The following is a 72,089-nucleotide window of genomic DNA, read 5'->3' as shown; positions in this document are numbered from 1 at the left end:
AGATGGCCTGGAGTCATGGTTGCTGCTGAGTGTTCATGGAGTTACCTAAAATGTCAAGTGCAGGGATAAGAGATGAGTATATACACTTGTTTGAAAAATATTCAAGGAAGTCGGCTCAGAAAAATGACTGTTCACATAATGACTTAGGACCACTGTCAGCTGTCCAATCCAGTGATGTTGTAAAAGGGGGGAGATAATAAAAGGTAAAAGTTCTAATTACATTTTTAGTTTTATTTATTACATAAGAGTTAAGGCTTTTCTGAAAGTGCTTTAGAGAAGTTTTATTAGAATTAATTTAAAATTGCTTTTTTAATAAAATACTAGCGTAAGCAATTGATAAATTCAGGTGTCTCATTTACTACGGAATTTCAAAAAGAAAAGTTAATTTGATTAGGGTGGGTTTAAAAGATTGTGTATGTGTGTTCATATATATACACACACAATTAAAAACTAATGGATTGCTTAAACACTTGTACACTTTTTTAAAACACGAAGCTCTGTTTAATCCTAAAACATAACTCAATATACAATTCTGGAAAGAATTGGTTTTACTCTTAATAATCTATTGTGAAATAATAGTGAAATTGATAATATAGTCAATGGCTGATATCATCTATGAACTTCCTTCCTGGATTTAAGGTGAATAAGACTAAGGTCTATACTAATAGATATCATATCCATGAAAATACGTTCACTTTAAAAATAATAATGATTCTGTGTGACAATATATACTAAAATTTTATATGAACGCAAATGGAAATTCAAATGTAAGAAGAATTTATTTGTCCATAATTGAACTAAGATATTTTTAGAAAAACAATTGAATTTTAAAGATACATCGTATTTATTGAAGGGAAAGTGCATTGTGTCTGAAGAAGGGGAAGATTGCAGCTAAGTGGAGAATGCTTTACCACGGCGTCTGTAACATCAATTATATTCTCCAGGAGTAGAGCTGTTTTCATGCAAGCATGTGATGTGATCACATAGTTGTTGATTTTATTGCATTAATCCTTTTGGCAGTGTGTATTACTGTCTAGATTAAAATCATTCTAGATTTAGGGTGATCGGTTTAGAAAATGAATGACATAATCTATTTAAGAGTTTGTCAAGCCCAGTATTACAAGCTTTTAATGGAATTTGCATCGGAATGGCTGCACTTTTTACAACAGAAAGTGGTTTTGGAGCTAGTTCATAAATGTGCTCTCTGGATGGGAAGAGAGTGAGGGTCTTTTTAAGATATAGAGTTGAGTCATATTGGGGTAGACTTTTGATGGGCTTGTGAAATTCTATGAACAAAACTAACTTATATGAGTACAAATCCTCAATAATGATTATAGAGTGTGGAATTTCCTATTTCTTACTTGGATTTTTTTGGGTGTTTTTCTGCCAATGAGCACAGTGTGGTTATATGGTTCCCAGGGTAAACAAACTTATTGCTTATGCACGGTTTTAACTTATATAAATCTGTTATGTCTAATTAGATGATTTCTTATCTAGATTTTATACAAAAATATAAAATAGAACTTATAATAAAGGTAAAATAGTAATCGCAAAATTTACCTGTCTCTGGGCCAATAATATATTTTCTAAATTTATAGGACACTTTCTGGAAATAATTCAGGTATTCATAGGAATAGTGGATATGTTACAGCTATCCAGTTTTTATTTTTTTTTAACACAAACTGTGCCTAATTGTACTGTGGTTAACTTTCACAGTTTATTTTTTAAATTCCTGTTCATATCACTAAAATTCCAATGAAATAAAAATAACATCTGTATTATTAATCTAGGATAATTTGTGAAAATCAAATGGGAATGGTGCATAGAAACAATCAGGGATTATATCGCTGAGAAATCTAGTAATGACAAACATGTGAATGAAAATGATATGATGGTAAACTTCTTGATATTGTTGTCAGTAGTGATAATGAAGATGGTAAGTGTCACAGCTACTGTTCCATGATGACTTAAGCAAACACACATTCTAAGTATCCAGTATACATTATCTCATACAATCCCGTTAATAACTCTTGTTTTTTTCCAGCTTTGTTGAGATACAATTGACAAATATAAACTGTATATATTTAAGCTGTACAACTTGATGTTTTGATATATTTGCACATTGTGGAATAATCACCACAATCAAGCTAACTAATAGCTCCACCAAGTTACATAGTTACCTTTCTTTCTTTTGCTAATGAGATCACTTAAGGTTTCCTCTGCCAACAAATTTCAAATATACAATACAGTATTGTTAACTATATTCACATTGATGTTTATTAGATCTCTAGAATTTATTCATCTTGCATAATAGAAACTTTGTGGCCTTTGATCCAGCTGTCTCCATTTGTTCCTTCCTTCAGCTACAGACAACTGCCATTCTACTCTCTCCTTCTATGAGTTTGACTATCTTAGATTACATACACAAGTGTAATCAAGCAGTGTTTGTCTTTCTGTGTCTGGCTTATTTTATTTAGCATAATGTTTTCTAGGTTCATCTATGTTATTGCAAATGACATAATTTCCTTTTTTAAGACTATAATATCTCTGAAATGAGATAACCACTCATTTCAGAATTACTTCAAAATCTTTGAAGGATAGACAGAATATGTCTTGTTTTTTTTGTGTGAGGAAGATTAGCCCTGAGCTAACATCTGATGCCAATCCTCCTCTTTTTTTTTTGCTGAAGAAGATTGGCCCTGGGCTAACATCCATGCCCATCTTCCTCTACTTTATATGGGACGCCACCACAGCATGGCTTGATAAGCAGTGCGTCGGTGGGCGCCTGGGTCCCAACCTGCGAACCCCTGGCCTCTGAACTGGAGAATGTGCACTTAACCACTGCACCCCTGGACTGGCCCCCAACAGGATATTCCTTTAAATAAAATTTTAATATGCAAATATCTATGTCTGTCCATCTAGTGTTTAAAGCACTAGCAGGGGAACAAGGGAAAGTCACTTAAAATCTCTGAATCTTTTATCATCATCTATAAAATGTCAGGGTTATGTCAACCTCAAGAACTCGTGGTCACATAAATCTTGACACATGTCAGCTTCCACCGAGTGCAGATGTTCAACAATAGTTTATATCTCTATCTTTTCTTCTGTGTGTGGACCTTGTCCAGGTTCAAAGCTTGTTTCTCCAACTCACTGAGAAACCATCTGATTGCTCTTGTCTCCTGTGTGTAGTGTCATTAATGCTGATGCCCAAACCACAAAGTCTTAGTGGAATTTAAAAAATCAAGACAGGGTAAAACCCTTTAAAAATGGTCTGTAAATGAATTACTTATTGTTATTTCATTAAGTAAAAGCAAAATAAAAGGGAAAATAATCTAATTTATTTTTACATAAGAAAAAACGATCTCTTTGCTTTAGACCTTGAAACAGATATTCAATAGCTGAGGTTGCTTCCCTTTCATATACAATACTTTACATGATATCATGTGACAGGTTATTAGGACTAAGAACAGAGGATATTGACAGTCATGTAGCATGGCATCAAAGAACAGATCTGATTTGCCATTCATTATTTCTGTCCTATGTTGCTTTATCCTCAAGATTAAACTGGGATGATAATAACTACCTCGTGGAATCTTTGTCATGGTCGGTGGTATATAAAATACAAATGATAGGAGTACTCACAATGTTACTTTTATTGGTAATTGCAAATATTGCATTTTAAATCTTGCCAATAATTGAAACTGCTAAATTATATCCTATGATATCACTCTAATATGCTGGTCTCATGTTGAATCCAAAGGCCAGTTTATTAAAAGAAAATGCTTTTCCCTTGTTTCCTCAGCAAGTTGTCAACAGTCAGACAATAATTGAAATCACTTGTGCCACAATTGCTCCCAGGACCCCGCTGTAGGTTTCTTGCAAGTTATTTGGAGATTCATAATGCAAATTATTAACTGTGAAATAATTTTGTATTACTTTAATGTTTTATTTAAATAGTGCATGGAAATGACATCAACAGCCCACAGGTAAAATGGTGGTCTCATAATCCACTCCTCTTGAGCCCAAGGCAAATATTTCAAATTATATTACAATTTTTCCCTATGTTTCCCTGATATTTTAAACAATATGCTTGTCTTCTAATGCTTGATTCCTAAATCCTGGTTACTAGACCATGATTTGTGACTCAGGCCACTATAGAAGAGGAGCTGCCCCCTCCTACATCACCACCTTCACCCTCTTCCCCTCTTCCCGTGCTTTGAACATAGTTACATACAACTTTATGACTGGGGACATGGCTTGATGGCATTGTTTCATTTTCTAGAATTTATTGATTGAATACAAAAAATATACCATTATTGCAAAGCCTGATACGATATTATTGGCCATTACTGCATATTCATTTTATTACTATTATTTCTCTCAAGAAACTTTTAGACTCTTATCTTTATAGCTGATGTTGAGAATTGTCAATAAGATGTTTTCATGAAAATAGAGTTTTCAAAAAATATCTTTTAATATACTATTTCTCATTTATTTTCCTGTATTTTTTGCATGCCGTTTGTTCATATAGAACAGTTCTGAGAAAATGTTTTTGTTTGATAATATTCACTCTGTAATTGTTATGTCATATGCATTTTTAGGAATGTCCATAAGTATATGTTGGGTCATCTTATCTGAATTCTCTAATTCTCTTATCGTTTCTGCTTGTTAAACATTTAATTTTGGTCGTCGTCGTTTTCTTTCTGATCTATTTTCTCCAATTTATCTTTTGAAGCTTTCATTGAATCTTTTATATTAATTATTATCTTTTCAATTTCCAGAAGTCCTTTATTTTTATATGGCACTTACTTTTACATAACACATGATATTTATACTGAGGCTTTAACAACTTCTCATATTTCTCTGAATATAAAATTTTTTATAAGTTTTATTACAACTTTCCCAATCATTTTTAACTCAATGCGTGTGTATCTCCTTCTTTCATTTGAGAATTCCTCAAAAGTCTGATGACATTTGGCCTTAGAGGAATATCATAAGACTGAAATATGGCAATCTTTTTTGGTGACATAGCAAGCTGAGCTTGCTCACTGATGGCATTCCCTTTGAAGGAGAATTCCCCCACTCATTCCCATTAAGAAGACTCTCAGGGGGTGGGCCGGGTGGTGTTGTGGTTAGGTTTGCATGCTCAGCATCCTCGGCCCGGGGTTCCCAGGTTCGGATCCTGGGTGGGGACCTAGCCACCACTTATCAAGCTATGCTGTGGCAGACATCCCACATATAAGGTATAGGAAGATGGGCACAGATGTTATCCCAGGGCCAATCTTCCTCAGCAAAAAGAGGATTGGCAACAGATGTTAGCTTAGGGCTAACCTTCCTTACCAAAAAAAAAAAAGAAGACTCTCAGGATGCCATTTCTTCTTCTCCATTTAAGTGACTGACTCTTTCACAATTCCTTCTTCCAAAAGGTCCTGAACACTTTATCCCTGATTCCCCACTCTGATCTCTTCCCCACTCTCTCTAGATTATATTTATTTCTTTATTACCATGTTAGTTGAGTTTTATGACAGAGATTTGATAAATATACTCTTATACATCCACAATTATCTAGAAATGGAAAGAGTTTCAAATAAATGAAAATAAAAATAAACGAGAAAGAATGAGTAAGAAAAAGTGTCATAAAGAAATGGATAATGTTATGTAAGCATTGAGAAGCAGATGGACAGAATACACATCTTCTTTTGGGAGAGCCTGAGGACAGTTATGGAAAATACAATGAAAAAGCAGTATAGATTCTCAGGAAAAGGGTTGACATGAACTAGAGCATTGGGAAGTTGAACAAGTAGGCAGAGGAGAATGACTTTACATAAATGGTATTTGGCAATAAGATTCAGCATAGATTTCTGAAAAGAAGAAACAAATAATCATACGTGACATCTAAGATGCTTGATTTGACAAACTTTTTGAGGAGAACTCAAAAAGGGAACATAAATCTGTAACATGAGCTGATCGGCTACTGCAGTTTCAGAGGTATTAGGGCTTAAAATAAATTTAAAAAATCATCCCCTAAAGATCACGAAAATGTATTCAAATATGAGTCTATAATTTATGCATTTACATAGATTTTCTATGCAGACATTTAAAGTATAAGGTCTGACTTTGGTGATACCTGAAATTCTGTAGGGAGATAAAATATCTATATCCTAATAAAGTCCTAGAGAAGTATATTATTCTTACAAATTCACAGATTTCTATAAAATATTTTGGCCATAGACGTTTGCCTCATCAAAATTTTATCTATGTGGCAAAAACTGGGATTTTTTTTCAAAATAGGTAATTTTGTTCTTCATTTAAGAGCTGCAATGTATCATGAATAAATCACAGTGTGACTAAAATAATGAATTAAAACCAGCTTATTGCTCTATACTAACTTAATGTTGTGTCTGTCTTTAGGATAAACTAAATGAGCGCCCCATGGAAAATTACAACCAAACATCTACTGATTTCATCTTATTGGGGTTGTTTCCATCATCAAGAATTGGCCTGTTCCGATTCATTCTAATTGTCCTCATTTTCCTAATGGCTATGTTTGGCAACTTGTCTATGATTCTTCTCATCCTCCTGGACACCCATCTCCACACACCCATGTATTTCCTACTCAGTCAGCTCTCCCTCATGGATCTGAACTGCATCTCCACCATTGTCCCCAAAATGGCTTCCAATTTTCTGTTTGGAAACAAGTCTATCTCTTTCATTGGGTGTGGGGTTCAGAGCTTCTTCTTCTTGACTTTAGCAGGTGCAGAAGGCCTACTATTGGCATCTATGGCCTATGATCGTTACATAGCTATCTGCTTTCCTCTCCACTATCCCATCCATATGAGCAAAAGAGTGTGTGTGCTGATGATAACAGGATCTTGGATACTGGGTTCTATCAACTCTTGTGCCCACACTATATATACCCTCCATATTCCATATTGCCGATCCAGGGCCATCAACCATTTCTTCTGTGATGTCCCAGCCATGTTGACTCTGGCCTGCGTGGACACCTGGGTCTATGAGTACACAGTGTTTGTGAGCACCACGCTCTTCCTAGTGTTGCCTTTCCTTGGTATTGCATATTCCTACGGCCGGGTTCTCCTTGCTGTTTACCGCATACACTCAACAGAAGGGCGGAAGAAGGCCTATTCAACCTGCAGCACCCACCTCACTGTGGTGACTTTCTACATTGCACCTTTTGCTTACACTTACCTACGCCCAAGATCCCTCCGATCTCCAACAGAGGACAAGGTTCTGGCTGTTTTCTACACCATCCTGACCCCAATGCTCAACCCCATTATCTATAGCCTGAGAAATAAGGAGGTGTTGGGTGCCCTGAGAAGAATGATTCGGAGAATGTTCTCTGTGAAAATGTTGACAAACTATCTACCATAGTCGCCAAGTCTCAGTTACATATCAGTTCAGCTGTGTCCCATCATGAAGGAAAATAATATTTCGTGCTTAGAGTTAAAGAACTAAAATTAATGTAGTAGATTAAAAAATTGAGGCTTCACATAATAATTGTATATTCTAAGGCAATATTCTTGTTTTTCTTTGTGATCCTTTTTCTCCCATCAGTATAAAGGGAATGTGTTTTCCCTTAACTCGGGGACAAAAAGGTTTTATTAACATGTATAAATGAAAAGGAAAACTGCCTAAACTGATTATACCATTCCGCATACCAGTTCTACAATACTTTTTTATCTCTCAATATTAGTAAGTTAGGACGAAAGAACAATAAATGGTTAGGATGGACTTAATATAATTGGAAGCAAAATAATATTTTATTTATTTGTCCAATAACTTATTCTTTTTCCAACTTTATTGAGGTATAATTAACAAATAAAATTGCATATTTTTAAGGTTCACAATGTGATGATTTGATATAATTATACATGTGAAGTCATCATCACAATCAAGCAAATTAACATATCCATCATCTTACACAGTTATGCTTTTTTGTTTGTTTTTTTTGCTGGTAAGAACAGGTAAGACCAAATTTCTTAGCAAATTTCAAGTATATAATACAGTAGTGTTAACTGTAGTCACCCTATTCTACATTAGAGCTCCAGAACGTTTTCATCCTGTATATCTAAAACTTTGAATCTTTTTACTAAAATTTTCCCATTTTCCCCATCCCCCAGTCCCTGGTAAACACCATTCTATGTTCTGCTTCTAAGAGTTTGACTTTTCTATAGTCCACACCTAAGTGAGATTATGCAGTATTTGTCTTTCTGTGTCTGGCTTATAACACTCAGCATAATATTTTCCAAAGTTATCCATGTTGTCACAGTGACAAGGTTTCCTTCTTTTCTAAGGCTGGATAATACACCATTGTATATATATTTACCACAATTTCTTTATATATTCATCCATCGATGGACTCTTAGTTTGTTTTCATGTCGGTGTTTGGCTCTTGTGTATAATGCTGCAATGAACATGGGAGTGCAGATCCCTCTTTGAGACAGTGATTTTATTTTCTTTGGATATATACCAAGAAGTGAGATTGCTGGATATTAGGGTAGTTTTATTTTTTATTTTTTGAGGAACCTCCATGCTGTTTTCTATAATGACTGTGACAATGTATGTTCCATCAACAGTGGGAGAGATTTGAAGAGATGATATGAATTTGGATATTTTATACTCATGTCAATTAAGCGTTTAGTGTTTACTAGAATACTAACTTATTAACAGCTTGACTTACAGATTGGCAATGGGTTATAAGTTGCTACTGTCCAAATTTAAGTTAAATTGATTTTTTTTCATCACAGGGAACTGAATTATTATGTCATACTAATGTGGAAAAATGTAACAGTTGCTTGCTGATGAAAGATTTGCCTCACTCACTTAACTATATGGCTCTAAAATTTGGAGAAATTTGAAAAATATTATTAAGGACAAAAATTTGACATAAAAGACAATTACTGCTTAAGATCAGTGACCAAATACCTATTAAGCACTTCTTCCGTTGTAGGGGACACACAAAGAAATCTTCACTGAGACATAATAAAAAATTCAAAAATTTTTAAAATATTTTTAAAAAATTTAAACTGGACCAATATTACCCTATCCCAAGGTGCAATTAATTCATTTACTGGAGGTAATAAGAAATATAAAAACATTTAAGGTATTGTCTGCAATAAAATTGCATAGTTAAATATTTTCTAAATATTATTGCACCAAGGTAATATCATCATTTTCATTATTTAGTTTATTAAGTGAAAATTGTTTTATAGTTTAATGGGTTTTTCCAACAGAATAGAAACAATTTGAAAATATATAATACCTAAAAAAGTTAAAGATAGGGCCTGGCCGGGTGGTGTAGCGGTTAAGTGCATGCTCCACTTCGGCAGCCCGGGCTTCACAGGTTCAGATCGTGGGTGCACACTGATACGCTGCTTGTCGAGCCATGCTGTGGCGGCGCCCCATATAAAATAGAGGAAGATGGGCACGGATGTTAGCCCAGGGCCAGTCTTCCTCAGCAAAAAGAGGAGGATTGGCATTGGATGTTAGTTCAGGGCTAGTCTTCCTGACAAAAAAAAAAAATTAGACATAACTCCCATATATGTGATATTAAGGTTTTCAATTTTTTTTTTGTCTTAGGACTCCTTTATATCCTTAAAAATTATTGAGGACCCCAAGGAGCTTTGTTTATGTGAATTATATCTATAGATATTTACTGCATCAGAAGTAAAAACTGAGAATTAAAAAAAAAAAAGAATTTCTGCTTATGTGTTTTTATTAAACTAACCACATTCCACTTAATTTTTTAAATTTGTTGGCCAATATAATCAAAACAAATAAATTAATAGATGTAGACACATCATTACTGTGAACTTGCTAAATAACAATCATATATAAACATATGTATGTTTAAATAACAAATAACAAAATAACAAATCATATATAAAATATATGATTTATAAAACTTTTGAGAAATAGTAATATTAGAAGACTCTGAAAAAATATATATATATTTCCCCCCCTAAATTGACACTTAACACATCTGTGAAAACATCTAAAGAAATTATCAGAACTACTCCCCAACCTTGGCTCATGGCCATTCTGGTCTATTAGTGACTTAACCTACATTGTGCAGGCCTCAGTGGACAATCCCAAGTGAATACAAAAAAAAAAAAAAAAAACCACGCATTAGACTAATTATTTAGACAGAGAAGTCCTAGAATCATTGTTGCTGCTAAATTCGCATAGAGGTGTCTAATATGTCAAATGTAGAGATGAAAGATTAACATGTAAGTTTGTTTGGAAAATACTCAAAGACTTATGCTCAGAAAATTACTTTGTTCACACAGTGATGGTTGGACCTCTGTCAGCTAATCAAGCCGGTGAGTTTGTGAAAATGTGGAGATAATAAAAGGTCCTAATCCTAATTATATTTTGACTTTTATTTGTCATATAAGAGAAGGGAGTCTTCAGCAAGTGCTTAAGAGAACTTTATTCAAAATTAAGTTCTTCTGTTTATAATAAGCAATAGATACATTCAGGCGTCTCACTAACCATGCAATTCCAAAAAGAAAATTTCATTTGACTGAAGTGAACTAAAACAAGATAAATAATTTATATTAAAATATATATCCTTAAAAATAAAAAATGGGTGGGCTAATCATGTTTTTTTAAAACACGGAGCTTTTTTTAAACCTAAAACATGATATACATTTCTGAGAATAGATAGATATGATTGTGAAATCAGAGTGAAACATAGTAAAATTGATAATAAAGGCAACTACGGATATTTTCTATGAACTACTATTCTGGATTTATGGTGAATAATACATGAATCTACCCTCAACAATACCACATTCTGGAATATAATTGAAAATTATGATACTCTATGATAAAATATATAATAAAAGTTTATATGAATTAAAATGGTACTTCATATATGAGAATTTATTTGACCATAATTGGACTAAGACAATTATAGGAAAAAAAGGAAGTTGAAGGATAACTAATATTCAGTAGAGAAGGGAGGAGTACATTGTATCCACAGCCTGTGATGTATCCTATGGAAATAGAGAAGATTGCAGCCAAGTTGAGAATGCTTTCAAACAGAATAGGTAACCTGAATTATATTTTTCAGGAGTAGAGATATGTTCATGCAAGCACATGACGTGATCACATAGGTGTTTGTTTATTCCATTGTATTAGCCTTTTTGGCAGTGTTGGTTACTGTTTGGATTGAAATCATTCAGGATTTAAGGTGACCAGTTTAGGAGATGAGTAATGTAATGTATGTAAACTTTGGTTAAATTAAAAAATAGAAGATTTGAAATGGAGTTTGAGGTCGAGTGAATGGCTGCACTTTTTAGAATACTGTTCAGCAAAAATTGTAGAGTATGAAATCAACAACAGAAAGTGGTTTTGGAGCTGATCCATAAACGTGCTCTTTGGATGAGAAGTGAGATGAGGGTCATTTGAAGAGGTAGGGCCTAATCATATTGGAGTATGTTTTGGATATGTTCAAGTAATACTTGAAGAATGAACCTAATACTTAAGTGGCCAAATCCTCAATAAGGATTATGGAGGATAGCCTTTCTTATTTCCTGTTTATATTTCTTTCTAAGAATTAAGAGTGGTACATGAAATCCATGGTAATCTTAACGTTGCTTCCTACTTTTTTACCCTATATGAATCCACTTTTTCTAATCCAAACCCTGGAAATCACTTGTCTAGATTTTACATGAAAATATAAAATAGAATATATAGTGAAGATAAAAAAAGAATGGAGACTATTACTTCCACGTGTGTGTGTGTGTATGTGTGTGCGTGTAATTTGAAGGACAACTAACTTTTGAAAATAATCCAAGTAAACAAATATTTAGTTATGGTTTAAACTAGACTAGTAGTACCCTTTCTCAAAAGAAACATATCTTAATGAAAATACTGGAGAATATAGGAAACCTAAGAAAATTTAAGGCATTATCTGCAATAAAAAAATGCTTTATTGAATTTTATCTAAGTAATAGCCCATCAAAGTAATACTATCACTTTATTACCTATTTTAGAATTTTGAAAAGTTTTATAATTTAATAGTAATTGCCAACTTAATGGAAACAATTTGAAAATAAATAATATCTAAAACAAACTAAAGATTACACCCAAAGTGTGAGATATTTTAAGAATTTCTTGTGTTTATATTAAAACTGTCATATTTCATTTTAATGTATTAATTTTTTTAGCCAATTTACTTCAAACTGCCAAATAAATTAATAGATTTACACACTATTCTTACGTACTTACTGAATAACAATATATAAAATAATGACTCTATAAAACTTGAAAGACATAATAATATTGGAAGAGACTGAATAAATATATTTGCTTATTTCCCCACTGAATTAACCCTTAACACATCTGTGAAAACGTCTAAAGAAATTATCAGGACTCCTTTCCCAACCTTGGCCTAACGCCATCCTGGGCTATTAGTGACTTAACCTACATTACTCAAGTCTCAGTGGACATTCCCAAGGGCCGCAAACAAAACAAGTGTTATACTTAACACATAAAGATGGCTTGGAGTCATGGTTGCTCCTGAGTCTTCACGGAGTTATTTAAAATGCCAAGTGCAAAGATTAAAGATGAACATATACATTTCTCTGAAAAATATTAAAAAAAATCTGCGTAGAAAAATGACTGTTCATATGATGGCTGTAGGGCCACCGTTAGCTATCCAATCCAGTGATGTTGTAAAAATGGAGAGATAATAAAAGGTAAAAGTTCTAATTATATTTTTAGTTTCATCTATTACATAAGAGTTAAGACTCTTCTGCAAGTGCTTAAGAGAATTTTTATTAGAATTAATTTAGAACTGCTTTTTATAAAATACTAGCAAGAGCAATTGATACATTCGGGCATCTCACTTACCAGGGAATTAAAAAATAATAATTCCATCAAAGTGGGTTTAAATGATCATATATATGTGTTCATATATATATACACATATATATATAATTAAAAATAAATCTATTGCTTAAACACTTCAACACTTTTTTAAGACATGAAGCTGTCTTCAATCCTAAAACATAACTCGTTATACAATTCTGGAAAGTATTGGTGTTACTCTTGATAATCTATTGTGAAATAGTAGTGAAACATAGTGACTTTGATAATAATTGATAATGTAGTCAATGGCTGATATTATCTACGAACTTCTTTTCTGGATTTATGGTGAATAAGACTAAGGTATATACTAAAAGTTAACGTATTCATGAAAATATCTTCACTTTAAACATAGTGATACTTCTGTGTGACAAAATATATATCAGAATTTTATATGAATGCAAATGGAACTTCAAATGTAAGAATAATTTATTTGTCCATAATTGACCAAAGATATTTTTGAAAAACAATTGAATTTGAAAGATAAATAGTATTTATTGAGGAAGGAAAAATGCATTGTGTCCAGAGTCTGTGATGAATCCTCTGGAGGTGGGAAGATTGTAGCTAAGTGGAGAATGCTTTACTATGGTAGATGTAACATGAATTATATTTTCCAGGAGTAGAGCTATTTTTATGCAAGCATGTGATGTGATCATATAGCTGTTGATTCTATTGCTTTAATCCTTTTGGCAGTGTGCATTACTGTCTGGATTGAAATAATTCCAGATTCAAGGTGACCGGTTTAGAAAATGAGTGACATAATCTACGTAAAAGTTGGTCAAGTCCAGCATTAAGAGATTTTAAGTGGATTTTGCGTGTGAATGGCTGCACTTTTTACAACAGAAAGTGGTTTAGTTCATGTATGTGCTCTCTGGACGGGAAGGGAATGAGGATCTTTGTAAGATAGAGTTGAGTCATACTGGGGTAGGCTTTTGATGGGCTCATGTGAAATCTGATGAACAAAGCTAGCATATAAGAGTACAAAGCCTCAGTAAGCATTGTAGAGGGCAGACTTCACTACTTCTTACTTGGATTTTTTTGGGTTTTTTCTGCCAATGAGTATAGGGTTACATGGTTGCCAGGGTAAACTTATTAAACTTATTATTGCTTATGAACCGTTTTAACTTATATGAATCTATTTATAATTAAATTATTTCTTGTCTAGATTTTATACAAAAATATAAAATAGAATTTATAATAAAGATAAAATAATAATAGCTACATTTACCTGTCACTGAGGCAATAATATATTTTCTAAATTTAAAGGACACCTTCTGGAAGGTAGTCACGTATTCATAGGAATAGTGGATGTGTCACAGTTATCCAGATTTTTTAAAACACAGATTGTGACTAATTGTGCTGTTTCCTATGTTTAACTTTTGCATTTTATTTTTAAATTCATGTACATATCACTAAACTTCCAACGAAATAATAATAATATCTATATTAGTAATCTAGAGTGATTTGTGAAAATCAAATTGGAATGGTACATAGAAACATTTTGGGAACTATATCACTGAGAAATCTAGGGATGACAAGAGTGTGAAGGAAAATGATATAATGGTAACTTTCTTGAGGTTTTTGGCAATGGTGATCATGAAGACAGTAAACATCACAGCTACTGTTCAGTGATGACTTAAGCAAAAGCACATTCTAAGTATCTAGTATATATTATCTCATACAATCTTATAACTCTTGCTTTTTTCTAGCTTTATAAAAATTGTATATATTTAAGGTGTACAGCTTGATGTTTTGATATATTTACACTGTGAAATAGTCACCACAATCAAGTTAATTAACATATCCATCAACTTACATAGTTATCTTTTTTTTTTTTTTGCTCATAGATCACTTAAGATTTACTCTCCTAACAAATTTCAAGTATACAATACAGTGTTGTTAACTATATTCACAATGCTGTACATTGGGACTCCAGAATTTATTCATCTTGCATAATGGAATCTTTGTAGCCTTTGATCCAAATCTCTTCATGTCTTCGTCCCTTCAGCCATTGACAACCACCATCCAACTATCTGCTTCTATGAGTTTGACTATTTTAGGTTACACATACAAGTGTAATCAAGCAGTGTTTGTCTTTCTGTGTCTGGCTTTTTTTATTTAGCATAAAGTCTTCCAGGATCATCCATATTGTTGCAAATGGCATAATTTCCTTTTTTTAAGTCTGTATAATATTCCAGGGCAATAGGTATATTCCATTCATTCATTGATGACAGTTAGGTTGTTTTCATATTTTAGTTATTGTGAATAATGCTGCAATGATCATAGGAGTGCAGATATCTCTTCAAGATACTGATTTCATTTTCTTTGGCTATATTCCAAAAGTAGGGTCGCTGATCATATGGTAGTTCTATTTTTAATTTTTTGAGGAACTTACTGTATTCTACAACAACTGTACCAATTTACACTCCCACCAACAGTGCACAAGGGTTCCCTTTTCTCCACATCCTTGCCAACATTTGCTATCTCTTGGAGTTCATCTGGAGGTTCTGAAAATGATGTGTGCATTCTCTACATCATTCACTAGAGTTAGATTGTTGCAGGTAACACAGAATATGAGAGAATACAGTAAGAGAATAAGGTAACCACAGCAGAAAAGAGAAAACAGAAGTTCTTGAAATGAGCAAAATTTAAACACTAAATCAATTTATTTGGGCATAAAAGAACTTTTCACACACATTTTCAACCCACTTTCATCTATAGTGAATTTCCAATTTTATAGCATTCATTTTTTTTCTCATTTCATTTATTTAGTTTTGAGCAGTGGAAAAGACAACTACTAATATCAGAATCATTCAAAATTTTTGATTGAAGGATAAGACATGTTACTTCCTTAAATAAAATTTTAGTATGCGAATATATATATCTATCCATCTAGCATCTAAAGTAGTAGCAGGGGAATCAGGGAAATTCACTTAAAGTCTCTGAATCTTTTATCATCATCTATAAAATGTCAGTGGTTATTTTGATCTCAAGAGCTAGTTAATTTCATTTAATCCTGACACAAATATTGACACATGCCAGGTTCCACCCAGTGAGGTGATCAATAAAAGTTTATATCATTATCCTCTTTTCCATGTACAGACCTTATCCAGGTTCAAAGCTCGTTTCTCCCTCTCACTAAGAAACCATCTGATTGCTCTTTTCTCCCGTGTATATTGTCATTAATGCTGATGCCAAAAAACAAAGTTTTAGTGGAATTTAAAAAATTTAGACAGGTGAAAATTCTTTATAAATGGTCTGCAAATGAATTATCTATTGTTATTTCATTGGATAAAAGGGAAAATATTCTAATTTATGTTTACATGAGAAAAAATGATCTCTTTATTTTAGACCTTGAAACAGATATTTAATGGAGGTTGTTTCCCTTTCAGAGGCAATACTTCTTTAAATAATATCACATGACAAGTTATTAGAACCTAAGAACAGGAGAACATAGATAATCAAAATGGTGCTGCATTGGCAGTCATGTGACATAGCATCAAAGAACAGATCTGACTTGCTATTTATTATTTCTGTTCTGTGTTGCTTTAACCTCAATATTAAACTGGGATAATATTAACTACCTCATGGATTCTTTGTCATAGTTGTCCCTGTATAAAATACAAATGATAAGAGTACTCACAATGTTAATTTAATTGATAATCACAAATATTACATTTTCAATCTTGTCAATAATTGAAACTACTGATATAAATTATACCCTATGATCTCAGTCTAATATGCTCGTGTCATATTGAACCCAAACGCCAATTTATGAAAAAAAAGTGTTGTCCTTATTTTTCCTTTGCAAGTTGTCAGCAGCCAGACAATAAATGAAACAATGAAACTCAGTTGTTCCACATAGGTCCAGTACCCTGCTGTAGGTTTCCTACAATTTATTTGGAGATTAATTACTAATATGCAGTAATTAGAGTACATGCAAATTATTAACTGTGAAATACTTATTTTTTTTTTTTTGAGGAAGTTTGGCCCTGAGCTAACATCTGTTGCCAGTCTTCTTCTTTTTTTCTTTTTTCTCCCCAAAGCCCCCAGTACATAGTTGTATATCCTAGTTGTAGGTCCTTTTAGTTCTTCTATGTGGGACACCACCTCAGCATGGCTTGATGAGCAGTGAGTAGGTCCGCACCCAGGATAACAACCAGCGAACCCCTGGCTGCGACAGCAGAACATGCGAACTTAACCACTGCACCACTGGGCCAGCCCCAAAATACTGTTTATATTACTTTAATATTTTATCCAGATAATGCGTGGAAAGAGCATCAACAACCCACAGGGCAAAATGATGGTCCCCTAATCCACTACTCCTAACCCCCAAGATAAATACTTCAAATTATTTTACAAAAATTCCCTATATTTCCTTGATATTTTAAACAGTATGTTTATCTTCTAACGCTTGATTTCTAAATCTCAATTACTAGACCATGATTTGTAACTCAGGCCACTGTGAGTGAGAAGCTGCCCCCTCCCTACATCACCACCTTCACACTTTTCCCCTCTTTCCATTCTCTCAACATAGTTATATCCCACTTTATGGCTTGATGGCATTGTTCCATTTTCTAGAATTTATTGATTGAATATAAAAAAATACATCATTACTGTGTATCCTGATACTATGTTATTGGCCATTACTGCATATGTTTCTTCTCATTATATTACTATTATTTCTCTCAAGAAAATTTTAAGATCTTATTTTTATAGCTGATTTGAGAATTGTCAATAAATTGTTTTCAAGAAAATATTAAAGTTTGCAAAAGAAATCTTTTAATAAGTTACTTCTCATTTATTTTTCTGTGTTCTTTGCAAGATATTTGACTATTGTAGTTCTTATAGAACAGTTCTGAGAAAATGTTTTTGTTCGATAATATTTACTCTATAATTATTATGTCATATGCATTTTTAGGAATGCCATAAGTATATGTTGGGTCAACTTATATTAATTATCTAACTCTATCTTTTCTAAGTGCCAAACTTTTTTTTTGATTACTGTTGTTTTTTTCTTTCTGGTCCATTTTTTCCAATTTATCTTTTGAGGCTTTCATTGAATTTATTTTATTAATTATTATCTTTTCAATTTCCAGAAGTCCTTTATGGTAATCTGGCAGTTTCTTTTATATTACACATAGTATTTATTCTGAGGTTTTAACAACTTGTCATGTTTCTCTGGATATAAATTTTTTAATTTTTTGTGTATTGCAGTAACATTGGTTTATAACATTGTAAGGATATAAATTTTTAATAAAATTCTCTTGTATTTTTTCCAATCATTTTTAACTGTGTGGATGTATGTGTGTGTGTGTGTATGTTCCTCTTTCATTTGAGACTTCCTCAAAAGTCTGATGGCCTTTGGTCTTACAGCAATACTGTAAGACTGAAATACTGCAAGCTCTTTTCGGGTATAGCATGCTGAGCTTGCTCACTCATGGTATTCCCTCTGGAGGAGAATTCCCCCCCTCATTCCCACTAAGGGGCTTCTCAGGATGCCATTCCCCCTTCTCCATTTAAGTGATTCACTGTTTCTCAATATTCCTTCCTCCAAAATGTCCTGAACTCTTTTCTCCCTGATTCCCCCCTCTGCTCTCTTCCTCACTTTAAGTTTTAGTATTAATTTTTTTTTCTTATCATGTTAGTTGAGTTTTATGACAGAGAGGTGATAAATATATGTGCTTATAGCCCCACAATTATCTAGAAATGGAAAGAGTTTTAAAGAAATGAAAACAAAGAAAAAATAAGTATGAGTAGTAAAAGGTGCCATAAGGCAATGGATAATGTTATGTAAGCATTGAGAAGTAGATGGACAGAATACACATCTTCTTTTGGGAGAGCTTGAGCAGAGCCATAAAAACTATGAGGAAATTGCAGTATAGATTATCTGGAAAAGGTTTTACTTTAACTAAAGCATTGGAAAGTTAGATGAGGAGGCAGAGGAGAATGACATTTCATAAAGGGTATTTGGCAATGAGGTTTCATTGCAGATTTCTGAAAAGAAGGAGTAATAATTACACCTGACTTCTAAAAAGCTTGATATAGCAAGATTTTTGAGGAGAACTCAAAAAGAGACCATAGATCTGTAACATGAGCTGATCGGCTACTGCAGTTTCGGAGGTATTAGGGCTTAAATATAAAAGAAAAAAAATCATCCCCTAAAGGTTACGAAAATGTATTCAAATATGAGTCTATAATTTATGCATTTACGTAGATATTCTATGCAGACATTTAAAGTATAAGCTCTGACTTTGATGATACCTGAAATTCTGTAGGGAGATAAAATATCTATATCCTAATAAAGTCACTACAGAAATATATTATTCTTACAAATTCACAGATTTCTGTAAAATATTTTGGCCATAGACGTTTGCCTCATCAAAATTTTATCTATGAGGCAAAAACTGGGATTTTTTCTTCAAAATAGGTAATTTTGTTCTTCATTTAACTGCTGTAATGTTTCAAGAATAAATCACACTGTGACTAAAATAATGAATTAAAACCAGCTTGTTGCTCTATTCTGACTTAATGTTGTGTCTGTCTTTAGGAAAAACTAAATGAGTGCCCCATGGAAAACTACAATCAAACATCTACTGATTTCATTTTACTGGGGTTATTCCTACCATCAAGAATTGGACTTTTCCTCTTCATCTTAATTGTCCTCATTTTCCTAACAGCTATGTTTGGTAACCTGTCCATGATCCTTCTTATCCTCCTGGACACCCATCTCCACACACCCATGTATTTCCTACTCAGTCAGCTCTCCCTCATGGATCTGAACTGCATCTCCACCATTGTCCCCAAAATGGCTTCCAATTTTCTGTTTGGAAACAAGTCTATCTCTTTCATTGGGTGTGGGGTTCAGAGCTTCTTCTTCTTGACTTTAGCAGGTGCAGAAGGCCTACTATTGGCATCTATGGCCTATGATCGTTACATAGCTATCTGCTTTCCTCTCCACTATCCCATCCATATGAGCAAAAGAGTGTGTGTGCTGATGATAATAGGATCTTGGATAATGGGCTCTATCAACTCCTGTGCCCACACAGTATATGCCCTCCAAATCCCTTATTGCCGATCCAGGGCCATCAATCATTTCTTCTGTGATGTCCCAGCCATGTTGACTCTGGCCTGCGTGGACACCTGGGTCTATGAGTACACAGTGTTTGTGAGCACCACCCTCTTCCTAGTGTTGCCTTTCCTTGGTATTGCATATTCCTACGGCCAGGTTCTCCTTGCTGTCTATCGCATGCACTCTGCAGAAGGGCGGAAGAAGGCCTATTCAACCTGCAGCACCCACCTCACTGTGGTGATTTTCTACATTGCAACTTTTGTTTCCACTTATCTACGCCCAAGATCCCTCCGATCTCCAACAGAGGACAAGGTTCTGGCTGTGTTCTACACTATCCTGACCCCGATGCTCAACCCCATTATTTACAGCCTAAGAAACAAGGAGGTGATAGGAGCCCTGAGAAGAGCGATTCAGAGAATCCACTCTGTGGAAATGTAGACAAACTATCTACGTTAGTCACCAAAGCTCAGTTTCACATCAATTCAGCTGTGTTCCATTACAAAGAAAAATAATGTTCCACGCCTAGAGGGAAGGATCTGAAATTAATATGGAAGATTTTAAAAATTTGTCTCACAAAATAATTGTATATTCTAAGGCAACATTTTTGATTTTCTTCGTGATCCTTTTTTTTCATTAGTATAAAGGGAATGTATTTTCAACTCACTCATGGGGAAAAAGTTTTTACTAACATGTATAAGTGAAAATGAAAAATAACTAAACTGATGATATCGTTCAGCATACCAGTTCTACAATACTTTTTGATCTCCCAATATCGGTAAATTAGAATGAAAGAACAATAAATGGTTAGGATGGACCTAATCTAATTGGTACAAGATAATATTTTATTTATTTGTATAATAATTTACATATTTTTCCAGCTTTATTGAGGTATAATTAACAAATAATATTTTTAAGTTGTACAGTGTGATGATTTGATATGCATATATATTGTGAACTCATCACCATAATCAAGCTAATTAATATATCCCTCATCTTATGTTGGATGGAAGTATGTAAGTTCTTAAAAAAATTAAACATAGAACTACCATTGGATCCAGCAATCTCAGTTCTGGGTATATAGCCAAAGAAAATAAAATCCCTATCTCAAAAAGGGATCTGCACTCCCATGTTCCTTGCAGCATTATTCACAATAGCCAAATAACCAAGACAGGAAAACAGCCTAAGTGTGCATCAATGGATGAATTTATAAAGAAATGTGGGAAATATACATACAATGGAATATTATTCAGCCTTGTAAAAGAAGGAAATCTTGCCACTACGACAATATAGATAATCCTGGAGGACACTATGCTAAGTGATATAAGCCAGTCAAAAAGACAAATACTGCATGTTCTCACTTCTATGAGGAATATAAAAACATCAAACTCAGAAGCAGAGAGTAGAGTGGTTTTTACCAGGGGCTGGGTCATGGAGAAGTGGGGACATTTTAGTCTAAGGGTATGAAGTTTCAGATATACAAGATGAAAAAGTTTTGGAATTCTAAATTAGAATAGGGTGACTATAGTTAAGAATAATGTATTGTATACCTGAAATTTGCTAAGAAAGTATGTCTTAACTGTTTTCACCAATAAACAAGTAACAATGAGAATGAGTCCTGTGATGATACCACTGTTACCCCATTTGGATGCCATGTATAGCCTCAGAACTATGTGATGGGCTCCTCTAGAAACTTCATGAATTATTTCTGTTTCATCCACATTACCTTAGAGATTGTGCACTTGCCCTGGTTCTCTGAGTGACTCACTTCTAGGGTAAAGCCTGCAAATAGAGAATCTAATGCATAGTGTAGACATATGTCTTAGCCGTAGCTGTAAGTCAGGCAGGGAAGTGAAGATTTGGGTTCTATCATAGATATTGAAATGTTTGTTCTGTAAGACATATCAAAAGATAGTTCAGATAAAAAATAATGATAAATAGATTCTAGACTTTATGCTTAACCAGGAGTCCTGTGGCCCTTCATTTATCTATTTACATGGGCTATTATGAGTGAGGTATAGGAATATGTAAAAAGTTTTGCTTTAGGCACCATGTATGGGAAAACAGACATGAGAAATGGAAAAAGTAAAAGATACTTTGGCTTTCATTCCCTAATTAGGCAACAAAGACTTCCTATGACCCTATTTGGATAGGCAGAATGAAAGGAAGCAGAGATGCAGAGTGCCTATCACAAAGTTTATAAAATTAGTGTATAAGCATTGGTGTTCTAGGGCCTGGTCATCTAATGTGACCCTGAGCTGTGTAGAAAGGTCATTTCTACAATTACCCATCATTTAATTTAATTTAGCAAAACTCTAAAGTTTTAAGTTAACAAAAAGATTTGCGGAAACTATTTAAGTAGACATACCTTAATATATAATTATTGCTTAAAAATTTACTTAAAACCTTTATCTCACTTATATCTGTCTAATTTACTTGTTCCCAACAATTATGTTTAGACTACTCACAAAAACTTCATGAAATGTTGGACAAGATCAGCCTTCATCCTAAATTATTATTATTGTTATTTTGCTGGCAAATTTTGTAACAGAGATATTATGCAATTTTTTGACTTACAAACACAGGTAGAATAAAAGTTGTATGTCTGCCTTATATTTAATGTTGATAACTTTAAAGATATGTCTATTTTAGCTAAACCAACAAACTGAAACTAGCTTTGATACTGAGTATTTTCCCAGATCAAGTGAACTTGAAAAGTATTTGTGTTAGTTTCTGTATTTCTGAGAGTTTTAGGAATACTTAATTTATATAATCACCTTTTTGTTTTTAAGTAAATTAAATAGAGCTCCTTTACAAATTAATTTTAAATAATATCATCCTGAGGTAGAAAAATACCACACATCTACAATACATACATATAGACACACATAAACATACAGACAGATGTAAACAGAGAACTTATTGCTTCCACTCTAAAATTTTAGCCATGAATCAGGTACAATAACACAAAAATCTTGAGTTATAAAAGAAGTTGGATTCAAATTGTGTTTCTGGTGGATGGAATGAGTTAAGGTTACCTACTCATATGGGTAAAGCTTTTGTGCTAATATTTCTGGGGAAGACACTTAAGATGTGTATTAATCTTGACAAGTAATATGATGGAAGCTGTCAACCAGATTCGAGGCAAAGGAGCTTCTATTGCAGTTTGTATTGTTTAAAAGGACTCTTTTCCCTTTTTTTTTTTTTCAGAATTAAGAATTGGGAATGGTAAAGATAGGTAGACATTGAATTGTTTCTAGGGCTACATTTCTGGTTTTTCAAAGATTTTTAATGTAAAGATAGTCAATTTTAATCCCTCAAAGAATTGGGCTGCAGTCTAAATGATATCAAGGGGCTACTCTGCCCATCTAACTACACTATCTCCAATTTGCTTTTTTATATCAGGGAGAATATTTCCAACTAAGATGGAAATCAAAATACTTGTATGTTCTGGATTTAGAGCTGTTTAGATTTGGAATGTTTTGGTAAATCCTTTCATAAAGGCTTCAAAAAGTTTTCTTTCCATCTTTCTTTCCATTTAGCTTAGGGGAGGAGGCCTAAAAAACAATTTTTATCAGGCTCTGAATATCACCAGCAATTTCCAATGTAGAACAGGGGACTGGGAAAAGGACTGAACCGGTGGACCCAAATAAATGGGGGAACTGCAGACTGTTCTTGTTCAGCCCTAAAACACAATTTTATTCACCAAAGACCTCACACTGGACTTAGTACTGCTTAAGTCAGACCCAGTCCAATCCCAGACACAGTTCAGTTTCCAAGTCAGATTCAGTTGAACCCTGGACCCAGTTTGGTTCTTAAGTTGGATCCAATCTGTCTCTGGCTAGTAACTATCAGCAGTTACCAATGTGGAATTTGGGGAGGGATTCCAAACAAATGGGGAACTGTGGACTGAACCAAGGGCTAAAGGTTCAAGTTCTGGATGGAACAGTCTGCCAGCTTGAGCTGACATGCTAAGCTCTGGACTGGAAAACCAACTATATCAGGAGCTTAATGCACACAAAGCAGTTCTCAGAACCAAGAGGAACTTACTCATAGCCCTCAAAAATGGTGAGACAGACAGAGACCTCAAAGGGTTTGCAGGTACCACACCTGGGTTTCTTATTGTCCTCGAAGACATCAGAAGTTTACTTCAGATTCCACTGATTGCCACCAAATCTGTTAAAAAACAATCAACTGAGTAAATTTTAAAGATCTTATTAGATTTATTAAATGATTTGTAAGTGGGCAGCATCCACTTTATCAGATAGAAAGGAGCTCTGAGGAGCTGTACAAAATGAAAGACTTCTATAGGCAGAAGGAGGTGGCGCAAGAAAGTTATTCTAGGAAAGAGATGATTGTTTTAGGCAAGGTCATCTTCTTTAGGGGAATGGTAGGTGTCTATCAGGTGAATTACCTCACGAGTGCTCACCAGGTAATTCCAGAATGATTGGTTTAAGATCCCACTCCTAGGAGAGGTTGAAACTGTAATTAAGTTAGGTATTAAGTCTAGTTTGATGACTTGGCCTTAGCACATGTCACTCTATTTTGAGCCTGTTGTCTCCTTTTTAACTGTAGCCACCCTTATTCTTGTGTTAAGTAATGTTTCTTAGATTAGATTTTATTCTACACTTATTACATCTCATAGTTCTACTGATATAGGTTAGGGACAATCAACTTCTATGGACCAATTTTAGTCATTGATAACATGGCTCAGTCACTATCCTTAACAGGTCCCACCACATTAAACAAACACAGTCAGAGAAATACATTACAAGAAAACAAAACTATACACATAAATATCTTTCATAGAATCACATGCAAAAATCATTAAGAAATATTAGATAATTGAATCCAACACTGTATGAAAATAAATGAACTGTGAGAAAATGAGATTTATTCTAGGCATGCAAGGCAAGTGGAACATTTAAAAATTGATAATGTATTCTGAGTTCAAGGTAGTAGCATAGGAAGACTGAACTCACTTCCTCCCACAGCCACACTGAATCTACACCGACATATAGAGTAATTAATTTTGAAGAACTGAGGGCTGATTAAACAGCTTCTGCACAATAAACAATAGGGGGACCACAGAGAGCTGGATAGAAGAGAGAGAGAGACATGGTATCAATGGAACCCCACCACCATTGAGGTAACCTGCAGCAGTGAGAAATATCACTGAGTGGCCTGTGCACAGGCTTGCCTATCGTGGGGCACAGCAAAAAACAACAGTTGAAAGGGCACTTAGACTATAAAGGGCCAGCCCTGGTGGTCTAGTGGTTAAGATTTGGAGCTCTAACTGCCATGGTCTGGGTTCATTTCCTGGTCAGGAAACCACACCACTCATCTATTGGTTGTCATACTGTGGTGGCTGCATATTGCTGTGATGCTGAAAGCTATGCCACCAGTATTTCAAGTAGGATCAGGGTCATTCATGGGGAACAGGTTTCACCAGAGCTTCCAGACTAAGAAAGATTAGGACAAATGAACTGGCTGCCCACTTCCAACAAAATTTGCCGTGAAAACTTTGTGAATAGCAGTGGAGCATTGTCTGATGTCGCACCAGAAGATGATAAGATAGTGCAAAAATACCAGGAAGGATTCTCCTTTGCTGTATACAGAGTCGCTAGGAATCAGAATCAACTCAACAATACTAACAACAAAGATTATATAGGAAGAGAATCAATTTAGTAACCCTAGAGCGTCTGCCAAATGGACAGGGAATGGCTGGAAATCTCTCCAGGGTCTAAGGTGCTGATGTGTGCCATTTTTTGTGTTCCTCCTCCACCTTCATAACACAGGCAGGAGTGTGATCCAAAAATTCTAACTAGGCTGCTAAGTTCACCTCAGTATGCCACAGGCCCCTGGCCCACACCCCAACCATCCCCTCAAGGCAGCCCCAGTGCATTGTTCCCCAGGCCCCCTGCCCATGCCCACCCCACCTCCAACCATCCCTCTAAGGTGGCAATGGCACAGCATACCCCAGGATCTCCACTAGCCTGTGCCCATTCCAGTTTCAGTCATCCCACCAAGGTGGCCCCAGCACAGCACACCCTGGGACCAGTTCCCAGCACCAGCCATCCCATCTGGGCAACGCCAGCATGCTACACTCTGGGTCACTCTGGCTCCAGCCATTCCACCAGGGTGGCTCCAGTGCAGCATTCCCTGGGACCTCTCAGCCCACACATGCTCCAGATCCAGCCATCCAGCCAAGGAGGCCCCAGTGGGGCATGCCCTGGGACAACTCAGCCCCTGCCTGTACCAGCTCCAACTTACCTGCCAGGGTTGCCCTAGAGTGACTTACACCATGACCCCCTGTCACATGCCTGCTCCAGCTCTAGCTGTACCATCACAGTGGTACAGACAAACTGAACAAGGCACATCTCCATACTCCCCCAGCCCATGCCTGCTACAACTCCAGTCAGCCTGTCAAAGCTGCCTGGCACACACAGTCTACACAGGGAAGGCTTTTACACAAGATCACTCCTTCAAGACTGTGAGAGGTAGCTGTTTTGTCTAATTCATAGACACAAACACAGAAAGTCATACAAAATGAACAGACAGAGTAATATGTTTCAAACAACAGAACAAGGTAAAATCCCAGAAAATTGCTAATGAAATGAGGACAGGTAATTTACCTAATAAGATTTCAAAGTAATGGTCATAAAGATGCTCACTGAACTGAGAAGAAGAACAGAGGAACACAGTGAGAACTTCAACAAAGAGAAAATATGAGAAAGAAACAATCAGAGTTGAAGAATATAACAACTAAAACAAAAATGCATTAGAAGGAATCAAGAGCAGATTAGATGATGCAGAATAATGTATCAACAATCAGGAAGAAAATATAATGGAAATCACCTAATCAGAACAGCAAAAAGAAAAACCTAAGAATAGATTGTTTAAGGGACTTCTGGGACAACATCAAGTGTACTAATATGTGCATTATAGGTGTCCTGGAAGGAGAAGAGTGATAAAGGTGTAGAAAATTTATTTGAAGAAATAATGGCTAAAAATTCCCTAACTTGGGGAAGAAAGCAGACATCTATGTCCAGGAAGCACAGAAAGTCCTAATCAAGATGAATCCAAAGAGAGCAATGTCAAGATATATTATAATTAAACTGTCAAAAGATAAAGACAAAGAGAGAATCTTTAAGGCAGCAACAGAAAAACAAGAAGTCACATACAAGGAAATTCCCATAAAAATATCAGCTAATTTTTTGGGAGAAACTTTGCAGGCAAGAAAGGAGTGGCATAATATATTTAAAGAGTCAAAAGCGGAAAAAAAAACTTACAAGCAAGAATACTTTACTTGCAAGGTCATCATTCAGAAATGAAGGAAAGATAGTTTCCCAGACAAACAAAAACTAAAGAAGTTTATCACCACTACAACAGTCTTACAATCAATGTTAAAGGGTCTTCTTCAAGTGGACAAAAGCAGAAATATATGAAAAAAATATCACTTGTAAAGGCAAAGATTTAGTAAAGGCAATGGTTCAGCTAATTAAAAAGCTAGTATAAAGGTTAAAAGATGAAAGTAGTAAAATCAACTATAACTGCAATAAGTAGAGATACACGAAATAAAAAGTTGTAAAATATGATATCAAAAAGATAAAGTGTGTGGGGGTAAAAATGTAGTGATTTATAACACATTCAGATTAAGCAACTATCACCTTAAAATAGACTACTACATATATAGGTAGATACATATGAACCTCAAGGTAACCACAAAGCACAAAGCTACAATAGATACACAAAAAACCAAGAGAAGGTCCAAGCATAACGCTAAAGAAAATCATCCAACCACAAGGGAAGAGAGCAAAAGAAGAAGAAACCAAAAAAGAAACAAACAAACAAACTAGAAAGGCAAGCAGAAAACAAGTAACAACATGACAATTGGTACATATCTACCAATAATTACTTTAAATGAAAATGGACTAAATGCTTTAATCAATAGACAGTGGGTGGCTGAATGGATAAAAAAATAAGATCCATCTCTGTGCTGCCTACAAGAGACTCATTTCAGATTTTTAGACACACAGACTGAAAGTGAAAGGGAGAAAAAAGCTATTCCATACAAATGGAAATGAAAAGAATGCTGAAGTACCAATACTCATATCAGATAAAATAGACCTTAAAACAGACTGTGGGGCGGCCCCATGGCTTAGTGGTTAAGTGCGCACACTCCACTACTGGTGGCCAGGGTTCGGATCCCGGGCATGCACTGACACACCGCTTCTCCGGCCATGCTGAGGCCACGTCCCACATACAGCAACTAGAAGGATGTGCAACTATGACATGCAACTATCTACTGGGGCTTTGGGGAAGAAAAAAAGGAGGAGGATTGGCAATAGATGTTAGCTCAGAGCCAGTCTTCCTCAGCAAAAAGAGGAAGATTAGCATGGATGTTAGCTCAGGGCTGATCTTCCTCACAAAATAAACAAAAAAAGACTGTAACAAAAGACAAGGAGATTACATAATGATACATATGTCAATTCAAGAGGGGATATAACATTTGTAAATATTTATACACTCATCATAAGAGCACCTAAATATATAAAGCAAATATTAACAGACATAAAGAGAGAAATCAACAGTAATGCAATATAGTAGGGGACTTGAACATCCCCTTACACCAATGGATAGATCATCCAGACAGAAATAAAAAAGAAAACATTGGCCTTAAACTACACATTAGACCAGAAGTATTTAATAGATATATACAGAATATTCCATCAAAACTGAAGAATAGAAATTCTTTTAATTAATTTTCTAATAGTTTATAACATTGTGAAATTTTTGGTTGTACATTTTTGTTTGTCCATCACCATATACATGTCTCCCTTCACCCCTTGTGCCCACCCCCTACCCCCATTGCCCCTGGTCACCACAATACAGTTTTCTCTGTCCATGTGTTGGTTTATATTCCACATATTGGTGAGATCATACAGTGTTTGTCTTTCTTTTTCTGTCTTATTTCACTTAACATAATACCCTCCAGGTCCATCCATGTTGTCGCAAATGGGACGATTTGTCTTTTTTTATGGCTGAGTAGTATTCCATTGTATATATATACCACAATTTCTTGATCCAATCATCAGTTCAAGGGACACTTAGGTTGCTTCCACTTCTTGGCTATAGTGAATAATGCTGCAATGAACATAGGGGTGCATAAGCCTCTTTGGATTGTTGATTTCAGGTTCGTTGGATACATTCCCAGTAGTGGGATAGATGGATCATAGGGTATTTCTATTTTTAATTCTTTGAGGAATCTCCACACCATTTTCCATAGAGGCTGTACCAGTTTGCGTTCCCACCAGCTGTGTATGAGGGTTCCTGTTTCTCCACATCCTCTCCAACATTTGTTGCTTTTTGTCTTGGTGATTATAGCCATTCTAACAGGCGTGAGGTGATATCTTAGTGTTGTTTTGATTTGCATTTCCCTGATGATTAGTGATGTTGAACATCTTTTCATGTGCCTATTGGCCATCTATATATCTTCTTTGGAGAAGTGTCTGTTCATTTCCTCTGCCCATTTTTTGACCGGATTGTTTTTTTGTTGTTCAGTTGTGTGTGTTCTTTATATATTATGAAGATTAACCCCTTCTCTGATATGTTTTGCAAATATTTTCTCCCAGCTGGTGGTTTGTCTGATCTTCTTGATTATGGTTTCATTTGTCTTGTAGAAGCTCGTTAATCTGATAAAGTCCCACTTGCTTATTTTTTCTTTAGTTTCCCTAGTCTGGGTAGGCTTGGCATCCAAAAAGATTCCTTTATGACCAGTGTCAAATAGTGTGTTGCCTATATTTTCTTCCATGAGTTTTACAGTTTCAGGTCTCACCTTCAGGTCTTTGATCCATATTGAGTTAATTTTTGTGAATGGCGATAGCACATGGTCCACTTTCATTCTTTTGCATGTGGTTGTCGTTTTCCCAACACCATTTATTGAAGAGACTTTCCTTTCTCCATTGTATGTTCTTAGCTCCTTTCTCGAAAATTAGCTGTCCGTATATGTGTGGTTTTATTTCTGGGCTTTCAATTCTGGTCCATTGATCTGTGTGTCTGTTTTTGTACCAGTACCATGCTGTTTTGATTACTATTGCTTTGTAATATGTTTTGAAGTCAGGGATTGTGATGCCTCCAGCTTTGTTCTTTTTTCTTAGGATTGCTTTAGCTATTCTGGGTCTTTTGTTGCCCCATATGAATTGTAGTATTCTTTTTTCTATTTCTGTGAAGAATGTCATTGGGATTCTCATTGGGATTGCGTTGAACCTGTAGATTGCTTCAGGTAATACAGACATTTTAACTGTGTTTATTCTTCCAATCTATGTGCATGGGATGTGTTTCAATTTCTTTATGTCATCATCGATTTCTTTCAATAATGTCTTGTAGTTTTCATTGTATAGGTCTTTCACCTCCTTGGTAAGATTTATTCCTAGATATTTTATTCTTTTTGATGCAATTGTAAATGGTATTATCTTTTTGAGCTCTCTTTCTGTTAGTTCATTATTAGCATACAGAAATGCAACTGATTTTTGTAGATTGATTTTGTACCCTGCAACTTTGCTGTAGTTGTTGATTATTTCTAATAGTTTTCCAATGTATTCTTTAGAGTTTTCTATGTATATAATCATGTCATCTGCAAATAGTGAGAGTTTCACTTCTTCATTGCCTGTTTGGATTCCTTTTATTCATTTTACTTGTCTAATTTCTCTGCCCAAAACATCCAGTACTATGTTGAATAAGAGTGGTGAGAGTGTACAGCCTTTTCTCATTCCTGTTCTCTGAGGAATGGCTTTCAGCCTTTCCCCATTGAGTATGATGTTGGCTGTAGGTTTGTCATAAATAGCCTTTATTGTGTAGAGGTACTTTCCTTCAATACCCATTTTGTTAAGTGTTTTTATCACAAATGGATGTTGTATCTTGTCAAATGCCTTCTCTGCATCTATTTAGATGACCATGTGGTTTTTATTCTTTGTTTTGTCGATGTGGTGTATCACATTGATTGATTTGCAGATGTTGAACCATCCCTGCATCACTGGTGTAGATCCCACTTGATCATGCTGTATGATCTTTTTAAGATATTGCTGTATTTGGTTTGCCAATATTTTGTTGAGGATTTTTGCATCTATGTTCATCAGCAATATTGGCCTGTAACTTTCCTTCTTTGTATTGTCTTTGTCTGGCTTTAGTATCAGAGTGATGTTGGCCTTGTAGAATGAGTTAGGAATTGTTCCATCGTCCTCTATTTATTCAAATAGTTTGAGAAGGATGGGTATTAAATCTTCTTTGAATGTTTGGTAAAATTCACCAGAGAAGCCATCTGGTCCTGGACTTTTATTTTTGGGGAGGTTTTTGATTACTGTTTCAATCTCTTTACTTGTGATTGGTCTATTCAGATTCCCCATTTCTTCTTGGTTCAGTTTTGGGAGGTTGTATGAGTCTAAGAATTTATCCATTTCTTCTAGATTGTCCAATTTGTTGGCATATAATTTCTCATAGTATTCTCTTATAATCCTTTGTATTTCTGTGGTATCTGTTGTAATTTCTCCTCTTTCATTTCTAATTTTATTGACTTGAGCCTATTCTCTTAGTAAGTCTGGCTAAGGGTTTGTCAATTTTGTTTATCTTCTCAAAGAACCAACTCTTTGTTTCATTAATCCTTTCTACTGTTTTTTTTTTTGGTCTCAATTTCATTTATTTCTGCTCTGATTTTTATCATTTCTCTCCTGCTGATTTTGGGCTTTGTTTGTTCTTCTTTTTCTAGTTCTGTGAGGTATAATTTAAGGTTACTTATTTGGGCTTTTTCTTTTTTGTTAAGGTGGGCTTGTATCACTATGAGTTTCCCTCTCAGGACCGCTTTTGCTGCATCCCATGATTTGGTATGGCATATTTTCATTTTTGTTTGTTTCCAGATAGTTTTTGATTTCTCCTTTAATTTCATCAATGATCCATTGGTTGTTCAATAGCATGTTGTTTAATCTCCACATCTTTGTCACTTTCCCAGTTTTTTTCTCATAGTTGATTTCCCGTTTCATAGCATTATGGTCTGAAAAGATGCTTGCTATGATTTCAATCTTCTTAAATTTATTGAGGCTTGCTTTGTTTCCCAACATATGGTCTATTATTGAGAATGTTCCATGTACGCTTGAGAAGAATGTGTAGTCAGCTGTTTTTGGATGGAGTGCTCTGTATATGTCTACTAGGTCCATCTCATCCAGTTTTTCATTTAAATCCACTGTTTCTTTATTGACTTTTTGTGTGAATGATCTATCCATTGGTGTAAGTGGGGTATTAAGATCCCCTACTATTATTGTGTTGTGTTAATATCTCCTTTTAGGTTTGTTAATAGATGCTTTACGTACTTTGGCGTTCCTATGTTGGGTGCATATATAATTGATATGTCTTCTTGGTGGAGTGTCCCTTTTATCATTATATATTGCCCTTCTTTGTCTCTCTTAACCTGTTTTATCTTGAAGTCTACTTTGTCTGATATGAGTATGACAACACCTGCTTTCTTTTGTTTGCCATTAGCTTGGAGTATTGTCTTCCATCCTTTCACTCTGAGTCTGTGCTTGTCTTTAGAGCTGAGATGTGTTTCCTGGAGGCAGCATATTGTTGGGTCTTGCTTTTTAATCCATCCTGCCACTCTGTATCTTTTGATTGAAGAGTTCAATCCATTTACGTTTAGGGTAATTGTTGATATATGAGGGCTTAATGTTCCTGTTTTGTCACTTATTTTCCAATTCTTTTGCATTTCCTTTGTTTCTTTTCCCATTTGTTTTTGACTGCCAATTCAGTTTGGTTGTTCTGTCTTATGACTCTTCTAGTTTTCTCTTTGTTTATCATATGTGATTTTGTTTTGATTATTTGTTTAGTGGTTACCTTGAGGTTTGTATAAAAAAATCTTGTGTATGCGATAGTCCATTATCTGATGGCCTCTTATTTCCTTATACTAAGTCAATTCAATCTCTTTCCTCTTCCCCTTCTAAGTCATTCTTGTTACAACTTATTCTATCTTGTGTTGTGGGTCTGTGTTTACAGTGATGAGGTTATATTTATTTTTGGTAATTTCCTACCTTTGATCTTTGATTTTGGTATTTAAGCGGTTGCTAACCTATTTCAGTAAAGATCTACTGTTTTTCTGATTGTGTCTACGTATTTTTCTCCTTGCTCCAAGCTTTTCCCTTTCTCTTCTTTTTTTCAGGCCTGAGGGTCTTCTTGAGTATTTCTTGTAGTGGGAGTCTCGTGGCCATGAACTCCCTTAGCTTTTGTTTATCTGGGAAAGTTACTATTTCTCCATCATATTTGAAGGATATTTTTGCTGGGTAGAGTATTCTTGGCTGAAAGTTTTTGTCTTTTAGTATTTTGAATATATCATTCCAGTCTTTCCTAGCCTGTAAATTTTCTGTTGAGAAATCCGCTGAGAGCCTGATGGGAGTTCCTTTGTACGTTATCTTTTGTTTTTATCTAGCTGCCCTTAATATTGTTTCTTTGTCATTGACTTTAGCCAGCCTTACCACTATATGCTGTGGAGTGGGCCTTTGCATGTTGATGTATTTAGGCGACCTATTGGCATCACTTACCAGTGTTTCCTGCTCCTTCTCCAGATTTGGGAAGTTCTCAGCTATTATTTCCTTGAATAGGTTCTCTATTCCTCTTTCCCTCACTTCTCCCTCAGAAATACCTATAATTCTTATGCTGCATTTCCTAATAGAGTCAGATATTATTCAGAGACTTTCTTCATTTCTTTTTAGTCTTAGTGCTCTCTCCTTCTGCATTTGGAGCATATCTGTATTCCTATCCTCTATAATGCTAATTCTTTCCTCTATATTGTCAGCTCTGTTCTTTAAAGATTCCAGATTCTCCTTTATCTCCTCCATTGCATTCTTCATCTCCATCGGTAGTGATTGGTTTTTCTTTATGATTTCAATCTCTTTTGTGAAGAAACTCATCTCATTGAATTGTTTGTCCATGTAATCTTGTATTTCGTTGAGTTTTTTTATGATAGCTATTTTGAAATCTCTGTCATTTAGGTTATGGATTTCTGTGCCTTCAGGGTTGGTTTCTGGGTGCTTTTCATTTTCCTTCTGGTCTGGTTATTTCATGTACCTTTGCATTGTGGTTCCTGTATTCACTTTGTTTTTCCTCATCCTGGAAATATCTGGTTGCAGTTTCCATCTGCCGCCACCATGTGAGGGTTAAGGGCTGTGTAAACTGAGCCCCCTGCGCTCCGCCCCAGCTGCTCCCTGTCATTGGCCTGGCCACTCTGTCTGGTCTGGTCAGCTGAGCTGCAGTGTTGGGCATGCAGGGGGGACTCTCTCTTTTTCCCATTGGGTCCCTGGAGTGGGGGACTTCTCTCTTGTCCCTCATTATCTACTCTCCTGGGGTGCTCAGATGTTGATGGCACCCCTGCAGCAGTTCTGAGTCCTCTGTGTGGGAGTTTCCCACTGGCTGAGAGATCCTGAAGAGTTATGGTTTCTGCACAGAGGGCCATCCCTCCCCCCTTTCTGGGAGCTGCGTGGACCAAGATCGCTGATCTGATGGAGAGGGAGAGGATATCTCCTTATCTCTCCCCACTTCCTCCCCGGGCCCCAGCACATCCACTCTCAGATGTGTGGCAGTGTGGATCTTTCCCATCTTCCTTTCCACTGTTTAGGAACCCATTTTTGGCCCGTGACTGTCCCTTTTGTTGTACCTTATCAGGGGAAGAGTTTACAGGAAAGCTCACTCCACCATGATGCTGACGTCACTCTCTAGAAATTTTTTTCAAGTGCACATGGAACATTCTCCAGGACAGATCACATGTTAGGACACAAAACAAACTCAGTAAATTTAAGAACATTGAAAGCCTATCAAGCATACATTCTGACCACAATGGTATTAAACTAGAAATCAATTACAAAAGAAAACTATAAAAATCACAAACAACATGCTAGTAAACAACAAATGGGTCAATGACTAAATCAAAAGAGAAGTCAAAAAATACCTTGAGACAAATGAAATTGGAAACACAAATTTCCAAAATCTATAGGATGCAGCAAATCAGTTCTGAGAAGGAAGCTTGTAGTGATACAGACCTATTTCAGAAACAAGAAAAATCTCAAATAATCTAACTTTACACCTAAAGGGATTAGGAAAAAAACAAACAAACAAAGCCCAAATTTAGTAAATGAAAGGAAATAATAAAGATGAGAGATATAATAAAGACTAGAGTGGAAATAGATAAAATAGAAACTAATAAAGCTAAATTAAGCTAAAATCTGGTTCTTTGAAGTTCATAAAATAAAATTTTCAATGGCAAAAAAACAAAAACCAAAAAAGAAAAGATAAACAAAATTAATAAATCTTTATCCAGACTTGTGAAGATAAAAAAGGGAGAGGGCCCAAATAAATAAAATCAAATGTGAAAGAGAAGAACTTACAAATGACAGCAGAGAAATAAAAAGGATTGTAAGAGACTACTATAAACAATTGTATGCCAATGAATTGGAATACTTAGAAGAAATGAATAAATTTCTGAAACACACAACCTTCTAAGACTAAATCATGAAGAAATAGAAAATCTGAATAAACTAATTACAAATAATAAAATTAAAACAGTAGTTAGAAAACTTTCTCCCACAAAAAGTCCTGGACCAGACAGCATCACAGGTGAATTCTACCAAATATTTAAAAAAGAGTTAATATCTATCCTTTTCAATTTATTCTTTGGAATAAATTGAAGAAGAAAGAACACTTCTCTAAACATTTTATGGGGCCAGCATTACTTTATGCCAAACAAGACAAAGACAGAACAAAAAAAGAAAATTGCAGGCCATTATCCCTGATTGACATAGGTGCAAAAATCCTCAACAAAATATTAGCAAACTGAATTCAACAATATTTTAAGGGGCTCATATATCATGATCAAATGGGATTTATTCCAGGGATGCAAGGATAATTCAACATATGCAAATCTATCAACATGTTACACCACATTACATAATGAAGGATAAAAATTATATGGTCATCACAATAGAAGCAGAAAAAGAATTAGACAAAATTCAACATCCGCTTATGAAAAACACTCTCAACAAAGTAGCTATGGAAGAAACATACCTCAACATAATAAAGGCCATATTTGGCAAACCCACAGCTACCATCAAACTCAATTATGAAAAGCTGAAAGCTTTTTCTCTGAGATCAGGAACAAGACATGGATGCCCACTCTTACCAAGTCTATTTAACATGGTATTGAAAGTCCTATCACAGCAATAAGGCAAGGAAAAGAAATAGAATGCATCCAGATTGAAAAATAAGAAGTAAAACTGTCACTATTTGCTGATGACATGATACTATATATAGAAAACATTAAAGATTCCACCAAAAAACTGTTAGAACTAATAAACAAATTCAGTAAATTTGCAGCATACAATATTAATATACAGGAATTAGTTGTGTTCCTATACACTGATAAAGAGCTAACAACAACAAAAAAGAAGTTAAGAAAACAATCTCATTTACAATTGCTTAAAAAGATATCTGGCAATAAATTTAACCAAGGAAGTAAAAGACCTGTATTCTGAAATCTATAAGACATCTATGAAAGAAATTAAAGATGACACAAACAAATTACAGATATCCTGTGCTAAAAAAATGGAAGATTTAATATTGTTAAAATGTCCATGCTACCCGAACAATCTACAGATGCAATGCAATCTCCATCAAAATAGCAATGGCATTTTTCACAAAACTAGAATAAAGAACCCTAGAATTTGTATGGAATGGCAAAAGACCCCAAAGAGTAAACAATCTTGAGAAAGAAGAACAAAGCTGGAGGTATCATGGTCTGTGATTTCAAACTATACTACAAAGCTATAGTAATCAAAACAGCATGGTACCAGCGTAAAAATAGTCACATAGATCAGTGGAACACAATAAAGAACCCAGAAATAAGCCCATGCTATGACGTTAATTAATCTATGACAAAGGAGGCAAAAATATACAACGAGGAAAAGACAGTCTCTTCAATAAATGATGTTGGGAAAACTGAATAGCTGCATGCAAAAAAAATAAAACTGGACCACTATCTTACATCATATACAAAAATAAATTCAAAATAGATTAAAGATGTGAATGTAAGACCTGAAACCATATAACTCCTGGAAGAAAACATAGGCAATCATCTCTTTGACATGACTCCCAGTAATATTTTTTGGACTGATATCCTCAGGAGATGGAATCAAAAACAAAAATAAACAAGTAGGAATACATCAAACTAAAAAGGTTTTTCACAATGAAGGAAACCATAAATAAAATGAAAAGGCAACCTACTGAATGGGAGAAGATATTTGCAAATCATACATCTGATAAGGAGTTCATATGAAAAATCTATAAATAACTTACACATCTTAATATCAAAAAAAAAACCCAATTAAAAAGTGGGCAGAAGACTTCAATATACATTTTTCCAAAGAAGACATACAGATGGCCAAAAGACATGTGAAGTGAAAAGATGCTCAACATCAGTAATCATGAGGGAAATGAAAATCAAAATCAAATGGGATATCACTTTACATCTGTCAGAATGGCTATTATCAAAAAGACAAAAAAATAGCAAGTTTTGATGAGGATGTGTAGAAATGAGAACCCTCATACACTGTTAGTGGAAATGCAAATTGGTGCAGTCAGCATGGAAAACAGTATGGAGGATCCTCAGATAATTAAAAATAGAAAAACCATATATATATAACAAGTAGGAATAAACAAGTATATATGTATATACTTATATACAAGTATATATGAATATATATATATATATATTCACACACACACATATATACACAATGGAATATTACTCATAAAAAAGAATAAAATCTTGCCATTTGTGCCAACATGAATGAACTTGAAGTGTATTATGGTAAGTGAAATGTCAGACAGAGAAAGATACATACCATACAATTTAACATATATATGGAATCTATAAAACAAAACAAATGAACAAACAAAACAAAACAGAAACAGACTCATAGATAAAGGAAACACAAAGGTAGTTACCAGAGGGAGGAGGGCTTAGGAAGCAGGCAAAATAGGTGATGGCAATTATGAAATACAAACCTCCACTTATAAAATAAATAAGCTATGGAGATACAATGTACAGTATAAGAAATAAAGTCAATAATATTGTAATAACTTTGTATGGTGACAGATGGTAACTGGATTTTTCAGGGTAATCATTTCATGCTGTATATAAATATTGAGTCACTATGGTGTACACATGAAATATTAGGATATTATATGTTATTTGTATTTCAATAAAAAAAGAGATAGGGAATATAAGACAGTACCAAACAGAAGTTACAGAGCTGAAGAACACAATAACTGAACTGGAAAATACACTAGAGGGGTTATAAGAGCAGACTAAATAAAGCAGATGAAAGAATCACTGATCTGCAGGGCAGGGCAGTGAAATTTCCCAAAACAGAGAAGCAATAAGAATTTAAAAAAAATAAAGATACCTATGAAACAATATCAAGTGGAATAACATTTGAATTATAGGGGTCCTAGAAGGAGAAGAGGGAGAGACAGGGTCAGAGATGTATTTGAAGAAATAATGGTGGAAAACTTCTGCAACCTGGAGAAAGAAACAGACATCTAGATCCAGAAAGGTCAGAGTTCTAAACAAGATGACCCCAAAAAGAGTGACATGAAGACAATTACAATTAAAATGTCAAAAGTTAAAGAGAGAGAATTTTAAAAGTAGCAAGAGAAAAACAAATTGTTCCTTATAAGGCAACCCACATAAGACAATCAGCAGATTTCTCAGCAGAAACTTTGCAGGCCAGAAGATAGTAGCATGATATATTTAAGGTGCTAAAAGGAAAAAAAAAAAACCTTCCAACCAAGAATATTCTACCTGTCAATGTTATCATTCAGAATGGCAGGAGGGATGAAGAGTTTTGCAGACAACCATGAACTAAAAGAGTTCATTATCAGTAAACAGGTCCTAGAAGATATGTTAAAGGTACTTCTTTAAGATGAAAAGAAAGGGCATGAATCAGTAATAAGAAAACATATGAAAGTAAACATCTCACTGGTAAAGGTAAATATATAATAAAGAAGTGGATTAATAACTTATAAAGTTAATATTGATACCGAGCAAGGGCTTGATCTACTCACTGCAGGATAAAAGACCAATCAGGTAACAGTAGAGAAAGAAGTTTAATAAACGATAAGCTAGCATATCAGAAGATGGTGGACTATCATCCTGAAAAAGCCCATCTTAAATGGACTTGATTTGGAAATGGATTATATAAGGCAAATGGGACTGGGGAGGGGGCTCAGAAATGTCAGGTGACCAATGACCACAGAACGTTGGGCACTTCTCCATAGCAGTTCTGCTGAATGCAACATCCCCGAGGAATCTAAGAAAATCTCAATTACTTCTTTATCTGGGAGAGGAGGAATAGTTTGGGCAGAGGACATAAATTTTCTGCTAACAAGTTATTCTTTCTACTTGTCACAGATTAGTTTGCCTACATGCAGTTCTAAGCATTTTTCCAAAGCACATTGTGAGAATAAGACGGGGAGGGGAGCATGTGGCCTTGGGGGCTGAAGTTCTAAGAGTCCTCTGTGCAGGGGTGACTGTCTTTCATATTTCTTATGATGGGTGAAGCTTACAATTGGTCATTTTAGTTTCTCGATGCTCCTGTATGATGCTTAGTCAGGTGGAGGGCTGTCAGCAAGTTACTCTCTGATCAGTGGTCCTCCTGCTGTTCCTCAAGGCAAGCTCAGAAACTTCAGTTACTTTGTTTCCCACATTAACCTTGTGAGTACAGGCACAGTTTCACCTTAATCCAGGGAAACTTTAACTCCTTCATCCTCAGTTTCACTATGAAGGTTAAAAGACAAAAGTAGTAATAATAACTATAACTAAAATAATTAGTTAAGGGATACAGAAAATAAGACATAAAATGTGATATCAAAAAAAATAAACCATGGGCTGGAAAGTAAAATGCAGAGATTTAGAATTCATTCAAACATAACTTGCTATCAACTTAAAATAGACATATATATATGTTTATTGCAGCATTATGATATGGAAACAACTTGTGTCCATCAGTTGATGAATGGATAAAGAAATGTGGTGTGTATATAGAGTGAAATATTACTCACCCATAAAAATAATGAAATCTTGTCATTTTTTACAATGGATGGACTTTCAGGGTATTATGCTAAATGAAATGAGTCAGGTATAGAAAGGCAAATAACATATAATGTCACTTCTATGTAGAATCTAAGAAACAAAATGAAACCTGTAGATACATAAAATATATTGGTTGTTGCCAGAGAAGAGATGGGTGAGAAGGTCAGCAAAATGGGTGAAAGAAATCAAGAGGTACAAATTCCAACTATAAGATAAATGTCATGGGAATGTAATGCACAGCAACAGGAATATAGTCAATAATACACTTAGCACAATACACTCTAGGTCCACCCATGTTGCTGCAAATTGCAAGATTTCATTATTTTTTATGGCGGCGTAATATTCCATTGTATATAAATATATACCACATCTTCTTTATCCATTCATTCATCAATGGACACTTAGACTGTTTCCATATCTAAGTGAAATAAGTCAGAGAAAGGCAACTATTGTATAATTTCACTTCTGTGTAGAATCTAAAAAACAAAGCAAATGAACAAACAAAACAAAACAGAAGCAGACTCATAGATACAGAGGACAAACTCGTGGTTGCCAGAGGGGAGGAGGATAGGAGAATGGGCACAATAGCTTAAGGAGATTAAGAGGTACAAATTTCCAATTATAAAAAAATAAGTCACAGGGACATAATGTACAGCATAGGGAATATAGTCAGTAATATTGTAATAATTTTGTAGGGTGACAGATGATAACTAGACTTATTGTGATGATCATTTCTCAATGTTTACAAATGTTAAATCACTATGTTGTACACCTGAAACTAATATGGTATGTCAACTATTCTTCAATAGAAAATAAAAAAATAAAAAGGCATAAAAAGAAAACCAGAAAAATGCAATCGAGACATCTACCAGCTTCTTTAGCTTTACTAATTTCATGCTGCAAAGCCTCAAGGGGATTTATCAGCAGAAAAAATAATCCACTTCTCTAATGGGCATAGTAAAACTAGTGGTGATGTCACTGCCCTAATTCTCTTTATACATTTAACCAGGCCACATTTCATTTGCCCGTCTAGATGAGGCTCACAGAATCTTCTGATGGTGGGTTCAATCAGACAGGTATACAGAACTGCAGCAGCAAAAGGGTAATTATTGTTCTTTATCTGTTCTGCTGCTGACCTTTCTATTACTTCTTGACACAATTTCCTCAACTTTTTCCCTGTTATCCATTTTTAGTGAGAAAAGTAGATGCCCTTTTTCCTCTGAAACTTTTTATAAAACACTTATTTCCTCAATCATATTAGGAAATGGGTTTTCAATTTCCAATTATTGGTGGAAGAAAGATAATATATATTCTTCCTATATTATTGGATGATATTTTTCCCGAGTGTAAAATTTCACAGAGGAAGAGTGGTTGATTTTAATTTGGGAAGGATTAATTCTGGTAGTCAAAACACTGAAACAGATGTCTCAACTATATTTGTGTTTTCCTTTTGAAACTAACAATCAGCTGCCTAAAACCCAAACTGCAGACTGTAGAGGGAGGAGTGTATCCCCAAGATATCTGAGGAAGAGTTACAGGCTGTGGGTCCCACTCCTGGGCTGAGATAGTGTTGTCCTCAGCTTAGTTGTGAGATGTTAGGCAAATGGCCCAGGAACCTTAATTTTTTAATCCATAAAAGCAGAAAATAAGATGAATAAGTACAGCATAGGATCTTGAGGAAGATAAAATATGGCAAAGCAACAGAACAATTGCTAGGATGCTCTCAGCTTCAAATAAAAATTCGATATTATTCTGCCACCACTATTAATAATTCCCCAAGTTAAATATGCACTAAGCTGTTTACATTAAACTCAGGCAACTGGAAAGAGAAGAATTAGAACGAATAGGGAGGCAAGTTGCCTTGTGTGGTATACATAGCATTTCCTTGTCTATCTGGTGTACCAGGTGGGCTCTTTGGTGTGGCTTGATCATAGTCATCTCCATCTACCAAAGCGTTTCAGATATTTACCCAGTGCCACACAAAAACTCTTCTGTTCTCCCTCTATTCACTCCACAAACGGCTTTGCAGTATACACACGTGCTAGTCATTGTAACGGTCCTTGCTTCACTTTGACCACACATATAGACTCGGTTAGCAGACCAGTTTCACAGTTTATTGGACTGTTTTTAAATTTTGCACAATGCACTCCAGCTTCTCTCTGCCAGTGAGAGTGAGATTTCAGAGAAAGATTTTTTGCATTGTGTCCCATACTTGGATATTGATACTAAGGCATCAAATCTATTTGCAGATTTGTCTACTGCTTCGGCACTTCAAAATTCAGGACTGTTAATAAATTAACACTGTAATTTAAAAAATATTACAAGAGTATAAACTGTATTTGAAACTTAGAAATTCCTCCTGAAATATCTCTGCATCATAACCACTTTTAAACTCCTCCCAGAAAAAGGAGCCAATATTTTCTTCTTCTTGATAAGGGCTTTTGAATTTTAACATCTAATACGTCAGAAAATGAAAAGTGACAAAAGTTTAATCTCTGTAAGATAAAATGTAGACAAAGCTGTTACTGCTTGACTTCAGAAAGGCCAGATGTATTTTGTGTATATTGCTCTTTTTTATTACTTTGTAGCTGCTTTAAAACTCTAAGTAACATTTATATAATATTTGTCCATGAATAGACTGACTGTGACCTCCCTAAGAGTAATCAAGTTTAATTTTTTCTTGATTTGTCTTCAGTGTCTAACACAGACACAGCCAGTGAGAAGCAAGATGGTGGAGGAAACAGTGGATTGGAGCCAGAGACTTCTCATTGTTCAATTTCCCTCTCCGCATCTCAGTTTCCATGAGAAATTAATTGCTATGTACATTAAAGCAGATGATGTTTGGGAAAACAAAACAACTAAAGCCTTGTCTGGTAAATGGCAGTGACCGTGTAAACCTAAGTTCCTCTCTCTGACACTTAGAACTTTAGGAGATCAATTTCAACTTGGAGAAGCATGTACTCCAAGCATGACTGAAACAAGATGAGATTCTCCATAGAGCTCTGAACCAGGGTTAAAATAAAATATATATATAATATTCATTTATATATTTATTTAAATTCCACATATATTCATATAAAATAAGTGTGTATTAAAATACATAAACATACACACAAGCATATACAAGTTGTTTGGAACTAAGTAAAAATTCTTAAATGTATGAATAGACACTGAAACTGAAAAACTGAAGTAATGTATCTCATAAGACGATAATAGTAACGGTCACTTCTCACATAGGTCATGCACAATAATTAGCGTAGATATTAACTCTTCACCACACCTAAGGTCAAAAATTTGTTTTATTTAGAGTAAACACAAAAATGGTGGGCAGAGATAAAGTTGGGTTTATGGTTGCAGTTTGGCTGAGATTCTAAGCTCTTCACCTCATGCCTCATAGGTGTCTAAGGGGTCAGTCGTGCATGAGAAACCTGACCTGCTTCTGGGGGTGCATTGCTCACTCTACAGGGCAGCCTGATCCTATGGGCACAGGGAGTTCAAATATTTGGTACAGATTTTCCTCAAATTATGTTTCCGTTACTTTCTTACAGAGCATACACCTCCAAGATTGTTTTTGTGTGTGTGAGGAAGATTAGCCCTGAGACAACATCCGATGCCAATCCTCCTCCTTTTGCTGAGGAAGATCGGTCCTGGGCCAACATCCATGCCCATCTTCCTCTATTTTATATGGGGTGCTGCCACAGCATGGCTTGACAAGTGGTGCACTGGTGGCGCCCGGGATCTGAACCCTTGAACCCTGGGCTGCTGAGGTGGAGCACGCGCACTCAACCGCTATGCCACCAGGCTGGCCCCAAGATTGTTTTTTAATATTCTAGTTGGATACTCAATACAGAGAGATCAAATTAATTTAGGATTGTATAACAAAAATTCTAGAAATAGAATTTTGATTTCTCTTATTTAAATGATTTACTTTTTATGGTTGCTTCAGTCAGCAACTCTGCAAATTTCCAACATATGTTGATGGATGACACTATTCGTTGTTAGGAAATGTCGTGACCTGAGTTGTGGCAACTTCAATATAAGTTACCAATTCTTTTGAATCACAGTTGTGAATTCTTAGCTTTCCGGTAAATTAATGAATCATAAGAATTAATAATCTCCAAATTTATAAGCCATGGGTCTTCCTCTGGTTAGTTAGCATAATAAGTGGGTATACATAAACATTAACACAAACTCTCAGTAAACATTTATTATATCATTTCAGACAGTTGTATTCCATGAGTGATTCATTTACTCCAAATCTCTCATTGGTCATCTAGGTGAAATCTCATGGACAACACAACCTGGGTGGCCAATGACACTGGACAGTCGGATTTCATCCTTTTGGGAATCTTCAGTCAATCCAAGCACCCAACTCTTCTTTGGGTGGTCATTTTTGTGCTTCTCCTGATAGCCTTGTCTGGAAACACCATCCTGATCTTTCTGATATACTCTGATGCCCACCTCCACACCCCCATGTACTTTTTCATCAGTCAGTTGTCTCTCATGGACATGATGTACATTTCTGTCACTGTGCCCAAGATGCTTATGGATCAGGTCATAGGTGTGAATAATATCTCAGCCCCCAAATGTGGGATGCAAATGTTCCTCTATGTGACGCTAGGAGGTTCAGAATGTTTCCTTCTAGCTGCCATGGCCTATGATCGCTATGTAGCCATTTGCTACCCTTTCCATTATCCTATCCTCATGAACCATAAGGTATGCATCCTTCTGGCATTTGGCTGCTGGTTTCTGGGATCTTTGGATGGCTTCATGCTCACATCTGTCACCATGACTTTAGCCTTCTGTAAATCCCAAGAGATCCATCATTTCTTTTGTGAAGTCCCTGCTGTATTGAAGCTCTCCTGCTCAGACACTTCCCTCTATGAGACACTCATGTACTTGTGCTGTGTCCTTATGCTTCTCATTCCTCTGACAGTCATTTCAAGCTCTTATTTTTTCATCCTGCTCACTATCTACAGGATGAACTCAGCGAAGGGCCGAAAGAAGGCCTTAACCACTTGTACCTCCCATATGACTGTGGTCATCCTCTTTTATGGGGCTGGCATTTACAACTATATGCTTCCCAGCTCCTACCATACCCCTGAGAAGGACATGATGGCATCTGTCTTTTATACCATTCTCACTCCTGTGCTAAACCCTTTAATCTATAGTCTCAGAAATAAAGATGTCACAGGGGCTGTAAAGAAAATGTTGAATGTGGGAACTGTTCTTCAAGAAGCTATAAAATAGAAAATTTTGATAATAATGTGCTTTTCTTTCTCTTTACACATAAGAATTTTAGAAACATATGCCAATGATATTTCTTAAACCCTCATACCATGGTGTCTCGTATCATAGTCATACCTCTTTTAGGAATTGCTTCAATGTATTATAAATATCTTTGATTCTATACTCCTTCTCCATTCAAAATGTATTATGCTATTGTATTGTTTTGATGTAACACTTACTGAAGTTGATAACTGCACTCTTGTTTTATGGAATATTCACATTTTGTAAAATACATAATAAAATATTTAGAGGATAAAAGTCATGAGGAGATAGAAAATTGTCTCAAATGAGAGAGAGACTGACAGAGAAGTGGTAAAGAATATTGAGCACAAAGTAAAGAATAAATAAGTCTGGGTGAAGGATAAATGGGTGACCTTTGTGCCGTTTTTATTCATGCTACTTTTCTGCAAATTTGAAATTAACTTCAAACACAAAGTTAAAATATCAGACTCTCACACCTACACACTTTTTAAAAGAAGTTTTCATTCTGTGCTTGGTGGCAATATAAGCAACATAATATCCTAGGAAACATGCTCATTTTAATATTGCTTTTCATTAATGAAACAATCCAGTCATTTGTCCACATTTATTGGAGGCTATCTTGTTTTATATGGTCCAACTCTAACGGCATCTAGGGGGAATTAATAGTTTTACCAGGTGTTAGGTTTAGGATCCAGAGTTCATAAAGTGTGGTGGGAAAATATTAATCCAGTTTGGAAGGAAAGCTTAGGGAAGGTTCCATGCAGAAAGTGACTTCTGAGCTGAGTTTTTAAGTATGTAATTTATTAGACAGCGAAAGAGAAGCAGGATATCAAATATTCAAATTTTCTTTTACTCATTCTATAACAATCTCTTTGTTATATTATAATCCAAACAGTAGATAAGTCAGACTAAAATATGAATACTATATGGCTGCTGTTACTAAGGAATTTGAACTAGTAGTTGTAGTTATATACGCAAAAAGGTGTTATAAAGTACGTGGTGTGTTTTACGCTCAGGTGGAAAAGGTACAGCTCATAAGGACACATTAGTTCTACCCCCAATATGTGAGTGCAGTAAGCAAAGGGGACTGAGAGATGACCCAAGAGCTCAGTGTTGAGCGGATGTTACCTTCAGATGAGTACAGGAGACTTGGGCAGAGGGGACATGCTCAGGGACAAGATGCCACAGAAAAATCATGGCATGAGCAAAGTTTAGATGGTTCACCAAATGGGAGAAATAAATGTTCCAACATCACCACCATTTTTTAACCATTTATGTTCTTTTTTTGGGGTAAAATTGGTATATAACATCATGTAAGTTTCAGGTTTGCAAGATTATAATTTGACAACTCTTTTCCTACTTTATTTTAGAGACTCATTTCTTGCCCAGAGTCTATGACCCAGAGTTTTATGATTGTAGTGAAATAATCATGCTTGCTTCTTAGAAACATTAAATCAGTGGTAATCAATAGGAAAAGCGCTAGCCTTAAGTCAGGGAAACCAGGTGAGTGTGGAAGATAAACAAAATGGTGCTGATCTAAGTGGAATAAACCACACTTTAATACTAGGAGGGACTGTGGGTAGAGATATTTGGGATAAGAGGGGCCCTATTAAACTTGTTTTGTAAAACTAGAGCCATGGTTGCATGTCTAAAATTCTCCAATGAGCTGAATCCAACTCATGATGAATGAGGTGGTTTCAAAAGTACAAACTCAATTTTCCTTTTGACACAATTATTTTATGACTGTAAAATAAGTATCTTCACTGTTTAAAAAATGATGTTGGAAAACCAATTTTTAACAATTATCCTCTTGTAATATGTGTTTAAAATTTTTGTTTTAAAATTTTTGTTAGCCTAGAATTTTTGTTAGCCTCTTGAAATATGTGTTTAAATATTTTGTTTATCCTCTTGGAATATGTGTTTAAAATTTTTGTTTCAAAATTTTTGTTAGCCTCTGGGAATATGTGTTTAAATATTTTTTTTATACTCTTGGAATATGTGTTTAAAATTTTTCTTAGCCTAAAATTTTTGTTAGCCTCTATTAATAAGAATTTACCAGAACTGTGTTGTTCTGAAAAAAATGTGACAAGTTATATATAGTATCTAATACTTAGAAGTTCTAGACATGAAGGAATATTTGCTGCTCCAATTTCTGCATATAGAGTTTAAAATTAAATGAAAGTTTCTGTCACTCAACTGTACTTTCTCACAATGTCAAATAAGTAGGTATATACATAAATAGTCTAAAGTTTTCAAACTACAGTATGCATTCATGTTTTTGAGCTTGTGATACCAACAGAATTTGGTCAAATGAATTTCTGTATTCCACGATAACAAGCCCTCAGGATTTCTACATACTCCAAAGCACATTAAGGACCTAGATTGTAATTCTTCATCCAAATTTAGAAAAAAAAATATACTTGTATTAGATAGAGAATCTTGCATCATTTTTCGTAAATTTTCTGCTTTCTTAAAAGTATTCAAAGGGTAATATTTAAATAAATAGAATGAACAAAATCATTTTCTAGTAATGGCTCAGAAAATGAAGCTAAATAAACAAAACTAGATACATTGAAATGGACATTTAAGATAGTTTGGGTTGTCTTTTTCTTCTCTTTAAGGTTATTATTTTATAAACAAATAGTTTTGCTCCACGTTTGATACGGATTCAAAAAATTTTATCCAGTAATGTTATTGCTAAAAATCCTGAAGTTGTATAATTCAAACTTCTTTTTAAATTAGAAAATCAGATTTTTTCAATTATTTTATTGAGGTCATAATGGTTTATAACATTGTGTGATTTCAGGTGTACATTATTATTTATCAGTTTCTGTCTAGACTAATTCATGCTCACCACCAATACTCTAATTTTTAAACTCAGCAAATTTTCATGAGTGTCTTTCCAGTTAGGTGCATAAATACTGGGTCATATTCCATAGGATGCATATGGCATAAATTTTAAAATAAATTGAATATTAACGAACTTATTGTGACATTCTTGACTTTTGAGAACTATTACTTAACAAAATTAGTATCTTGTGAGCCAGAAGTTTATCGTTGAAATTATACAGAGATAATAAAGACTGAATTTAATTACTTAAAAATGAAAACAAAGTTAAGCAATATTCAAAATATACTGAACAACTGTTGTCAAACTGTGGGCATCAAAGACAAAGAATATTAATCCATGAAAGATTGGAAATAAATGAACTGAGCCTTATTATGTTTGAACTTACTGCCTGGAGAGAGTTTGCAGAGGCAATCCTCTTGGATTATCCTTTGGGATAATCCTTTGTTAATCTCCCTGAGTTAAAGAGATAGAGTTGAGTGTCTGAAGTGGTCAATGTACAAAGTTTTCACAGAAAATGCTTCACAGAAAAGAAGAGAGCTGCATACAGAGATAACTTAAAATACTTACAAAGAGTATCCCTGGAATCTTCAGTTGAATACTTACCAGCCCATGTGTGTGAGGAAATTACCAAATGATTGGGAGAAACCACCCAAAAGATTAGATTAAAAAATCTATGAAATTCACACAAGATTGGAAATAGTTTCTGGTCCCACCAGGCTAAAGGAAATATCACACAATTCATGAGAAAAGAGATAGAGCTTTCTGAGAAACTTTGACCCAGTAGTGAGACAAAATTAGCCCTAGAATAAATGCCACTTTGGTCCTGACTAACAGCACTTAAAAGCTAATACAAAAAATCAAAGTTTCCAGGTTAGCTAAAAATATTTCTAGGAATACGAATTTATCAAATATTCAATTATTTAACATAGAAAATATATGGCCTCTAATAAAAATTATCATACATGCAAAGATTCTGTAATTATACAAAACGTTCTGTAAAATATTTCATCCAACAATAGCAGAACATATAGCATTCCCAAGATCACATGGAACATTCACCAAGATAGAACACATTCTGGGTCATAAACACACCTTCAAAAACTTAAAAGAATAAATTATAAGATGACTGCTCTCTACCACAATCAAATTAAAATAGAAATCAATAGTAGAAAAGTAGCATAAAAATAACAAAATGTTTGCAAATTAAACAACACACTTATAAATAACACATTGCTCAAAGAAGAAATTGCAAGAGAAATTTTAAAACATATTTTTAACTAAATAAAAATATAGAACTTATAAAATTAATTGGATACAACAAAAGCAGTGGTTAATGGGTAATGTATAGCTTTGAATGATATATTGTAAAACAAAAAAGAGCTAAATTCGATATTCTATGATTCCGCCTATGAAAATTAGGGAAAAAAAGAAAATTAAATTATAAGTAAACACAAGAAAAATATTATAATTATAGTAGAAATCAAGATGTTAGAAACAAAATCAATAGAAATAATCAGCAAAATTTAAAGCAAGTTCTTTTAAAGATCAATAAAATTGATTACTCTCTAACCAGACTAACAAAAGAAAGAAAGAAAGAAGACACAAATTATTTATATCAGAAATTAAAGTCATCATTTGTGGATCCTACAGACATTAAAAAGATAGTAAAGAAATATTACGAAGAATTGTTTGTCCATAAATTTGATAATGTAGATGAAATGGACCAATGCTTTGAATGATACAACCTACAAAAACTCAAGCAAGAAGAAATAGTAAATCTGAATAGGGCTATATCTGTTGAAGAAATTGAATAAATTATCTGGTATCTTCCAAAACAGAAGCACCTTGCACAGATGAGTTCAATAGTCCACCTACCAAACATTTAGGGAAGAAATTATATTAGTTCTCTATAATCTCTTTCTGAATATAGAAGCAAGGAAATAATTCCTAACTTATTATATGAATCCAAGATTACTCTAATACAAAGCCAGAGAAATACTTTACAGAAGAGAAAACCACACACCAATGTCTTTCATGAACACACCTTCAAAAACCATCAGCAAAATAGCCTAATGACTATAGATAACAACACATTCTTGTATACTAGAAATCTTCTAAGAAAGTAGATCCTAAGTGTTCTTACCATTCAAAAAAAGATAGTTATGTGAGGTTATGGATATATTAATTAGTTTGATTTGTGTAATAATTTCACAATGTTTACATACATAAAAATATCAATGTATACCTTAAATATAAACATTTTTTGTCAATTATAGCTCAATAAATCTAAAGAAAAGTCATAACTGAGGTTGCAAATAGCAGAAAATTACCTGTAAAATTAGAAATGTTAATTAAATCAATAATGAAATAATATGCTTTCTGATGTACTGGTAAAGATGTTTTAAAACTATTTACTCAATTGTGCAAAATTACAGATAAACAATTACAGATTGATACTGGAATTATTCATTTGAAGAATCTCTTTGGCATAGGCCGTATAATTCCATATTGAATTCTCAAGTGTACATACACTGAATCAGAATTCTACTTCTTGAACTGTGTTTAAAGATAATAGTCAGGGGCATATAAATTTTTTTCTTCAATGATATTCATCTTAGTGTACCTTTCGAATTGCAAAAATGAGAAATAACTTCAATATCCAGCTCCAGGAAAGATTTAGATTAAAAAATTTTAAAAAGCAGGTTATTTTTATTAAGAATAATAATGACAGAGAAGTTCTTGAATTTGTGTTTAAAACTGAATATTAAAATCACAATGTATTTTTCATCTTCACATCTGAATGGAGAAAGCCAATTAAAAGGATCTAATGACAGTCAACTCATTTATCAAATGCTGGAGTTGTAGAATAACTGAGAGAGGTCATAGATAGTGGGTTAATCTTCACACTGCTTTTGTGTGAGTACACACATTTTGTGAAATAATCCTTCTGAAAAATACAACTTCCTGCAACAAGCTTTTGAAGATACATGTAAACAAGTGGAAAAGTAGCAGTGAAGGGAAATAAGCCTCACATTCATCCTGCATTTCTCCTACAGTTCTCTTTGGGGACATTTTCTCAACAGTGGAACAGGAAATTAAACCTTAAAGTAAGAGCAGCAATATGAATGGACAGAGGAAGAAAGAGCATTCAGCAAAGTGGTTGAGATTTGAGGTAAAGGAGTTTCCTCACAGGAGAGGAGGAAACTGAAAAGGACCTTCAATGTCTGCTACAAATTTTCTTGAGTCTGTGGTATCTGTTAAGATATGCATAATCAGGGAATACTTTATGGATCCTAGCAGATAACAGTGTTTGTGAGGCTGAGAAATTTCAAAGGCAGGGCATTGCTAGAAAGACATTGGAACTCAGGCCCTGCCAATGTGGAAAAACTTTGCATTGCAAGCAATCATTAATGTAAGATTTCAGAAAGGCCATGCATTATGGTGTATGTATGAGGAGTAGGGGCAAAACTGACATAATTCTGCCTTCACCAAGCCTAAATGCCATTCTCTAGAGCATCAAAGTGATCTGCTGCTAATTTACCTGACTTATAATTTAACTGGTTATATACAATTATATTTATCTCTATATGCTTTCAAAGAAGAAAATATAGTGAGAAGCTCTAAAATGTATCATCTATTATGTCTAGAAATTTCTCAAAGAAACATCAGTAATTAATAGGGATACAAAAAAGACAGAGTCGCTGATAATCAAGAGATAAAATAAAATAAATACAGAGATATTTAAGAAAGCATATGTAGATTTAATAGTACAAGTCATGTCTAAGAAAAATAAAGAAAAAGATGACAGAAAAAATGAAAAAGTTTGGTTTTTTAATAGAGAAATAGAATATACAAAACGTCAATTTCACTATGTTAATTAAAAAATAAAATGAAAAAAATGTATCTCCTAGAACCGCAAAAATGCAATAGGTAAAATTTTGAAAAATATGTGGGTGATTAAATAGCATTATGAACACTGCAGAAGAGTGGATCAGCAAACTCAAAGGGATGCTAATATCAAATATTGAAACTGAAGCTAAATGCTGGTCCTGTGGCCTAATGGTTAAGTTCAGCACACTCCACTTCAGTGGCCCAGGTTCGCGGGTTTGGATCCTGGGTGTGCACCTACGCCACTCATCAGCCATGGTGTGGTGGGGACCCACATACAAAATACAGGAACATTGGCACAAATGATAGCTCAGGGCTGATCTTCCTGAAGCAAGAAAAGAGAAAGACTGGCAACAGATGTTAGCTTAGGGAGAATCTTCCTCAACAACGACAATAACAACAAAACAAAACTGAAGCTAAGAGGGGAAAATAGTGTAAAAATGTGGATTTCAGAGAGATGTCAGAAATGATCAAAAGATCTACCATAGGTATAATTGGAGCCCAGAAGTTGAAGCAAGTGAAAAAATAGTTGAAATAATGGCCATTTTTTCCCCAAATATGATAAATGACATCAATTCAGGCATTCAGGAAGCTCAATGAACTCTAAGCAAGATAAATATAAGCAAAGCTATGCTCAGACGTATCATAGTCAAATTCATTAAAATTAAAACAAAGAAATAAGGAGAACAATTTAAAAGATGCCAAAGTAGAGTCTCATTATGCAGAGAAACGACAGTAAGAATTATGATTTACTTCTTAAGAAAAATTATAGAAGTAAGAAGAAAGTAAAATCACTTCTGTAAAATACAAGAAAAAGAAGAAAGGAAGAAAGGATGGAAGAAAAGAAGGAAGAGATAAAAAAGTAAAAAAAAATAAAACAAACAAAAGTAAACCCACTAAACTAGAATTCTACATCCAATAAAAATAACAGTTAAAAATAAAGGAAATGTGTAGACTTTCTCACTTATAAAAATTATATTCGGGGGGGCGGAGTCAAGATGGCGGCGTAGGCAGACTCTGAACTCACCTCCTTCCGTGGACACAGCCAATTTACAACTACTCGTGGAAAAATTACCCCTGAGACAGAACTGAAAACTGGATAAGAGGAACTCCTGCAACAACGGACAATCCTAACTGAGGTGGAAGAGGCAGAGACTCTCTTCTGGAGAGGAAAAACGCTGCCTTCACAAGCCGCCAGCTTCACGGCCGCCGGGAGCAGCCCACAGGTACGCAGCCTCCCTGGAGGTGCGGGGCCCTAAGCCGGGGAGCGCCCCCGCTGTGGGCATTTTGTGGACCCAGCACAATCGACACGAGCGGCTTAATATCTGACTTTGCCTGCTACTAAAGCATTGGGTAGCACCCCCAGAAAACCCGGTTCACAAAGAAACTAAAACTGGCTCTTAAAGGGCCCACGCACAAACTCACCCATTCCAGAAAGCATCCTAAAATCACCAGAAAGAAAGGTGCACAGTGCTTCAGTGACAAGAGACTCACCTAATAGGCCCTGAGTGCACCTCGGTGAGGGGTGAGACCTCTCCAGGGACTGGGACATTGGCGGGGCGGCCATTGTTGTGGCCTGGTGTGAGCGTGCTGACACAGACGCCATTGGAGTTTTCCCTGAGACCTGCTAGCCCAGGGACTGCTCCACCCACTAGAGCATCGATTTAATCCAGCTCAGCCAGGGCAGGCAGCCCACCCTAGAGACTGGCCCCACCCAACAACAAGCCCTCAGGCAACCTGTGGGCCTGCATAGATTGGTGACTGGATTCTCTGCAGCCTGGCAACTGAGCTGACTTGAGCGGGGCAGGGTGTGCACAAGGAGCGGGTGGAGAGTGTGGGGTGGTGGCGGAGTGTGTGGGGCTCCCGCCGTGGAGAGACTGGGTCCGCTTGGGGAGGTCAGGTCACTCACACGGGGCAGGACTGTGTTGACTTTGTGTGTGGACCTGTGGGCAACAGGGCTTGTCAGCTGCAGAAGACTTATGCTTCTCAAAGACCCACATAGGAGGTTTGCCCCACCTTCCAAAGCCTGAAACAATTGGGTGCTCCTGTGCCTGAGGGCAGCCCCACCCAGCAGCAATCCTCAGAGAGCTGACAAGAGACCTAATAGGCTAGAGGTTTACAGCAATTCTAAGGCCCTGAGCCTAACAACCTGCCACACTGGGGGCCTACTCACTTAAAAGAAATACTGCAACACAAATGTGGTATTAGAACTTACAGCCAACTGTGCTGGGGCTCCCCACCCCTGATAAAGAGACTGAAGGGCCCACAACAACTACAAGAAGCTGAGCATTACAACAGCTGGCCAGGAGCATAACTCAGCCTCCCTGGGCGCCTATAGGGAGAGCTAACAGGCCACAATAGAAGGACACACGTAGCCCACATAGGGGCCACCCCTGGAACATTGAGAACTGAGGGAAGCACACTGGAAGCCTCCTAAGGCATCACTTACATAAGGTCGCCTATCCAAGAGCAGGAGACGTAGCTGGCCTACCTAATATGTAGACACAAGCACAGGGAAAGAGGCAATGTGAGGAGGCAAAAGAATACATTCCAAGTAAGGGAACAGGACAAAACCCCAGAAAAGGAACTAAGTGAAACAGAAATGAGCAACCTACCCGACAGAGAGTTCAAGCTAAGAGTGTTAAGGATGCTCACTGATCTGGGGAGAAGAATAGATGGACTCAGTGAGAATGTCAACAAAGAAATGGAAGATACAAAAAAGAACCAATCAGAAATGAAGAATACAATACTGGAAATGAAAAACTCATTAGAGGGACTCAAAAGCAGAGTAGAGGATACAGAAGAACGGATCTGTGAGCTGGAAGAAAGACTAGAAGAAATTACCCAAGGTGAACAGGTAAAAGAGAAAAGAATTAAAAAGAGTGAGGACAGTCTAAGGGACCTCTGGGACAACATCAAGCGCACTAACATCCGTGTTATAGGTGTCCCGGAAGGAGAAGAGCGAGACAAGGGGGCAGAGAATCTATTTCAAGAAATAATAGATGAAAACTTCCCTAACCTAAGGAAGGAAACAGACATCCAGGTACAGGAGGCACAGACAGCCCCAAACAAGATAAACCCAAAGAGGCCCACACCAAGACACATCATAATCAAAATGTCCAGAATTAAAGATAAAGAGAGAATCCTAAAAGCCGCAAGAGAATGTCAAGTTACATACAAAAGAAACCCCATAAGGCTATCAGCTGACTTCTCAGCAGAAACCTTACAGGCTAGAAGAGAATGGCATGATATATTTAAAGTGCTAAAAGGAAAAAACTTACAGCCAAGAATACTCTACCCAGCAAGGTTATCGTTCAAAATGGAAGGAGAGATCAAAATTTTCCCAGATAAGCAAAAATTAAAGGAGTTTGTCACCAAGAAACCAGTGTTACAAGAAATGTTAAAGGGACTGATTTAAGGGGAAAAGAGAAGACCACAAATAGGAAAAATTATCTATTTCCACGATTAGAACGTAATGGATACAAATGCACAAAAAAGAGGTTAGATATGATATCAAAAACATAAAAGGAGGGAGGAGGGTAGTTAAAGAGTACAGCTTTCAGACAGAGGTCAAACTAAAGTGACCATCAATTCTGTATAGAAGAAGAAAGGAACAGAGAAGGACTACTAAAACACTGAGGAAAAAAAGAAAAAGTTAAAAAATGGCAGTAAGTACATACTTATAAATAGCTACTCTAGACGTCAATGGACTTAATGCCCCAATTAAAAGGCATAGGGTGGCTGACTGGATAAAAACACAAGACCCATATATATGCTGCATACAAGAGACACACTTCAGACCTAAAGATACTCACAAACTGAAAGTGAAGGGATGGAAAAAGATACTCCACGCAAATGGCAATGAAAAGAAAGCTGGGGTAGCAGTACTCATATCAGACAAAATAGACTTTAAAACAAAAACTGTAAAAAGAGACAAAGAAGGGCATTACATAATGATCAAGGGAACAATCCAACAAGAGGATGTAACACTTGTAAATATCTACGCACCCAATGTAGGTGCACCTAAATATATAAAGCAATTATTAACAGACATAAAAACAGAAATAGACAGTAACACAATAATAGTAGGGGACTTTAACACTCCACTTACACCAACGGATAGATCATCCAAACAGAAGATCAATAAGGAAACATTGGCCTTAAACGACACACTAGAACAGATGGACCTAGTAGATATATACAGAGCATTCCATCCAAAAACCGAAGAATACACGTTCTTTTCAAATGCACATGGAACATTCTCCAGGATTGATCACATATTAGGCCACAAAACAAGTCTCCATAAATTTAAGAAGATTGAAATAATACCAAGCATCTTTTCTGACCACAACAGTATGAAACTAGAAATCAACTATAGGAAGAAAATCAGAAAAGCCACAAATACATGGAGATTAAACAAAATGCTACTGAACAACGACTGGGTTAATGAAGAAATCAAAGAAGAAATCAAAAAATACCTGGAGACAAATGAAAATGAAAATACGACATGCCAGAATTTATGGGATACAGCAAAAGCGGTTCTAAGAGGGAAGTTTATAGCAATACAGGCCTATCTCAACAAACAAGAAAAATCTCAAATAAACAATCTAACAATGCACCTAAAGGAACTGGAAAAAGAAGAACAAACAAAGCCCAAAATCAGTAGAAGAAGGGAAATAATAAAAATCAGAGCAGAAATAAATGAAATAGAGAATAAAAAAACAATAGAAAAAATTAATAATACCAAGAGCTGGTTCTTTGAAAAGATCAACAAAATTGACAAACCTTTAGCTAGACTCACCAAGAAAAAAAGAGAGAAGCCACAAATAAGTAAAATCAGAAATGAAAGAGGAGAGGTTACAACAGAAACATCAGAAATACAAAAGATTATAAGAGAATACTATGAAAAACTATATGCCAACCAATTCGACAATCTGGAAGAAATGGATAAATTCTTAGAATCATACAACCTTCCAAAACTGGATCAAGAAGAAGTAGAGAATTTGAATAGACCAATCACCAGTAAGGAGATCGAAACAGTAATCAAAAACCTCCCCAAAAATAAAAGTCCAGGACCAGACGGCTTCCCTGGTGAATTCTACCAAACATTCAAAGAAGACATAATACCTATCCTTCTCAAACTCTTCCAAAAAATTGAGGAGGGGGGGAAGCTCCCTAACTCATTCTATGAAACTGACATTACCCTGATACCAAAACCAGACAAGGACAACACAAAAAAAGAAAATTACAGGCCAATATCACTGATGAACATCGATGCGAAAATCCTCAACAAAATACTAGCAAATTGCATACAACAATACGTTAAAAAGATTATACACCATGATCAAGTGGGATTTATTCCAGGGATGCAGGGATGGTTTAACATTCGAAAATCAATCAACGTAATACACCACATTAATAAAATGAAGAACAAAAATCACATGATCATCTCAATAGATGCAGAGAAAGCATTTGACAAGATCCAGCATCCATTTATGATAAAAACTCTGAATAAAATGGGTATAGAAGGAAAGTACCTCAACATAATAAAGACCATATATGAGAAACCCACAGCTAATATCATCCTCAATGGTGAAAAACTGAAAGCTATCCCTCTAAGAACAGGAACCAGACAAGGATGCCCACTGTCACCACTCCTATTTAACATAGTACTGGAAGTCCTAGCCAGAGCAATCAGGCAAGAGAAAGAAATAAAAGGGATCCAAATTGCAAAGGAAGAAGTGAAACTGTCACTATTTGCAGATGACATGATTTTATATACAGAAAACCCTAAAGAATCCACCAGAAAACTTTTAGAAGTAATAAACGAATATGGTAAAGTTGCAGGATACAAAATCAATATACAAAAATCAGTTGCATTTCTGTACACTAACAACGAAGTAGCAGAAAGAGAAATTAAGAATACCATCCCATTTACAATTGCAACAAAAAGAATACAATACCTAGGAATAAACTTAACCAAAGAGGTGAAAGATCTGTACACCGAAAACTATAAAACATTTCTGAAAGAAATTGAAGAAGACACAAAGAAATGGAAAGATATTCCGTGCTCTTGGATTGGAAGAATTGACATAGTTAAGATGTCCATACTTCCTAAAGCCATCTATAGATTCAATGCAATCCCTATCAAAGTTCCAACAACATTTTTCACAGAAATAGAACAAAGAATCCTAAATTTCATATGGAACAACAAAAGACACTGAATAGCTAAAGGAATCCTGAGAAAAAAGAACAAAGCTGGAGGTATCGCACTCCCTGATTTCAAAATATACTACAAAGCTGTAGTAACCAAAACAGCATGGTACTGGCACAAAAACAGACACACAGATCAATGGAATAGAATCGAAAGCCCAGAAATAAACCCACACATCTATGGACAGCTAATCTTTGACAAAGGAGCCAAGAACATACAATGGGGAAAAGAAAGTCTCTTCAACAAATGGTGTTGGGAAAACTGGACGGCCATATGCAAAAAAATGAAAGTAGATCCTTACCTTACACCATACACAAAAATTAACTCCAAATGGATTAAAGACTTGAATGTAAGACCTGAAACTGTGAAAGTTCTAGAAGAAAACATAGGCAGTACGCTCTTCGACATCGGTCTTAGCAACATGTTTTCAAACACCACATCTGACCGGGCAAGAGAAACAATAGAAAAAATAAACAAATGGGACTACATCAAACTAAAAAGCTTCTGCACAGCAAAGGAAACCATCAACAAAACGAAAAGACAACCTAACAATTGGGAGAAGATATTTGCAAACCATACATCTGATAAGGGCTTAATCTCCAAAATATATAAAGAACTCATGCATCTCAACAACAAAAAAACTACCAACCCAATTAAAAAATGGGCAAAAGACCTGAACAGACATTTCTCCAAAGAAGATATAAGGATGGCCAAAAGACACATGAAAAGCTGTTCAAAATCACTAACTATCAGGGAAATGCAAATCAAAACTACAATGAGATATCACCTCACTCCCGTCAGAATGGCTATAATTAACAAGACAGGAAACAACATGTGTTGGAGAGGATGTGGAGAGAAGGGAACTCTCATACACTGCTGGTGGGAGTGCAAACTGGTGCAGCCACTATGGAAAACAGTATGGAGATTCCTCAAAAAATCAACGATAGAACTACCATATGATCCAGCTATTCCACTGTTGGGTATTTATCCAAAGAACTTGAAAACACCAATTTGCAAAGGTACATGCACCCCTGTGTTCATTGCAGCGTTATTCACAATAGCCAAGACTTGGAAGCAACCTAAGTGCCCATCAAGGGACGAATGGATAAAAAAGCTGTGGTATATATACACAATGGAATACTACTCAGCCATAAGAAAAGACGAAATCCAGCCATTTGTGACAACATGGATGGACATTGAAGGTAAAATGCAAAGTGAAATAAGTCAGAGGGAGAAGGCCAAATACCGTATGATTTCCTTCATTACGTAGTAGATAATAACAACAATAAACAAACACATAGGGACAGAGATTGGATTGGTGGTTACCAGAGGGGAAGGGGGGAGGGAGGAGGGTGAAAGGGATAATTCGGTACATGTGTGTGGTGATGGGTTGTAATTAGTATTTTGTTGGTGAACATGATGTAGTCCATGCAGAAATAGAAGTACAATGATGTACACCTGAAATTTTTGCAATGTTACTGCAATAAACAAAAAATTTAAAAAAAAAAATTATATTCATCCGGCCGGAATTAAAAGGAATACTTAAGAAGGTTCTCCAGGCTAAAGGAAAATAATCCCAGATTTAAGGACCAAAGTGGAAGGAAGGAAAAGCATTAGAAAGAATAAATATATGAGTAAATATAAAGGACTATTATATATTTAAATAAATCACAAATACATTATACTATGTAGTTTTTATAAGTTGTAGAAGTAAAGTATATGATAAAAATTGCAAAAAGAGTCCAAAGAGAAGGAAAAGGAGTTAAACTGCTGTAAGATTCTGTCATTACTCAAGATGTGATAAAAAATATTAATTGATCGAAGACTGTAAAGATTTAAGAAGTTATTTTATAACTTACATACTAACAACTAAAATAATGCTATCAATAGTATAAGATAAAATTTAGACAGCATAAATTTAACAAGAAAAATTTTAATACAAAAGAAGGCAGGAAAGAAAAAAAATGAACAAGTAGAAAACAAATAGCAAGATAGAAGACTTAAATCCAAATATCTCAATAATTTCATTAAATATAAATGGAGTAAACACTTCAATTAAAAGACAGATTATCAGACTATATCAAAATGCAAGACACAACTACACACTTTACGAGAAATACAATTTCACGTTTAGGTATACTACTTACTGGACACAAAGGTCTTGTATTCAGAGTCCATTTATATGGCCTTAGGAACTGTCAAAATGAATGTAGGATGATATAAAATAAAATATCTGTTTCCTAAAGGGGGTGGGATTGGCAGAAATGAGGTATGAGATAACTTTCTTGGGAGAAGAAATGTTTTATATCTTGATTAGGATTAACATCATATTAATAGAATCAAGAAATATGCACTTATATACACGGTTGAAAAATGCACAGATAATGCACTTTTCTGTGCATTTCTCTGTATGACAATTTTAAATAATTTATGAAGACAGAAATCAGAATAGAGGTTACCTATGACGTTGGATTATATTAACTGGGAGGGGACAGAAGTACACATTATGGCATGATCGAATTAGTTTCTATATTGATCTGAGAGTTATTATGTATGTAAAAATTTAGCAACTTATAAACTTAAAATTAGTGAATTTCAAATGTTTTATTATAAGTATACCACCCAAGTAAATGAAGGAATTAGAGAATTGGGCTCCCTATTCTTTTATAAGACAGTTATTGTATTAAATATGTTGCAAATCCCCATTCATTCCACAATTATTTGTTCAGTACTTCATTCTATAAGTACTTGTTCAGTACCTGTTATGTGTGTGAAACTGAATAAAAGAAACATCATCTAAAATGGAATCAAGAGGCCAGAAGGGAGAGTTCTCATGCACTACCACCCATCATCAATTACACACTCCAACAGGAGGAAGTGTCAATTAGAGACCCCAAAACAGGAAGAGACATACCTTGCATTCCCAGCAAGAAGATATTTCCACTTTTACTCTCCCAGCAGGAGGAAAGAAGTTTTCTCCTTGCCCAGCAACAAGCCCGGAAAATGAGAAGCCATCACCACCTTGTACATTCTCTTTCCTTCAATGGACTTCCGTTGAAAGCAGTCCCACCCAGCTTCCTTCATTTTCTCTAAACTAATATTCCTCTCCTTTGTTTGCTGGATTTGCTTGTAGTTTTTGCTATAGCAACCTCATCTCAAACTGCAATTCTCTGCTATTTCTGAATAAACTCATTTTGCTGGTAAAATAACTGGCTGTTTTATTTTTAAGGTCGACGTGTTAGAAACTGTTTATTGATGTTGGAGGGTCATCAGTGAACAAAGCAAATATTCTTCTTATATTACAAATTTCACTTTAGTGGAAGGAAAGAGATAAAAATAACGATAAATATGTCATTACACAGTCTATTAATAGATGATACATGTTAGGTAAGAAAATATAGATGGAAAGGGATATAAGGTTTGGGGGGATAATATTTTAAGCAGTGAAGTATAGGTATTGTTTTATTGAGACAACATCTGAGAAAATGCTTGAAAGATTGAGAGGGCTATACAACTACCTGGGAGAGAATATTCCAGGAAGAGAGTAAAGCTACTACAAAGGTGGAGGTGTCCCAATGTGGGTGCACGTTGAGGAGGATCAGAATTTGCTACCCCAATATATGTCTCTTTGGCTTATTTTTAAGAACAAAAGACTCAGAAAGAAACTTTGACCTTCCCCCTAACTAGCTAAAAGAATTTAAGATATAAAACCCGTCCTAGGAACAGCTATCACGATAGATAACTCCAGATGTGGGAGACTGGAAGGCACCTAGCAAGGCTGTGGCCCAGCAAACATTTGTTTACAAAACATTTGCTTTTCCATTTCCATGTGAATTGCCTTTCTCCCATTTAAACTCCCAAACCACTATCCTCAGCATCCTCATTTGTCTTTAGCTGAAGATAGTATTTAAGATTTTAACTTCAGCATTTTGGTGAGTTACTCAGTTTTCCTGGGATTCTCCCATGTATACATGTTATTAAATTTGTTTGATTTTCTCATGTTATTCTGTCTCATATCGATTTAATTCTTACAGCTGCCAGAAGAACCTAGAGAGTAGAGGAATAGTTCTTCCTCCTCTGCAACATCAAGGTGAGGACACTCTGGGTAGGGGCCTGCTGGGGTACAAATATACTGGAGTGAAAGTGTGTCTGATGACTTTGAGGAACAGCAAATAAGCTGGTGTGCCTTGTTGTAGAGGAGGTGAGAAAGAAAATGAGTGATAGAGGAAGATCATGAAGGACTCTGTTGACCATTGTTAGGACTTGGGTTCGCACAAAGGGAAAAAGAAAGTCTCGTAGAGATTTGAGAAGAAAGGGAACAAACTCAGACTTGCAACTTAAAATGATGTCCTTGACCCTTGTTTTATATATATACTATATGATAGAAAGGCAAAAGCAGGGAGTTCATTTAGAAGTCTAAAAATAGGGGCCACCCCGTGGCATGGCATAGAGATTAAGTGCACGCGCTCTGCTGCTGGCGGCCTGGGTTCGGATCCCGGGTGTGCACGGAGGCACCGCCTGTCAGGCCATGCTGGGGCGGCATCCCACATAAAGTGGAGGAAGATCGGCACAGTTGTTAGCCTCAGGGCTGATCTTCCTCACACACACACACACAAAAAAAGTCTAAAAATATAATTCTGGCAAGAGATGATGGTGGCTTGAAACAGGTTACTAAAAATAAAAGAGGTAATAAGCAGTCAGATTCTGATATATTGTAATAGTAAAGCCAACAGTGTTTTATGACAGATCATAGAGAAGGAAATGACTTAAGGATGATTACAAAGATTTTAACCTGAGCAATACAAAAGGACAAATCATTGTGAAGTAGGTTTAGGGAAGTAAACCAGGAGTTTAGTTTTGACATAGAAAGTCAGAGATGTCTATTACACATATAAGAGGTTGTTATTAGGAAGGATTTGATCCAATAATTACAAAAATTAATGAATTCTTAGACATTTTATTCCCAAAGTACAAGATATCTTGTCAATTGCTTCAGAGAGCAAAGCCACTATCCATAATAATTAACCTGAAGGAATCAACATCAGTATTTGTCATCACTGGAAACTCACTGACACACATCAGGTTCTATTCAGGACCAGCATAATGACAACTGTCAGCATCAAACCAGACAGATATCCACTCCTCTGTCAAAAAAGGGACCTTCAAATAGCAACCACTCAGAATTCATGCAGCATGACAGACACCCCAATAGTTACTTTCTTACTAATCCATTCTTCTTGAGTACTATAACAAAACTATCAAGTTTGCTTGATTATTTGGTTAAATTGATTATTTCATATTAAATATACTATTTCATAGTAATCCATGAAGGTATTTAATCAAGTGTTCAAACCTTTGGACAATTTTGACAAGTTCCCAAAATGAAATTCTACAGAAAGTCTTTTTTGCTTATTTATTTATTTTATTTTATTATTTATTTTTTGGGTGATGACGTTTAGCCCTGAGATAACATCTGTTACCAATCTTCCTCTTTTCTTCCTTTCCTTTCTTTTTTTTTTTTTTTGCTGAGGAAGATTGGCCCACACTAACATCCGTGCCGATCTTCCTCTACTTTATATGTGGGATGCCTGCCACAGCATGACTTGATAAGCAGTGCATAGGTGCACACCCAGGATCCAAACTTGTGAACCCCAGACCACCAAAGTGGAGTGCACAAACTTAACCACTAGGCCACTAGGCTGGCCCCCCACTTTTTTTTAAACTGACTCTGTGATTTCCCAGAGGACTTCTGGAAAGTCTAAAAATATTTTTTTTCTAATCTTGTAAAATGAGAAGTTAAACTAATTAGGCTTGTATAATATATTAAATTACATGTGAAATATTATAAAATAAGAAGTGATTGTAAACTTTCTACAGATGATATTTCTATGGGTATAGATTACCAATATAAATGTTTCAAAAATTGCATGAAATTCCTAGAAATTTGTTAATGTGCTTAAGACCCATACAAGCAGTAATAATTCCAATTATTATGATGAAAATGTATGCTACAGAAATAAGCACATTTCCTTGTCAATTGCAATATAATAAACTCTCATGAGATCTTTAACCATGGTTATTTTTGAAACTTTTGTTGTTCGTATATAGTTATTGCTTTACTCTGATGCTTTCCTGAAAGCTTTTGCAATCAACTACAGGTAAAATTGCTTCATGTTAAAAGAAGATTCATGGAAAGGACTTTGACAAGTATTCTGAAATACAGATGTCTGATGACTTTAAAATCACATGACTGAACTGGGTAAGAATTTCCAGAAGTCTATGAAGAAACTGATGGATTCATAGAACTGCTAACCCAAGATAAAGCAAAAAAAGAATTAATTACATAGGAATGTATAAACTGATGAGGATGATTATAATTTTTATGACATATTCTAAATATTGCTGGTTTTTTAATGTCTTGTTTTCTAGAATTAAGAAATAATTTTTCTGCAAACCAAAACTATAATGAGATATTACCTCATACCCATCAGAATGTCTATAATTAACAAGACAAGAAATAACAGGTTTTGGAGAGGATATGGAGAAAAGGGGACCCTCATACACTGCTGGAAGGAATGCAAACTGGTGCAGCCACTATGGAAAACAGTATGGAGATTTCTCAAAAAATTAAAAATAGAAATACAATATGATCCAGCTGTTCCACTACTAGTTATTTATCCAAAGAATATGAAATCAATAATTCAAAAACATATATGCACCCCTATGTTCCTTGCAGCATTACTCACAATAACCAAGATGTGCAGATAACACAAGTGCCACCAATGGATGAATGGATAAAGAAGATGTGGTATGTGTGTATATATATATATAATGGAATACTACTCAGCCATAAAAAAGACAAAATTGTGCCATTTACAACAACAAGGGGGATGGACCTTGAGGGTATTATGTTAAGCGAAATAAGTCAGACTGAGAAAGACAAATACCATGTGATTTCACTCATATATGGAATATAAACACATAGATAAGGAAAACAGATTGGTGGTTACCAGAGGGGAAGGAGATGAGGGGAAGGCAAAAGGGGTAAAGGGGCACATATGTATGGTGAAGGATAAAAACTAGGCTATTGGTGGTGAACATAATGTAGTCAATACAGAAACTGAAATATAATAATGCACACCTGAAATTTACAGCATTATAAGCCAATATGACCTCAATAAAATAATTTAAAAATATATTTTTCTCTTTCTGCTAAGATATCTATAACTTAGGGTAATTTGGTAGATTGTAACTCTGCAAAGTTGAAACATTTATCTTTTTCTCCTTACCTGATTCTTCCAGAATTAAAAAACAAAAACAAAAAAATAACTTTTACTGAGTATTCTTATTTTCATAGCAATATAATTAATAGAAACATTGGTTATACTACCAAGACTTTAGCTAGAATGATGTAATTCATAATGATGTGCATATTTTCACATATGATCAGACAGATGTAAGAAGCTAAGGTTGACTTTATGGAGCCAATACTTACAAAGCTCTTTTGGAATACGAGGCTGGTTCCTTGTTTACAGGGTTCAGAGACTTACAAATGATTAACATGGTAACCTTAACATTTTGAGGACCTTAAGAAGAGATGAATTCACCTAAATCTATAGGAATACCTTATGTCACCATTAGAGACCCTTATACTACAAAACAGGAAACTCATTGGACTTCCACTGTTTGCTCTGTCTTCTAAAGATTCTTTGAGTCCAACAACTAGAAATCTTCTTGACTGATTCCTCTCTGGACTAAAAACTGAGTTTATAGTTTCTTCTAACCATTAACCTCTGTTTCCATTTTGTTTGCATAGAAATGCCTCTCATTAAATGACTGATTGTTCATGTGATATAGAGGCCTAACTTGGGTAGGTACCCACTTCCATCTACACCACCATCTCCTAAAATAAGACACAATCTTCTATCTTGACTAACCTATTCTCAAGACTAAGAGACTGGTTCAATTAAATATGGGACATTATGCTTACATTTGTTCTTTTTTTGCTTTTTCCAATCTATGTTTGTCTCTCTTTTTGCATATCTGCATATCTCTTGCCACCACACTACTAATGTAATTCTGCTCTAACCAGCTGCCAATCAGCTTTTTTGGATTTTTTTTGGTGAGGAAGATTGGCCCTGAACTAAGGTCTGTTGCCAATCTTCCTCTTTTTGCTTGAGGAAGATCATCACTGAGCTAACATCTGTGCCAATCTTCCTCTGTTTTGTATGTGGGATACTGCCATATACGGCTTGATAAGTGGTATGTAGGTCCATGCCCAGGATCTGAACCCATGAACAGTGGGCCGCCAAAGCAGAGTGCACAAACTTAACCACCATGCCACTGGGCCAAACTCTCAACTTTTAATAAGTGAAATTTCTAGGGAAGATTCAGGTAGGGTAAATGAAGGAGTTCAAGACAAGCTACTCCAAAATATACCAATTTGGCACACAGTTTATTTTGAGCTAAAGGTGCTTGAAAAACAACAGATGCAAGAAGAGAACTCTCATGTCCCCCATTTTTTCCTGAAAACAGTAGAATAAACTCCCAAGTGAAAGATGGCCTGCTTATACCAGCAGAAAAAAAAAAAACATTCATATCACCAGATATCTGGAGTTAAGGCAAAAAGAAATCTGCACAAATGGAACTTTTTAAAGTAACTCTTTTCTTCCTTTAGTTTCCTCATATATGACAGTTAATTTTCTACAATTGTCACACTTTGTTCAAGCTAGTATATAAGCACTTGGGCCTAGACACTTCTTTGGTTCTTCATTTACTTATGAAGATTCTCGTGTACATGTGAAAAAATTACTAAAATCATATATGCTCTTCTCCTGTTAATCTGACTTATGTCAATTCCAGCCAGAGGAATTTTGACTCCCCTATACCTAGTGTATGACAAGAGTAAATTTCCAAAACATAGAAGAAACTTCTGCAACTCAATGGCAAAAAAAATTCCCAAATATCCCAATTAATAAATGGGCAAAACACTTGAACAGATATTTCTCCAAAGAATACAGGCAAAAAGGCTAATAGGTATAGAAAAATATAATCAATGTAATTATTTACCAAGAAAATAGAAATCAAAACTACAGTGAGATATTAGTTCACACCATTTAGGATGACTATTTAAGAAAAAACATTACAAGAGTTGGCAAGGTTGTGGAGAACTTGGAACCCTTGTACATTGTTTTGAAGAATGTAAAATGGTACCGCAGCTATAATTAACTGTATAGAGTTCCTCAAAAATTAAAAATGGAAATACCATATGTTAGCAATCTCACTTCTGACTATGTATCCAAAAGAATTAAAATCAGAATGTTGGAGCAATATCTGCACTACCATGTTTACTGTAGCACAATTCACAATAGCAATAATATAGATTAAACCCAAGTGTCTATCAATAGATGAATGCATAAAGAAAATGTGGTACATACATACAACGGAATATTATTCAGCCTTAAAATGGAAGGAAATCCTGTCATTTTCACAACATGGATGAACTTAAAGGACATTATGGTAAGTGTAATAAGCCAGTCACAGAGAGCCAAATACTGCCTGATTCCACTTATACACAGTATCCAAAATAGTCATACTCATAGAATCAAAGAATACAATACTTCTTGCAAGAGCCTGGATTTGGGGGAAATTAAGAGTTGTTTCTCAGTGAGTATAAAGTTTAGTCATGCTAGATAACTAAGTTATAGAGGTCTGCCATGAAATTTTGTGCATATAGTTAACAATATGCTATCATGTACTTAGAAATTTATTAAGAGGGTAGATCTCATGTTAAATGTTCTTACCACAAACAAAGGGACATAAGGAAACTCTGGGAGGTGTTGGATATGTCTATTACCTTGATTGTGGTGATGGTATCATGATTGTATCCATATATCTAAACCAATCCAATTCTATATATTATATATGTGCAGTTCTTTGTATGTCAAATATATCAGGAAAAAGCTGTTAAAATAAAAATAATAAAATATTAATATATTAGGAAGATATAACTGTTGTAAATATATTTGAACCAAACAACAATGCCCTAAAATAAATGAAAAAAAACTGACAGACTTGAGAGGAAAAATAAAAAATTAAACAACGATAGTTGGATATTTCAATAGCTCACTTTCAATAATTGACAGCACAAGTAGACAGAAAATCAACAAGGGAACAGAAGACTTAAACAATACAGTTGTGAAAATAAATGAAAACCATTAAAATGAGCACAAGCAAAATCTATTAGTTCAGGTTGTATTATAAAAAGAGAGTCAGTCACCATTATTTGCATTTAGCAGAGACCCATAGGCAACAAGAGGAGTGGTAAAGCTTTATAGTGGAAAAAGGGAAGACTTCAGATATTCTATGATTGGAGACTATTGAACTTAGGAAGTCCTAGGCAGGCTAATTAGAAGCAGGGCATCCTAGGTGATTGGTTAGAGGGGCATAGTTAGCTTTTCCAGTGGGTCCTAAATAAAGAATTGAAACAAAAATTAAGGAAATTGACATTTATTGATCAAGTCCTGGCCACTTGTAGCCTAATGTTATGGGGGCTGTTGTTTGGCTTTCTGGACTAGCTGAGCATATAGTGATTTGACTATCTGGATTGATTGTCACAAGTTGTAGGTTAGAATTCAATTTTTAATATGGTCTGGCCACTGTCTGCTTGTATATTCAGCCTCTCACAATCAACTGCCTTAACCTAAGTGATATTAATATAACTATCCAAACAATGACTAAATAACATATATTTTATAAAATTACATGTAACATTTCCAAGATAGGTCATGTGCCGGGTCACAAAAAAGATAAAAATCATGTAAAGTATATACTCTGACCACAACAGAAAAAATTTAGAGATCCAAAGCAGAAAAATACAGAAAGTCTCTAAATCTTTAAGTTAAACAGCACACTACTAAGTGATCCATGGGTTAAATAAGAAATATTTAGGGAAATTAGAAAATATTTTGAATAGAAAGAAAAAAAAACACAGCATGCCAAAAATTATGGGATGCAGCTAAAGCAGTGCACAGCAAAAATGTATAGCCTTAAATGCCTATGTCTGGATAAAAGAAAGGTCCCAAAACAATAACTTAATTTTCCACCTTAAGAAACTAGAGGGGCTGGCCCTGTGGCATAGTGGTTAAGTGCATGCACTCTGCTGCTGGCGGCCTGGGTTCGGATCCGCGGCGTGCACAGATGCTCTGGTTGTCAGGCCATGCTGTGGCGGAGTCCCACATAAAGCGGAAGAAGATCAGCAGGGATGGTAGCCCAGGGCCAGTCTTCCTCAGCAAAAAGAGGACGATTGGCATGGATGTTAGCTCAGGGCTGATCTTCCTCACCAAAAAAAAGAAAAAAAAAAACTAGAAAAAACAAAGAGCAAACTAAATGCAAAACAAGAAGAAAATCAGAAATAATAGAGTGGAAATTGATGAAACAGAAAACAGTTCAATAATCAATGAAAGCAAAAGTTGATTCCTAGATATATAAACAAAATTGAAAAAACTTTACTTAGCTAGATTGACAAAGAAAATAAGAAAGAATCCACAAATTTCAAAAATCACAGGAAAAAATACATCACTATAAACCTTATAGAAATGTAAATCGTTATAATGGAATATTAAGAACAAATTTATGACAGCATTTTTGTCACCTTGGATGAAAAAGACACATTCTTATAAAGACATAATTATGAAAACAAATCCAATAAAAAGTAAAAAATATGAATTGTCCTGTAATATTGATAAATTAAAAATCTTCCCACACAAAAAAATCTTCATCTCAGATAGATTCACTTCTACGGTCTATGATATTTTTAAAGAGGAAAAATTTTAATCCTTCACAAACTCTTACAGAATATAAAAGAGAAATATTTCCCAACTTATTCAACTGGACCTGTTTTCCTCAATATCAAATCAAGACAAAGACACTACAAGAAAATCCAACTACATACCAATATCTCTCTTTAATGTAGATGCAAAGTCCTTAACGTAATATTAGAAAGTGAAAAACACAACTTAGAAAAAGGATTAAAAACTATTACCAAGTATAATTTAATCAAGAATGAAAGGCTGATTAGTAGTAGAAAATTATTAATGTAATACACCTATTGCTTCTCTCAATAGATGCAGAAATAATTATTTGGCAATATTAATTTATGTAAAAAATCAGCAAACTAGGAATACAGAGAAAATTATCAACCTGATACAGGGTATCTCTGAGATACCCTATGAGAAACCTTGGTAATATCATGTTTAATTTTGAAGGACTGAGTCCTTTCTACTAATGTCAGCCACAACACAAGAATATGTGCTATCACCACTTGTGTAAAACATTGTACTGGAGGGTCAATTGAGGGTAATTATAGAGGACAAAGAAATAAAAGACATACATATTAGAAAGGAAGCAGTAAAACTATGTATATTTACAAATGGCATGATCGTGTATATGTAAAATTCTTAGAAATTCACTAAAAAATCTTTAGAACCTATAAATGAGGTCAGCAAGTTTGAAGGCATATAAGATCAATGTGTGAAAATCAATGGTAATTTTATACACAAGCAATGAATAGTTCAAAATTAAAATAAGAAAACAATTGCATTCATAGTAGTAGGAAGTTCAAAGGGAGGTGAAGGTACAACCAGATGAGGAGAATCACACAAGTTTCCAGTGAAGGAAAGCCACAATGTATATCAGGACAATGAAGATGAACCAGAGGGGATGCTCAAAGTCACGGAAGAATATAAGGAGGGTAAAATCATTTGAGGTTTCAATTTTCTCTTACTTTCTTTCAACTGTCAGTTTGATCTAAAATTCTATACAATGTGAGAAAACTGATTCATTAATATGATGAATTACAAGATTATAATTTATCCGTTGGTTGAGACATTTATCTTCATATTTTCAAGGCCAGAACTGAAAATCAATATGTCCAAACAGGTAATGCATGTAAATATATTACCCACTGAATCAAAATAATTGACTACTATTTGTCAGTTGCTGCATAACAAACAACAATGACGAAAAAAACCTTAGTGGCATATAACATTAAACATTTCATTGTATTTTGCATCTGTGAATTGCCTGGTGTAGCTCTTCTGATGTGACTTGGCTCAGCTGAATAGTTCTAAGCTACATATTGTCATTAGTGTACTAGCTGGTCCTGTTCTTATGATAAATACATAAGTGAAACAAGGTACATGTAAGTATAGAGACCTCTAGAGGCTTAGGTTTAGAAATGTAACACTTCCACTGCTGATCAGATTCCATTTATCAGTGTAAGTCAAGTCATACGGCCAAGTCCAAAGACAGGGAGGAGAGAACAACACTTTGCTTTTAATGGGAAAAATGGAAAAGTTACCTGGTGAAGGACAAGGAAGGATAAAAGCAAAGGGGCCAATAACTCAATCTACCTCAGAGTACACAGTACTAGCCACAAGCATTCACCTTTCTTCCCTTCGAAAAATCACTCACTTCTAATATCAGTTTCTAATCTAATCATGTCTATGATTTTGTGATCTATATAAGTTTCTAAAGCGTCCTTTTTCATTCAGAAACCTATGAACTAAATTTACTCAAAAGGTTGATACAATGTTCCTACATCCCAACACTCAATACTGAAACAGGGACATGATAACCACAATAACCCTATTTTAATAGAGGGAGAATGAAAGACACTCCATGGTAATTTTTAAGTCACACAGGTATGTTTCAGGTT

The 72,089-nt window shown here is 35.1% G+C and overlaps 3 protein-coding genes across 3 annotated transcripts; all 3 read left to right on the top strand.

The window, feature by feature from the left end:
• The first annotated feature begins 6,389 nt into the window (after window positions 1-6,389).
• Window positions 6,390-7,490, top strand: LOC101400645 (olfactory receptor 2L2). Its single transcript, XM_004439348.2, has one exon. The coding sequence runs from the start codon at window positions 6,433-6,435 to the stop codon at window positions 7,387-7,389; it is 957 nt and encodes a 318-aa protein (XP_004439405.1). The 5' UTR covers window positions 6,390-6,432; the 3' UTR covers window positions 7,390-7,490.
• An 11,975-nt stretch (window positions 7,491-19,465) lies between these two features.
• On the top strand, window positions 19,466-20,534 carry LOC101394175 (olfactory receptor 2L5-like). The gene has a single exon (XM_004439335.3). The coding sequence runs from the start codon at window positions 19,466-19,468 to the stop codon at window positions 20,402-20,404; it is 939 nt and encodes a 312-aa protein (XP_004439392.2). The 3' UTR covers window positions 20,405-20,534.
• A 23,901-nt stretch (window positions 20,535-44,435) lies between these two features.
• LOC101400388 (olfactory receptor 2T29-like) lies at window positions 44,436-45,444 on the top strand. The gene has a single exon (XM_004439347.2). The coding sequence runs from the start codon at window positions 44,436-44,438 to the stop codon at window positions 45,396-45,398; it is 963 nt and encodes a 320-aa protein (XP_004439404.2). The 3' UTR covers window positions 45,399-45,444.
• The last annotated feature ends 26,645 nt before the right edge of the window (window positions 45,445-72,089 follow it).

Source organism: Ceratotherium simum, chromosome 1 (assembly GCF_057802395.1).
Source record: "Ceratotherium simum simum isolate JZ-2026a chromosome 1, ASM5780239v1, whole genome shotgun sequence".
Classification (NCBI taxonomy): Eukaryota; Metazoa; Chordata; class Mammalia; order Perissodactyla; family Rhinocerotidae; genus Ceratotherium; species Ceratotherium simum.
The sequence above is the reverse complement of the archived record's forward strand: the minus strand, read 5'-3'. Positions and strand labels throughout refer to the sequence as shown.

Bases quoted from the DNA above. Each gene is read 5' to 3' on its own strand.
- LOC101400388 (XM_004439347.2), top strand. From the start codon at position 44,436: ATGGACAACACAACCTGGGTGGCCAATGACACTGGACAGTCGGATTTC.
- LOC101394175 (XM_004439335.3), top strand. From the start codon at position 19,466: ATGGAAAACTACAATCAAACATCTACTGATTTCATTTTACTGGGGTTA.
- LOC101400645 (XM_004439348.2), top strand. From the start codon at position 6,433: ATGGAAAATTACAACCAAACATCTACTGATTTCATCTTATTGGGGTTG.